The sequence below is a fragment of the Suncus etruscus genome, chromosome 14 (genome assembly GCF_024139225.1).
Source record: "Suncus etruscus isolate mSunEtr1 chromosome 14, mSunEtr1.pri.cur, whole genome shotgun sequence".
NCBI lineage: Eukaryota > Metazoa > Chordata > Mammalia > Eulipotyphla > Soricidae > Suncus > Suncus etruscus.
Genome location: NC_064861.1, coordinates 2188645 through 2260733, shown reverse-complemented (window position 1 = coordinate 2260733; position 72089 = coordinate 2188645). Strand labels below are relative to the sequence as shown.

Sequence of the window (72089 nt, the reverse complement as noted above, 5' to 3'; positions counted from 1 at the left end):
TTTTTGATGGGATTAGATGTTTTTTTTTTTCTTGTAAATTTCTGTCAGTGCCTTGTATATTTTGGAGATTAGCCCCTTGTCTGAGGGGTATTGGGTGAATAGTTTCTCCCACTCAGTGGGTGGCTCTTGTATCCTGGGTGCTATTTCCTTTGAGGTGCAGAAGCTTTTCAGCTTAATATATTCCCATCTGTTATTCTCTGCTTTCACTTGCTTGGAGAGTGCAGTTTCCTCCTTGAAGATGCCTGTAGTCTCAATGTCCTGGAGTGTTTTGCCTATGTGTTGTTCTATATATCTTGTGGTTTTGGGTCTGATATCAAGGTCTTTCATCCATTTGGATTTAACCTTCGTACATGATGTTAGCTGGGGGTCTAAGTTCAATTTTTTGCAAGTGGCTAGCCAGTTGTGCCAACACCACTTGTTTAAGAGGCTTTCTTTGCTCCATTTAGGATTTCTTGCTCCTTTATCAAACATTAGGTGATTGTATGTCTGGGGAACATTTTCTGAGTATTCAAGCCTATTCCACTGATCTAAGGGCCTGTCCTTATTTCAAAACCATGCTGTTTTGATAACTATTGCTTTGTAGTACGGTTCAAAGTTGGGGAAAGTAATTCCTCCCATATTCTTTTTCCAAATGATTGCTTTAGCTATTCTAGGGTGTTTATTGTTCCAAACGAATTTCAAAAGTGCCTGATCCACTTTTTTGAAGAATGTCATGGGTATCTTTAGAGGGATCGCATTAAATCTGGATAATGTATTGGGGAGTATTGCCAGTTTGATGATGTTAATCCTGCCAATCCACGAGCAGGGTATGTGCTTCTATTTCCGCGTGTCTCTCTTATTTCTTAGAGCAGAGTTTTATAGTTTTCTTTGTATAGGTCCTTCACATTTTTAGTCAAGTTGATTCCAAGATATTTGAGTTTGTGTGGCACTATTGTGAATGGGGTTGTTTTCTTAATGTCCATTTCTTCCTTATTACTATTGGTGTATAGAAAGGCCATTGATTTTTGTGTGTTAATTTTGTAGCCTGCCACCATGCTATATGAGTCTATTGTTTCTAGAACCTTTTTGGTTGAGTCTTTAGGGTTTTCTAAGTAGAGTATCATGTCATCTGCAAACAGTGAGAGCTTGACTTCTTCCTTTCCTATCTGGATTCCCTTGATATCTTTTTCTTGCCTAATTGCTATAGTGAGTACGTCCAGTGCTATGTTGAATAGGAGTGGTGAGAGAGGACAGTCTTGTCTTGTGCCAGAATTTAGAGGGAAGGCTTTTAGTTTTTCTCCATTGAGGATAATATTTGCCACTGGCTTGTGGTAGATGGCCTTAACTATATTGAGAAAGGTTCCTTCCATTCCCATCTTGCTGAGAGTTTTGATCAAGAATGGGTGTTGGACCTTATCAAATGCTTTCTCTGAATCTATTGATATGATCATGTGGTTTTTATTTTTCTTGTTGTTGATGTTGTGTATTATGTTGATAGATTTACGGATGTTAAACCATCCTTGCATTCCTGGGATAAAACCTACTTGATCGTAGTGGATGATCTTCTTAATGAGGCATTGAATCCTATTTGCCAGGATTTTGTCGAGGATCTTTGCATCTGTATTCATCAGCGATATTGGTCTATAATTTTCTTTTTTTCGTAGCATCTCTGTCTGGTTTAGGTATCAAGGTGATGTTGGCTTCATAAAAGCTATTTGAAAGTGTTTCTGTTTGTTCAATTTCATGAAAGAGTCTTGCCAGGATTGGTAGTAGTTCCTCTTGGAAAGTTTGAAAGAATTCATTAGTGAATCCATCTGGGCCTGGGCTTTTGTTTTTGGGCAGACATTTGATTACCGTTTTAATTTCATCAATAGTGATGGGTGTGTTTATATATGCTATATCCTCTTCATTCAACCGTGGAAGATTATAAGAGTCAAGAATTTATCCATTTCTTCCAGGTTCTCATTTTTAGTGGCATAGAGTTTCTCAAAGTAGTTTCTGATTACCCTTTGAATCTCTGTCATATCAGTAGTGATCTCTCCTTTTTCATTCCTAATACGAGTTATCAAGTTTCTCTCTCTCTCTTTCTTTGTTAGATTTGCCAGTGGTCTATCAATCTTGTTTATTTTTTTCAAAGAACCAACTTCTGCTTTCGTTGATCTTTCGGATTGTTTTTTGGGTTTCCACTTCATTGAGTTCTGCTCTCAGCTTTGTTATTTCCTTCTGTCTCCCTATTTTTGGGTCCTTTTGTTGAGCACTTTCTAGTTCTATTAGCTGTGTCATTAAGCTACTCAGGTAAGCTCCTTCTTCCTTCCTGATGTGTGCTTGCAAAGCTATAATTTTCCTCTCAGTACTGCTTTTGCTGTGCCCCATAAGTTCTGATAGTTTTTGTCTTTATTGTCATTTGTTTTCAGGAAGGTTTTGATTTCCTCTTTGATTTCATCTCGGACCCACTGGTTATTCAGTATAAGGCTGTATAACTTCCAGGTATTAAAGTTTTTCTTCTGTGTCCCTTTGAAATTCACAAATAATTTCAGAGCCTTGTGGTCAGCGAAGGTAGCCTGCAAAATTTCTATCCTCTTTATATTATGGAGGTATGTTTTATGTGCCAGCATGTAGTCTATCCTGGAGGATGTCCCATGTACATTGAAGAAGAATGTGTATCCAGGTTTCTGGGGATGGAGTGTCCTATATATATCCACTACGCCTCCTTCTTCCATTTCTCTCCTCAGGTCTAGTATATTCTTGTTGGGTTTCAGTCTGATTAACCTATCCAGTGTTGACAAAGCCATGTTGATGTTCCCCACAATTATTGTGTTGTTATTGATATTATTTTTCAGATTTGTCAACAATTGTATTTAATATTTTGCTGGTGCCTCATTCGGTGCATATATGTTTAGGAGAGTTATTTCTTCCTGCTCTACATACCCCTTGATTAATATAAAATGTCCATCTTTGTTCCTTACAACTTTCCTGAGTATAAAGTTTGCATTATCTGATATTAGTATGGCTACTCCAGCTTTTTTATGGGTGTTGTTTGCTTTGATAATTTTTCTCCAGCCTTTTATTTTGAGTCTGTGTTTGTTCTGACTATTCAGGTGCGTTTCTTGTAGGCAGCAGAAGGTTGGATTGAGTTTTTTTGATCCATTTAGCCACTCTGTGTCTCTTAACTGGTGCATTTAGTCCATTGACATTGAGAGAAAGAATTGTCCTGGGATTTAATGCCATCTTTATATCGAAATTTGGTGTGTCTTTTGGTTAGTCTTGTCTTAAATTAGGTTTTTCAGTTTTTCTCTCTCTTTTTTTTTTTTTTTTTTTTTGGTTTTTGGGCCACACCCGGTAATGCTCAGGGGTTACTTCTGGCTATGTGCTCAGAAATTGCTCCTGGCTTGGGGGACCATATGGGACGCCCGGGGATCGAACTGTGGTCCGTCCAATGCTAGCTCAGGCAAGGCAGGCACCTTACCTCTTGCGCCACTGCCCGGCCCCCAGTTTTTCTCTTAAGACTGGTTTTGAGTCTGTAAAGTTTCCGAGCTGTTTTTTGTCTGTGAAACCATGTATTCTTCCATCAAACCGGAAAGTGAGTTTTGCTGGGTACAGTATTCTAGGTGAAGCATTCATTTCATTCAGTCTTGTCACAATATCCCACCACTGCTTTCTGGCCTTGAGTGTTTCTGGTGATAGGTCTGCTGTAAATCTCAAGGATGCTCCCTTGAATGTAATTTCCCCTTTTGATCTTGCTGTTTTCAGAATTCTTTCTCTATCTCTGGGATTTGTCATTGTGACTAGGATGTGTCTTGGGTCTGGGGTCTCTTGGTTGGTACTCTTTGAGCATGAAGGATTTGATCACATATATTCTTTAGCTCTGGAAGTTTCTCTTTAATGATGTTCTTGACCATTGATTCTTCCTGGAAATTTTCTTCCTGGGTCTCTGTGACTCCAATGATTTTTTTTTTTTTTTGGTTTTTGGGCCACACCCGGTAACGCTCAGAGTTACTCCTGGCTATGTGCTCAGAAGTTGCTCCTGGCTTGGGGGACCATATGGGACACCGGGGGATCGAACCGCGGTCCGTCCAAGGCTAGCGCAGGCAAGGCAGGCACCTTACCTTTAGCGCCACTGCCCGGCCCCCCAATGATTCTTAAGTTGTTTCTGTTGAGCTTATCATAGACTTTTATTTTCATCTGTTCCCATTCTTTGACTAATTTTTCCATTGTCTGCTCGTTTGCTTTAAGTTTTTTTTCCAATCTCTCCCGAAGTATGGAATTGTTATTTATCTCATCCTCCACAGCACCAAGTCTAGTCTCAGCTTCTGATACACTGTCCCAGAGCTTATCCATTTTGTCATTCACTTCGTTTACTGAGTTTTTCAGGCCTGTTAGTTGACATGTTATTTCAGTTTGGATTTTTGTGATTTCTGTCTTCATATTTTCTTGGTTCTTATTAGTGTTCTGTTCAACTCGATCCATGGTTTCTTTAAGTTCATTGAGCATCTTTCATATTGCTAGTCTAAAGTCCTTATCTGAGAGGTTGACTATTTGTTTGATCATTATCTGGTCATCAGAATTGTCATCTTCATTCTCTATGTCTGATGCTGGCCTGCATTGTTTCCCCATTGTCACACTAGTATTGTGGGTTTTTCTACGTGTTGTGGTGGTATTCATTGGCTAAATGATGCAGGCAGCCACACTCCTCTGACTCCGCCCTTTCTGGATGAGTCGATTTGCCTCCAAGGGTGGGGAGTCCTCTGTGGATGAAGCCTCACACAGGATCAAATCTTAGGCCTGACCACGCAGCAGAGAAGACAGTCCAGAGAGAAATGTTGGGCTTCAGTGATCCAGCACAGTTCTTTTTTTTTTCAAGGATAAAATGGTAAAGCATATTTATTACAGTTTATATCAGATGATGATACATACGATATTATGGCCTGTATTCTTATTTTTTTTTATAATTTTTTACTTTTCATTATGAGAACAAAGATGCAAAGAAAGAGGGCAAGGTAAAGTTATAGTGGAAGGACAGTCACCCATAACATAATTCTCAGAAGTCCCCTTGCTAATATCTTAACTTTGAAATTTCAGCCAAAGAACATTAAGATAAATAAGACAGAATCCATGTACAATTACTTTGTCACTCAAGTCCCCAGATTGTAACACATTATAATATTTCTTAACAGCACACAAGGCAATCTAAAGCCATAAAACTTACGTAACTCCTTAAACATTACAGGCATAGTATTTTTCTACATTTCCATGTACATGCATATTAGCTTAAGTTAACCTCAAATTTTAAGTGGGTTCTTTTTAAGGATTAGAGTCAAAGGAGCACAGTATAAGTGGTGTTAGAGTGGCAATTGTTGTTTGCATAGGCCCACCAAAATATGAGGGACATGGAAAGGAATAACCTTGGCCTAAATACAAAGAGACCTAACCCCTGAAGTTTCCTGGCACAAGACCAATTCTAGGCTCCAGGCAAGCTAGATCGTCCAATCCAAGACATTGCCTGTAGTCCCAACACACTTTTATTTTTCACACAGTCTCTGTTGTTGGTATCATGTTTCTGTATTAAAGATCCTGGAATCTGGGCTCGGAGAGATAGCACAGCGGCGTTTGCCTTGCAAGCAGCCGATCTAGGACCAAAGGTGGTCGGTTGGAATCCCGGTGTCCCACATGTTCCCCCGTGCCTGCCAGGAGCTATTTCTGAGCAGACAGCCAGGAGTAACCCCTGAGGACTGCCGGGTGTGGCCCAAAAACCAAAAAAAAACACAAAATCCTGGAATCTGCATATCCTACATTGAAGTCAGGATGTGGAGCATCCTCTCCTTTCACCTCACAATCAAAGGGCAATGCAGGGAGCCCTGTCTTCTCAGCATTAAGGGAAGTCTCTTTTGAGCAGGTCGATGTCTGAGCAGTGTAAGGTCTTCCGTGGTAGAGGATTCCTTCCAGGAGATGTTATAGACAAGCCCGGATGTTTTGTGGATGGCTTCCCTGGTTCAGGGGTGAATGGAAAATGCCCTTTCTTCTGAGGTCTGTGCCAGGTCGTTATGTCAATGTTCAGGGTGTAAGGTCCCTTTGCACTACAAGATTTGTGTGTTCAAATCTCTATTAGATAGGATCTTATTTGTATGTATAGTATTTTCCTATTTTAATGTGCCTATGCAAAAAAAGGAGCAATGCCACGTGGTGTTATTGGCGCATATGGGGGCCATAAGAACAAGTCCAACTGATTCCATTGATATGGTTCAATCATAAGCATTAAACTGGGGGACGCTTTCACCAAAATTCCTTGTTAAACAGCTCATAAAGGGCCCGGAGAGATAGCACAGTGGCGTTTGCCTTGCAAGCAGCTGATCCAGGACCAAAGGTGGTTGGTTCGAATCCTGGTGTCCCATATGGTCCCCCGTGCCTGCCAGGAGCTATTTCTGAGCAGACAGCCAGGAGTAACCCCTGAGCAATGCCGGGTGTGGCCCAAAAACCAAAAAAAAAACAAAACAAAAAAAAACAAAAAAACAGCTCATAAAGAGAAGATAAAAAGTGATTAGAATCGTCACTGTATAAGACAACATTTAGTAAGAATTATAGCTGTCAGAGAAAAAACACAAACTATTCTAAAGAAATACGTGTCCATTTTATGTATCTTGAAACCGTTTGGGGTTGTTGCACACAATGCACGGCTTTGGTCTATGACTAGGATTGTACAGTACTGAAGTTAAAAAGAGTACTGTAGGTTAGTGACGTTTGGGGGGGGTTAGAGAGTTAAGGAGTAAAAAAGAGCTTTGTAGGGTTGTGGGATAGGGCAGAATACAAAATGAACATTCTGGATAAGCAAAACATAACATAAAGATAAGGAATACTCTTAATGCTTAAAGTAGTTTTTGGATGCATAGGGAGGAATTTCTCACCCCCAACCCCCCCAGGGCCTGATTAACCAGGCTTGGCCCTGAAGACCCGCCTGGTGTGGGGGGATCTCGGTCCCCTGGACTAAGTGGTCAGCCTAGGGGGCCTGTAGCACAGTTCTTAGTGTGATTTTTTCTTCTTGTTGCGATGGTGTTCTTTTCTTAGAAAGAGTGCACGGCTGCATAGTGAAGTGAAGCTAAGTGCTCTGCTGGAGCCTCTTTTCGGTCCACTCCCAAGAGGTTCACGCAACTGGACAGTAGACAGACACACAGTCAGCACTCACAATTTTTCACAGTCGGGCCCCACTGGGCAGGCGTAGTTTCGTGGATTTTCCCAGCCTGACATCACAAACAGGGGACCTGGCTTCTGCAAAGTAATGCTTAAAGCTGGTTTTCACGTTATGAAGCAGTTCCTTGGCGTTCCCGCCCTAGAATTGGCCTCTGGGAGAGTGAGTTTTCTGAAGCCTTTTTTCGGCCCACTCCCAAGAGGTTCATGCAACTGGACAGTAGATAGACACACACAGGCAGCACTCACAATTTTTCACAGTCGGGCCCCACTCGCACTCACCACTCTTTGTGGTGAGCTTCATATATTTAGATGGTCCTTCTGGCCCTAATCTCTGGGAATTATTTCAATGTCTAATTTTTCTTAAAACCCATAAATGAGTGAGACTATTCTGTGTCTATCTCTCTCTCTGACTTATTTCACTCAGCACAATAGGAATGTACATCCATGTATAGGAGAATTTTATGACTTCATCTCTTCTGATGGCTGCATAATATTCCACCGTTTCTTTAGCCGAAATTCATCTGTTGAAGGACATCTTGGTTTATTCCAGAGTCTGGCTATTGTAAATAGTGCTGCGATGAATACAGGTGTGAGGAAGAGATTTTTGTATTGCATTTTTGAGTTCTTAGGGTATATATATAGGAGTGGTATATCTGGATCATATGGGAGTTTAATTTCCAGTTTTTTGAGGAATCTCCATATTGTTTTCCATAAGGGCTGGATTAGAAGGCATTCCCACCAGTAGTGATGAGACTTTCTTTGTCCCTCACACCCCCTGCCAGTACTGATTGTTCTTGTTTTTTTGTGATGTGTGCCAGTCTCTGTGGTGTGAGATGGTACCTCATTGTTGTTTTGATTCACATCTCCCTGATGATTAGTGATGTGGATAATTTTTTCTCGTGCCTTTTGGTCATTTGTATTAAACCAGAAATCTTAAAAGACAGCTAGGGGAGCCAAGATCTATCTTCCAGAAAAGCAGTTGAAAGGGGTTGAGGTTAAATAATAGGAGCAGGACCAGTAATAACTGGTACTGTTACAAATACTCTGCACTTCAGGGAGACCATAGAAGAAGACTGGCCTAGGGAAATATTGGCCCTGCTTTTAGCATAGAAAACAGAGGATGAGAGGACCAGGGTCACTTCCAGCTCATCATGCTGACCAGACCTTCACATCTTTACATTGGCCAAACCTGGTAATAAACTACCTGCTCTTTCCTAGACCAATCCCCAGAAATTTGGTTAAGGTCTCTTTTAGTGTCTGATTCATTCTCTCCACTTGCCTTGAACTCTGGGGTCGATAAGCACAGTACAATGTATAATGTAATTTCCAATTGGTGCTATATGTCAAGGTACAAGGTGAAGGTGGAGAGAAAAACTATTTTTCTGTAACTGACTGAATTGAATGTAGTCTAGAAGGCTTAATTTAAAGTCTACTCCTCTTGGATAACCCATATGAGAGTGTAGTTCCTAGTTATAATAGACTTGTCATGAAGGAACTTAAAGCTGTACATGTTTGTGCTACTCTGATTAGGATAATGGGAACCAGACCTTGATCTGAAGATAAAGATAACCTATAACATAGGCTGAACAGGAGAAGTAACTCAGAGCTGTGCTTTATGTGCTGTTATTAACCTAGTAGGAGACCTGGGCTTCCTCTCTAGGCAATGCTTGTATAGCATTAGAGAGCTTACCCTGTGGAAGACTGGAAGCATGACCTCACATAGATGCCTAAGTGCTCATGGAAACAGATATAGTGCTGTGGTATAGTGCTTTTGTTTCTGTGTGTTATCATTTGTGTTATCATTAGAGGGAACATTTTCTATTGCCTCTGTCCTCCCAAGAATAGAGAGGACCATTTACTGCTCCAGGGCCTGATTTCTCTATCTAATTGATCAGATCTTTTTCAAATGTTAATAACTGCAAATCCTAACCAGTCAATTTCCTGGGCCCTCATTAAAAGCTAAGGCAGCATGAGATTTTAACCCCTCCCCCCCCTTTTTTTTACATCTCTGACTAATGAATCTTAAGTGATTTTTTTTAATTTATTTTATTTAAACACCTTGATTACATACATGATTGTGTTTGGGTTTCAGTCATGTAAAGAACACCACCCATCACCAGTGCAACATTCCCATCACCAATGTCCCAAGTCTCCCTCCTCCCCACCCGACCCCCGCCTGTACTCTAAACAGGCTCTCCATTTCCCTCATACATTCTCATTATTAGGACAGTTCAAAATGTAGTTATTTCTCTAACTAAACTCATCACTCTTTGTGGTGAGCTTCCTGAGGTGAGCTGGAACTTCCAGCTCTTTTCTCTTTTGTGTCTGAAAATTATTATTGCAAGAATGTCTTTCATTTTTCTTAAAACCCATAGATGAGTGAGACCATTCTGCGTTTTTCTCTCTCTCTCTCTCACTTATTTCACTCAGCATAATAGATTCCATGTACATCCATGTATAGGAAAATTTCATGACTTCATCTCTCCTGACAGCTGCATAATATTCCATTGTGTATATGTACCACAGTTTCTTTAGCCATTCGTTTGTTGAAGGGCATCTTGGTTGTTTCCAGAGTCTTGCTATGGTAAATAGTGCTGCAATGAATATAGGTGTAAGGAAGGGGTTTTTGTATTGTATTTTTGTGTTCCTAGGGTATATTCCTAGGAGTGGTATAGCTGGATCGTATGGGAGCTCGATTTCCAGTTTTTGGAGGAATCTCCATATTGCTTTCCATAAAGGTTGAACTAGACAGCATTCCCACCAGCAGTGGATAAGAGTTCCTTTCTCTCCACATCCCCGCCAACATTGTTTATTCTCATTCTTTGTGATGTGTGCCATTCTCTGTGGTGTGAGGTGGTATACCTCTTTTTATAGGTAAAGTCTAAAGTCCTTGGCAAGCTGAAGAAGTTACAGAAGATGGACTTCTGCCTATACTTCCCTTAATTGACTTTTTTGGGGGGAGGCCACACCCCGTGATGCTCACAGGCTACTCCTGACTGTGTGCTCAGAAACTGCTCCTGGCTTGGGGGATCATTGGGATACTGGAGGATTAAATCACTGTCCATCCTAGGCTAGCGCATGCAAGCCTTGCCACTTGTGCCACTGTTCCGGACCCGCTTTAATGACTTTTAAGGTGGTGAAATTTCTAGGGAAAATATGAAACAAGAACGTCAGCAAGAAAGCTGCCAGGAAGTAGGGCACAGGAACTCAACTAGTTAAGACCATTGGCACCAATTGGAAATTACATTGCACTGTGCTTATCAACCCCAGATTCAGGGCAAGTGGAGAGAATAAATCAGACCCTAAAAGAGACCTTAACCAAATTGACCTTGGAGACTGCCAGCAAGTGGGTAGATCTTCTTCCTTTGCCCTTTTAGGAACATGGTGCTTCCATATTTAAAGGGATTCACTTCTTTTGAGATTGGATGGGAGACCCCCCACCTCTCTGCCGCCTGCTAGTATGGAAAACTATGTTAGCTAAAATTTGATCAAACTTCTCTCCAGTCTTTACAGACATTACAGGTGATTGGGTCAAAAATTCACACAGGGGCTTCCTTATCCTTGTGGGAGGCAGCTAGGGAAGACCCCAGGAAACTTAATCCCATCAAAATACGCCGGCCAGGTAGGTGGTCCCAGCCCACAAAGTGGTACCAAACTCCTACCTGGTGCCTTTAAAAAAGCCTCTGCATTCCTCCATTCTTGGCTTCCTGATCCCTGTAGCAGACTGCTAAGGAAGACCCCAGTGATGCTGTGCGCATCTCCTAGCTCATGAAAACTATGACAACATGCAGTAAAAGCCACACTACAAGTGTGTAAATGGGGAAACAACACAGGATGGCAGCTCTGATGACCCAGAAAGTACCAACAACGTAGTTAGCCTCTCAGACAAGGAGTTTAGAGTAGTAATATGAAGGATGCTCATAGAATTCAAAGAAAGAATAGATCAAGCTGAACAAAAGACAAGATAGAAATCAGAAAACTCCAAACTAAAATAACAGGACTGAAAAACTCAGTAGATAAAATAAAAAAACTCAATGGAAAGGCTCTCCAACAGAGTAACAGCAGCTGAGGACAGAATCAGCGAACTGGAAGATGAAGTGCAGAGCATCTCCATACAGCAGAAGAGACTGAAAAGGAACCTTAAAAAAACCATCAAACAATGAAAAAAGTATTTAAAGAATATGAACAGATGAAAATAGAAGTCCTGGGGCCGGGAAGGTGGCGCCAGAGGTAAGGTGTCTGCCTTACAAGTGCTAGCCAAGGAACGGACTGCGGTTCGATCCCCCGGCGTCCCATATGGTCCCCCCAAGCCAGGGGCGATTTCTGAGCACATAGCCAGGAGTAACCCCTGAGCGTCAAATGGGTGTGGCCCAAAAACCAAAAAAAAAAAAAAAAAAAAAAAAAAAGAAAATAGAAGTCCTTAACAAGTTCAACAGAAACAACGTAAGAATCATTGGAGTCTCAGAGACCCAAAAAGAAAACCCCCAGGTAGAATCAACACTCAAGGACATCATTATAGAGAAACTCCCAGAACTAAAGATGGCATGCAACCAAATTCTGCATTCCCAAAGAGTACCAGCTACAAGAGATGCGAAGAAAAGCACCCCAAGACACATCCTAGTCACAATGACACAGATAGGAATAGAATACTGAAAGCAGCAAGATAAAAAAAAGAAATTATGGGGCCGGGTAGGTGGCGCTGGAGGTAAGGTGTCTGCCTTGCAAGCGCTAGCCAAGGAAGGACCGCGGTTCGATCCCCCGGCGTCCCATATGGTTCCCCCAAGCCAGGGGCGATTTCTGAGCACATAGCCAGGAGTAACCCCTGAGCATCAAACGGGTGTGGCCCAAAAACCAAAAAAAAAAAAAAAAAAAAAAGAAATTATGTTCAAAGGAGCATCTTTAAGATGTACAGCAGACTTGTTACAAGAAGCTCTCAGGTACAGAAGGCAGTAGTGGGATATAGTGACAAAACTCAACAAAATGAATGCATCTCCTAAAGCACTGTACACAGCCAGACTCACATTCAGGTTTGAAGAAAGTATACATAGCTTCAAGAGGAGCCGGGCGGTGGCGCTAGAGGTAAGGTGCCTGCCTTGCCTGCGCTAGCCTTGGACGGACCGCGGTTCGATCCCCCGGTGTCCCATATGGTCCCCCAAACCAGGAGCGACTTCTGAGAACATAGCCAGGAGTAACCCCTGAGCGTTACCGGGTGTGGCCCAAAAAACAAAAAAAAAAAAACATAGCTTCAAGAATAAACAGAAGCTCAGAAACTTTACAGACTCAAAACCAGCCTTAAACAAAAAGCTGAAAAGTCTCTTTTAAGATAAGACAAGCCAAAAGACACAACAAACTTCTACACAAAGATTAGATCAAATCCCATGACAATAATCTCTCAACATCAATGGACTAAATGCACCAGTTAAGAGACACAGGGTGGCAAAATGAATCAAAACGCTAAATCCAACATTCTGCTGTCTACAAGAAACACATCTAAATAGTCAGAACAAGCATAGACTCAAAGTAAAGGGCTGGAGGAAAATCATCCAAGAAAATAACTCCCTTAAAAAGCTGGAGTGGGGCTGGAGAGATAGCATGAAGGTAGGGCATTTGCCTTGCATGCAGAAGGACAGTGGTTCAAATCCCGGCATCCCATATAGTCCCTCGAGTCTGCCAGGAATAGTTTCTGAGTATAGAGCCAGGAGTAACCCCTGAGTGCTGCTGGATGTGACCCTTAAACCAAAAAAAAAAAAAAAAAAAAAAAGCTGGAGTGGCCATATTAATATCAGATGACACAAACTTTAGACTCAGAAAAGTTATAAGGGACAAAGATGGTCATTAGGGGATAAAGATGGTCATATCAAAGGATATGTACAGCAGGAAGAAATCACTCTCCTAAACATATAAGCACCCAACGAGTGACCAGAAAAATATTTAATACAATTGTTGACCAATCTGAAAGAAGATATCAATAATAATACAATAATAGTAAGAGACCTCAAAACTGCCCTGTCAGCCCTTGATAGGTCAACCAAGCTGAAACCCAACAAGAATATAATAGCTTTGAACAGAGACATGGAAGAAAGTAGACTAGTAGATATTTAAAGGGCACTCCATGCCCAGAAACCTGGATACACATTCTTTTCCAATGCACATAGGTCATTCCCAGAATAGACCACATGCTGACCCATATAACATATCTTTTCATAAAGTCAAGGGGATAGAAATTGTACAGACTATCTTCTCAGATCACAAGGCACCAAAATTAGAAGTGAACTACAAATGGTCACAGAAGAAAAACTTAACCTGGAAAATAAACAGCACACTGCTGAACAATCAGTTGGTTAGAGATGAAATCAAAAAGAAAATCAAAACACTTCTGAAAACAAATGACAATGAAGACACAAACTATCAGAATTTATGGGACACAGCAAAAGCTGTACTAAGAGGAAAATTTATAATTTTGCAAGCACACATCAGAAAAGAAGAAGGGGCCTACATAAATAGTTTAATGACACAGCTTTTTAAAATTAGAAAATGATTGGGGCCGGGCGATGGCGCTAGAGGTAAGGTGCCTGCCTTGCCTGCGCTAGCCTTGGACGAACCGTGGTTCGATCCCCCGGCGTCCCATATGGTCCCCCAAGCCAGGAACAACTTCTGAGCGTATAGCCAGGAGTAACCCCTGAGTGTTACTGAATGTGGCCCAAAAACAAAACAAACAAACAAACAACCAAAAAATTAGAAAATGATCAACGAAAGGAACCCACAATAGCTAGGCAGAAGGAAATAACAAAGCTTAGAGCAAAAAATTAATAAACTGGAAATTAAAAAAAAAAACAATTAGAAAGATCAATGAAAGTAAAGGTTGATTTTTTGAAAAAATAAACAAGATAGATAAACCACTAGCAAAACTCACAAAGTAATACAGAGAGAGAAACTTAATAAATAGTATTAGAAATGAAGAGGGAGAGATCACTACAGATGCTGCAGTGATTCAAAAGATAATCAGAGACTACTTTGAGATACTCTGCCATGAAACATGAGAACCTGGAAGAAATGGATAAATTCTTGGACTCCTACAATCTTTCACGGTTAAACCTGGATGATCTAGTCTATCTAAATAGACCCACTACTCATGAGGAAATTAAAGAGTAATCAAAAGCCTTCCCAAAAACAAAAGGTCAGGCCCAGATGAATTCACTAATGAATTCTTTCAAACCTTTCTAGATGAACTACTACTAACCCTTTTCAGGCTCTTTCATTAAATTGAAAAATAAATTTTATGAAGCTAACATCACTCTGATACCAAAACCAGACAGAGATGCTGCAAGAAAAGAAAACTATAGACCAATATCCCTGATGAACACAGATGCAAAGATTTTCAACAAAATTTTGGCAAATAATATTCAATGCCTCATCAAGAAGGTCATACACCACGACCAAGTAGGATTTATTTCAGGAATGCAAGAATGGTTTAACATATGTAAATCAATCAACACAATACACCATAAAAAGAAAAGAAAAAAAAATAAAAGCCATATGGTTAAATCAATAGATGCAGAGAAAAGTCCAACACCCATTCTTAATAAAAACTCTCATCAAGATGGGAATGGAAGGAACTTATCTCAATAAAGTCAAGGCCATTTACCATAAACCAATGGCAAATATTATTCTCAATGGAGATAAACTAATACCTTTCTTTTAAAATTTCATACAAGTCAAGGCTGCCCCCTCTCACCACTCCTAGTCAACATAATGCTGGAAGTTCTTGCCATAGTGATTAGGCAAGAAAAATATATCAAGGGCATCCAGATAAGAAAGGAAGAAGTCAAGCTCTCCCTGTTTGGAGATGACATAATAATATATTTAGAAAACCCTAAAGACTCTACCAAGCTTCTAGAAACAATAGATTCATATAGCAAAGTGGTAGGCTACAAAATTAGCACCCAAAAATCAATGGTCTTATATACCAATAACGATAGAGAAGAAATGGACATTAAAAAAACAACCCCTTTCACATTAATGTCACACAAACTAAGTATCTTGGAGTCAACTTAACTATAGACATGAAGGACCTACACAAAGAATACTACAAAACACTGCTTCAAGAAATAAAAGAGGACACAAGGAAATGGAGACACATAACCTGCTCATGGACTGGCAGGATGAACATCATCCAAATGACAAATCTCCCCAAAGCATTGTACAGATTTAGTGCAATACCTCTAAGAATACCCATGACATTCTTCAAAGAAGTGGATCAAACACTCCTAAAATTCATTTGGAACAATAAACACCCACGAATAACTAGAGCTACCCTTGGGAAAGGGAGTATGAGAGGCATCGCCATTTCCAACTTTAAATTGCATTACAAAGCTAGAGTCAAAAGACAGCATAGTATTGGAATAAAGATAGACCCTCAAATCAGTGGAATAGACGTGAGCGATCAGAAAAATGTTCCCCAGACATATAATCAAGTAATCTTTGATAAAGGGGCAAAAAATGCAAAATGGATCAAGGAAAGCCTCTTCAACAAGTGGTGTTGGGGTAACTGGTCAGCTGCTTGCTAAAAAGCAAACTCAGACCACCATCTAACACCTTGCACAAAGGTCAAATCCAAATGGATTAAGGACCTGGATTTCAGACCTGAAACCACAAGGTACATTGAACAACACGTAGGTAAAACACTCCATGACATCGAGACTAAAGGCACCTTCAAGGCGAAAATAGCACTCTCCATACAAGTGGAAACAGATAAACAAATGGGACTATATTAAGCTGTGAAGCTTCTGCACCTCAAAGTAAATAGTACCTAGGATTCAAAAGCTACCCACATAATGGGAGAAACTATTCACCTAATACCTGTCAGACAGGGGCTAATATCTAAGATATACAAGTTACTGACAGAACTTAACAAAAAAAAAATACAACTAACCCCATCAAAAAATGGGTAGAAATGGGCCCGGAGAGATAGCACAGCGGCGTTTGCCTTGCAAGCAGCCGATCCAGGACCAAAGGTGATTGGTTCGAATCCCGGTGTCCCATATGGTCCCCCGTGCCTGCCAGGAGCTATTTCTGAGCAGACAGCCAGGAGTAACCCCTGAGCAACGCCGGGTGTGGCTCAAAAACAAGAAAAAACAAAAACAAAAACAAAACAAAAAAAATGGGTGGAAGAATTGAACAATTTCTCAAAGAAAAAATACAAATGTTCAAAAGGCACATGAAAAAAATGTTCCACATCACTAATTATCAGAACGATGCAATCAAAACAATAAGGAGGTATAATCTCATGCCACAGAGACTGATACACATAACAAAGAACAAGAACAATAAGTGCTGGTGAGGATGTGGGAGAAAGGACTTTCCATTCTTAGCTTGTGGGAATGCCATCTAGTCTAGCCCTTATGGAAAACAATATGGAGATTTCTCAAAAAAACTAGAAATTGGGCCCGGAGAGATAGCACAGCGGTGTTTGCCTTGCAAGCAGCCTATCCAGGACCAAAGGTGGTTGGTTCGAATCCCGGTGTCCCATATGGTCCCCCGTGCCTGCCAGGAACTATTTCTGAGCAGACAGCCAGGAGTAACCCCTGAGCACCGCTGGGTGTGGTCCAAAAACCAAAAAACCCAAAAAACCAAAAACCAAAAAAACCCTAGAAATTGATCTCCCATATGATCCAGCTAGGGATATATATACCCTGGGAACACGGAAATGCAATACAAAAATGCCTTCCTCACACCTATATTCATAGCAGTGCTATTTACCATAGCCAGATTCTGGAAACAATCAAGATGCCCTTCAACAGATGAATGGCTAAAGAAACTAAAGAAATGTGATACATATACACAATGGAATATTATGCAGCCGTCAGAAGAGATGAAGTCATGAAATTTTCCTATATATGGGTGGACACGGAAACTATTATGCTTAGTGAAATAAGTCAGAGGGAGAGACAGTCTCTCATATCTATGTCTTAGTCTTATCTATATCTTAGTCTCTTATCTATGAATTATAAGTAAAATAAAAGACAGTATTGTGATAATGCCCAGAGATGAAGGCCGAAAGGACCGGCTCACAATATGAAACTCACTTCAAAGAGGAATGAGTGAAGTTAGAGAACTAATAAAAAAAAGAAAGAATGAAAAAGAAAAAAAAACCCTAAAAGTTCACACTGGCCCAGAGGCTCTGCAGAAAAATGAGCCAATCCTTCCTCACACCTTCAGCCCCAGAAACTGTGTTTGGGTCCTTAGACACTAGGTTGGACCCCTGTGGAAAGGACTGTAGTAAAGGTTGATGGAATCTGGACTTGGATAACATGCACCCCACTTGAAGAAGTCATCAGAGGAAGAAAACTCCAAGAACTAGAAATGGATTACCCAACCCACTTTAGTGGATGGCCTAAAGCCAAGACTAAAGCAGGTGGACTAATATGGATGGGGCTTTGGACACTGATGGCATTGGCAAGAAATGCATGCTGCTCTCAGTTTGGTTATGGGTCTTATTGGGAAGACGGTTACCAGCTATGGCTGTTATGAATATCCAGTGTGGGGGAAAAAGCAGTGTAAAGGAAACAGTTAGAGCCCAGCACATCCAGTACAATCCTCAAGGAGTTACGATTTGACTCATCAGAGGGGACTAACAGGTCAGACAGCTCTCCTGATAAGAGGATGCAGTTTTTCTAAAGGCTTGCTACAGGAACAGGTTGCATTCCTAGCAGAGGTCACCTTCCAAAATAGGTGAGGGTTAAATCTACTCTTCCTTAATGTTGGGGGGATTATGTATGGCCCTAGGGAGCAGTGTTGCTTCTATGCAAACATATCAGGGGTCATCTAGGACATGCTGTAGCAGGTAAAGGCCAGTTTGCAGGAGCAGAAAAGGCAATGGATTCTACCTCTTGCTTTGAGCAGTGGTTCATTCAGTTCCCCTGGATGCTCCTGCATCCTGGTCCTTGCATAACTAATCTCCTCATTAACTGACATATCCAGTTGGATAATTTTATCCAGGCCTGCATAGATGTGGCTAAGATGCTTATGTGAAAGTCCCAGTATATGCCAATAGGTAGGGATGGAGACAAGGGACCTTAAGGGCAGTCAAAGATTTGACTCAGGACCAAAATAAGAGTAGGAAATATGGAGCCTAGAGCAGAAGGGACTCCATTTTATCACCCAGTTTTAAAGGTTCCATTTGTGCTTCTAGACTGTTTCTATTGTCTCTCTCATGGTTCTCTCATTGTTCTCAAGGCCATTAGAAACATTTGAAACCATAATATCACCACGGGACACCAACCATAGCAGATATCTTGTTAGTGTTAAGATAGCAGGAACTGTAGAACCCCCCCCCCCCCATGCCATTCTATTAGTTTAAAGGTCAGCAAGATAAGACAGCTCTTGCATACCTTATATATATACATATACATATATATATGTATATATACCTTATATAAACTTGCTTGTAGCATGGGGGATGGGTGTCACCTTCTGCAGGAGGCAGCCCACTGGTCAGCTTGGAGCATGCTGGTAGATGGAAGCAAAGCTTTGCTTCACTTTGTTTCAATTGTGTGGTCTTGTCCTTTGACTCAGGACCCTAACATCAAACTCAAAGACAAAAAGCAGGAAGTCTTTCCTCAAAGGGCATCCACTTTACTTTACTATTACACAATATGGTTTTGAAAGCTTTTGTCACAACAGCCAGGCACAAGAAAGACATTAAAGGGATTCAAAAAAGAGGAAGAAAAAGAAGTTAATCTACTATTACTTGTAGACAACTGATAATATATACAAAAGCCCTAAAGACACCATTAAAATATTCCTAGAAACAGTGAACCAATACAGCAAAGTAGGAAACTATAAGATCAACACAGAAAAATGTGCTCACTTCTATATGCAAACAATGTGCTAGAAGAGAAAGAAATGAAAGAAAGAAAGCAGCTTATTTAAAGTAATGTGCAAATAGTACATGGGTAAAGGTACTGGCTTTGTATGTGGCTGACCCCAGGCCAATTGCCAGCACCACATGTGGTCCCTTGCATGCTTGCCCATGAATCAGGAGGCACATCTGAGCAATAGTGGGTAAAGCCCACAAAACTAGCTCAGTGCTCCAAAACATCAAGGGCCTAGAAATCAACTTAACAACGGATGTGAAGGAATAAAAATCTTCCAGGTTTGTGGTTAGGAAGAATTATTTTATTTATTTATTTATTTTTGCTTTTTGGGCAATACCCTGTGTTGCTCAGGGGTCACTCCTGGCAATATGCTCACAAATAGCTCCTGGCTTGAGGGAACCATATGCGACGCTGGGGATGAAACTAAGGTTGTTGTGCAAGGCAAATGCCTACCTCTGTGCTCCAGCCCAGCTGGGAAGAATTAAATGTTAACTGACCATTCAACCTAAGCATCACACAGACTGGATACAATCACCACCCAATTTCTAATGATCTTTGATGATTTAGAGAACAAACTCCATTAACATTCATATGGCATCATAAAGCTCCTCAAAAAGCCAAAGCAAATTTGAGAATAATATTTCCTTATTTTAAACTATAACGCTATAACTATCAAAACTATTTGGAATTGGAATAAAAATAGGTTTTTAGACCCATGGAACAGAACTGAGAACTGGAGAGAAACCCTCGAACTTCTCTCTGACAAAGGAGTTGAGATCATGAGTAGAGTAAGGAAACTTTTGAGCAAATAGTATTGAGAAAACTGGATAACCATCTGCAGGAAAATGGAAAAGGGGTCTAGAGTGATAGTACAGTGGCGTGCATTTGCCTTGTACACACCTAATTGAGTTTGACTCCCAGCATCTTATATGGTCCCTGGACTCCACCAGGAGTGGTCACTGAGTACAGAGCCAGAAGTAAACCCTGAGCACTGCCAGGTGTGGTCCTCAAAAAAACAAAATCAAAGAAAAACATAAAACAACTATACTCACCACCAAACCACCAATGCATCACATGAGGGAAAATAGAACTGGAAATGTATCTCACATCATTCACAAAAGTAATTCAAAATAAAGATCTTGAGATTTGGTCAGAATCTATAAACTTCACTGAGAAGAACAAAGGTAGAATTCTCCAGAATATGGGCCTCAGAGGAGTCCTCAATGATTTGACTCCACTGGCAAGGATGACAAAATCAAAAATAAACAAATGGGGCTATAAAAAATAAAAATAATTTTACATAGCAAAAAAGAATTGGGCTAGGGCCAGAGTGATGGCACAAGCGGTAGGATGTTTGCTTGCATGCGCTAACCTAGGACAGACTGTGGTTTGATCCCCCAGTGTCCCATATGGTCCCCCAAGCCAGGTGCAATTTCTGAGTGCATAGTCAGGAGTAGCCCCTGAGCCTCACTGGGTGCGGCCCCAAACAAAACAAAACAAAACAAAAAAATCAAAAAACAAAAGAAAAGAAAAAAAATTGGACTAAAAAATATAAAAACAAAACCTAATGAATGGTAGAAAATATTTACACCCCATAGAGGACTAATATCCAAGACCACTAGTATTCGATATCATTCAGATCATTCACAAAGCCCAACAACCCCAAACCTATAATTTCATCTAAAAATGGAGAAAGTAGATGAACAGACACTTCCCTAAAGAGAATATACAGAAGGCTGGTAGGAATATAAAAAAAGTATTTGCCTCTTATTATCAGGGAAGTACAAATCCAAACATCAATGGGATATCATTCCAGACCAGTGAGAATGACTTATATCAAATTATCTGGAAATAGCCAGTGTCAGATAAGCAAGAATAAGGAAACAATTCAAATGCTCAATGACAGATGAACAGACAAATGCACACACATAATGGAATACTATGTAGCTTTAAGAAAAAATTAAATCATGTGGTTCACTGCAATATGGGTGAGACTGAAGGATCATGTAACTAAAATAAGTCAGAGGGAGAAGGAAAAATACTGGGTGATTTCAGTCACTGTGGAATATGGGGCCCAAAGTAGAGAATAGACAATATCAAACCATGGCAGACACTTGCCCTAGATCACAAAACTCAACAAGCAGTGGAAAGAAGAGGAGAGGGAACACCCTTGGGGGTGATCTTCCATCTCTACTTTGTGGACTGAGAAAAAACCCCGCTTTGGGACCTTCACCTTTCTGGCCTTCGTGGCCCGAATCTGAGCAGGAGGCATTGTTTAGTTTAGTTTTGTTTCTCAAATAGAGTTATTTGCTGTAGGAAGGGGTCTTTACTATCCTTAACACTACTCATAAATAAACAAATAAAAAGTAAACATGTAAATATTAGCACTTATGAACTTTATGTTGACCTTGATTTTAAATGAGTCAAAAATGATTGATTTTCTGTTTTGTAGCTTACTCTTCATATTTAATGTGAAGCATTTTTATCTGGTTAAAGGAATGAATGAACTTTTTGTAGCTGTTCACACTCTGGAGTGGATATGTTGAAAAATTAACGCAAGTGGGGGTGATAGGTGAGAAATTGTCCATTTGGACAAAGGATGGCATTTCACCAGCTGCACCTAATCTGGGGCGTCATACAAGAATGCATATATCCTCAGGGTAGGCTCAGATCACACCTGGGCCTTAACCAAGCACTCAAGTGATTAGGTGTTCATGCCATCCAGAGTCCAGGGAGTAATTACACACCTTATTTTTATTGATGGAACCGGGGCTCCACTCATAAGCTCTGGGTTCCACAGTGTCAGCAGAGACCAGGACGAGAAAAACATAGCATGTGGCTGACTTGGTAGGTGAGCTGGGTGAAGAGCCTAGGGGTTGATGGGGCCTGGACAGAGCATGCCTATGATCTCTGTGGACAGCCCAGACCATGTTCAGTTGCTCGTGTTGGTCCCTTCTTACCTGGTGGTTCTTCACTCTCCCTCTCTGCATTCGAAACCCACCAGGTCCAAGTGCAAAGGGAACCCAGTTTTCAGTCTGAACTGCCTATGTGGCAATAGTTTTGGTTTCAAGCTTCTTCTAAGAATTTTCTGTTCTTATATTCATTGCAGCACTATTTACCATAGCCAGACTCTGGAAACAACCAAGATGCCCTTCAACAGACGAATGGCTAAAGAAACTGTGGTACATATACACAATGGAATATTATGCAGCCGACAGGAGAGATGTTGTCATGAAATTTTCCTACACATGGATATACATGAAATCTATAATGCTGAGTGAAATAAGGCAGAGGGAGAGAGATAGATGCAAGAATAGTCTCATTCATCTATGGCTTTTTTTTGTTTTTTTTTTTTGTTGTTGTTGTTGTTGTTGTTTTTGGTTTTTCGGCCACACCTGGCGGTGCTCAGGGGTTCCTCCTGGCTGTCTGCTCAGAAGTAGCTCCTGGCAGGCACGGGGGACCATATGGGACACCGGGATTCGAACCAACCACCTTTGGTCCTGGATCGGCTGCTTGCAAGGCAAACGCTGCTGTGCTATCTCTCCAGGCCCCATCTATGGCTTTTAAGAAAAATAAAAGACATTTATGCAATAACTCTCAGAGACAGAAGAGAGGAGGGCTGGAAGGTCCAGCTCATGATATGAAGCTCACCACAAAGAGTGAAGAGTGCAGTTAGAGGAATAACTACATTGACAACTATCCTAACAATGTGAATGAATGAGGGAAGTAGAAAGACTGTCTTGTCTACAGGTGGGGGTGGGGTGGGGAGGAGAGAGATTTGGAACATTGGTAATGGGAATGTTGCACTTCTGAAGGGGGGTGTTCTTTACATGACTGAAACCCAACTACAATCATATTTGTAATCAAGTTGTTTAAATAAAAATATTAATACATTTTTTCTGTCTTATTTCCCTCCCACACTTGCCTTCCATCCCCCACATCCTCCCTTTTCGGAGGGGTCTAAGAAAGTGTTCAGAAGGCTTGAGGGCCACTCCAACAATACTCAGCATATCATCAGTAATACTAAACAATACTCCAATGATGCTCAGCTATATGGGTTGATAGTTCAGTGCCAGCATTGTGGTCCTGTTTGGTTGTAGTGATGCCAAGGCCACCAAGGTCACAATCAGCAGTGTCCAGAGAGCCACTTACTGCCAGGGGTCTAAATCATGCATGTAAGACATGAACTCTAGCCCTTTGTTTTATCTCCCTCTCCTTAGTATTTTTTCTTTAACATCCAAATCTAGGATTACAAAAGGATGAGAAATAAACTAAGTAGTAACATACTGGAAATAATTTCATGATATAACGTAGAAAACTGAATGCAATTTTGGTAAAAACGTGCTTAGTATAAATTTTCTGTGGATTGAGTTGGAAGAACAACTCGGAGACATTTCTCTTCTTCCAGTTTTGAATATCTTGGGATCTTGGGTCAAAAAATTTAGGTTAACTGGTCCCTTGTATGTTCGTTTTCAGTGTTTAGATATTTAGCAATGCTTGTCTTAGAGCTCTATAAAGAAATCATTACACCTGCGCACTATTTCAGATGGAAACTTGCAAGGCAGATCTACTCCCTAGAAGTCACTTAACTCCTCCTCAACCACAGTTGAAAGGGTATCTACACCTTCCCTTTACAGATGGGAGGGTAGTTCTATGGGACATAGAGATTTTGGCCTTAGGGAAATTTTATTTCTTGCTAAATACAGAATTTGCTCACTTAGTTACTATTCCCTTTTTTTTTTTTTTTTTTTTTTTTTGGCCACACGCAGTGACACTCGGGGGTTACTCCTGGCTATGCACTCAGAAATCGCTCCAGGGTTGGGGGACCATATAGGACACCAGGAATCGAACTAAAGTCCATCCTGGATTAGCCAAGCTTGCAAGGCACATGCCCTACCACTGCACTAACGCTTCAGCCCTCAGTTAATGTGGAGCTTTGATTAATGCTGCATGCAGATAAGAAAGCAGAGTTCATACCTTAAACAAAAGGAAATACCATAAACATGAATTTAGAAAAGGGCAGCTTCACCCAATTCAAGATTGGCTTTGCAATGAAAAGCTGTCTATGTCCTCATCCTATTCAGCTCTCGAGCTTTTCTGTTGCTGCCATTACTGATGTAATGGAGGGGCTAATAGGAGAGGCCCAGGGATAGTTCAAAGCCTTACAAGCATGAAGGGTAGGGTTTGATCCCTTGTAACCCATATGGGCTAAGTTTGGTCTGGCTGACTCAGCTGTCTGGCACTGCAATAATGTGGTGATCTCTGGTGCACACACAGCAGTCTCAGTGCATGAGCACCACCACCAAAGGGAGCCACAGTGAGCACCATAACTAAGTGTGCAAGCAAACTAGTCATCAAAACAACCCTTAAGTGCAACCAGAAAGGGATGGGGCAAGGGGACTAAAATTAGTAATAAAATGAATTATGAGATTTTAAGAAAACTGAAAAATATCATAAAAATGTCATATTCCTACCTTCAGAAATCTCCAGGTTGACTTTGTATGTGCAATTATTTCCTCCACGTATATGAACCAAGATGAATCCAAGGTCCTGGGGAAAAATGCAGAGCAACATCTCTCTGTGACATTTAAAATAAACAGGTGGTATTTAAAGAACCAACTGCAGTCACAGGGAAAGACTGTGTATTCTGTATAATCAGCTCTCAAGTGAGTTTGAAAATGAGAAAATTCAAAAATGACAATTTGGGGCTGGAGTACTGGCGCAAGTGGTAAGGCGTCTGCTTTGCCAGCACTAGCCTAGGACGGATCCCCCGGGGTCCCATATGGTCCCCCAAGCCAGGAGATATTTCTGAGCACATAGCCAGGAGTCACCCCTGAGCATCACCGGTGTGGCCTAAAACACACACAAAAAATAAAAATGGCAATTTGGGGATTCAATTCTATTTGTGACAATAACCACCAACTGAAAGATGTCAGAAGAATCAGGAGCTTACTGCAGTGGGTGAAATATTGATCAGATGGATGTTGGGGACTGTTTGGAATAATTAAAAAGCCCTCTCACCAATCAAAATGGAGTCTCTGAAAGTCTGAACCAAAGTGCTTACAAGCTGGATGTGGCCTTTTTGCCCTTGGACCCAAAGAAATAGAAATAGCCTAGAGCTAGGGAGTCACTAGGCTCCAAGATGTCCTTGTAAAGACAGGGGTCAAAAGGCCCAAGCTGAGATTAGATTTTGTATTTTGTTGTCAAAGATAATGTGAATCTCTTGACTGATGATAATCTTATTAACCTTGGAAAATCAAGATGTTCCTGTGGAAAGTTACAGCAATTCCTACTGTGCCTTGCCCCTACTCTCTTTGTTTTGCATTGTCTATAAAAGGTCTATTTTTTTCCTTTATTAAATGGACTCCTGATCTGAACCCTTCGTCTCGAGTCTCTTTTTTTCCCAGTCCCTCTTCTATTTCAGGCTGGATTCCTCTTCGAGAACTGTGAATTACTGACGTGGTCCCCAGCTTTACCCGCTGGTCAGGGTCCCTGGTGGGCCACAGATGGACAGTGAGATACATCATCTACTCTCCCCTTTTACAAATTCACACATGATAAGAAACACGAAATTGGAAAAGACTCCCGAAAACTACATTTCCACAATATGTGCCACTGAAGCAATTATTTCTTCTTTAGGGGGGACAGTCTAGGGACAGGCATGGAACTTTGAAATCAAGCACTTACTCCTCCTGCTTTAGGAAGAACCTGGGTGCTTTGCCAAGAAGAGATTTAGGCTTTGTTCTTTTTTTAACATAAATTTCTTGTCATCTCTGTAATTTACTTCCCAGCAACAGTAAAAATTCCAGTTTTCACTTGCAGAAAAAGGATAAACGTATATGGGTAACTTGAATTAAGAGTGTGACTGTGTGGTTCTAGAAAACCTTAAGATCCAAAGGCCACTGATAATCTAGAGACTTGAAGAGATACACAAGCCCAGAAGAGGTGTTTCTAGAGATGTGCTTGAGTATAAACACTCTGTCCTGAGTGAATGCCTCACTTTCTTCTATTTTTTGTTTATTTTTATTTTTTTACTTTTTCAGGAGATGTGGGGAGACATACTTGCACTGCTCAGGTGTTACTTCTGCTTCTAAGCTCAGGGATCACTCCTGGTGGGGTTCAGGGGTCCATGCATAGATGATGGTGGGGATTGAACATGGACCAGCCTCGTGTTATGGCTCCGGCCTTCAGTGCTCTATTTTCTCAGTGGCAGTCAACTATGCCTGATGAGAAAAATTTAAGTCACAGTACAAGGTGAACACTTTCTTGCAGATTTAGAATATTGGACTATGTTATTGTTGGAAAGCGAATTCCCTGAGTGTTCAAGCCACAATAATTTCCTGTAATAGGCATCCTGCTTTTACCTTGTTTTTGTGCAAACCATGCTTCATTACCGGTGTGTTTATCTACCTTAAGACTCTCACATAAGAGATCACATTTCAGTGCTAAGCCTTAGAAACCAAAACTTGAGTTTCCCATGTTTGTGAGTGCCAAGAAAAATGTTCCTCCTTCTGAAACATACCAAAGACATTGAATGAGAAGCATTACATTTCTATGATAAAATGACATATTGTTTGCATTAAAAAAATACCCCAAAACTATGTTCAATGTCAGACCCACAACAGCAAAATGCTGCAGCCTCCCTTGGGACGACATAGTCAGCTGACTGTGTAGAAAGAGCTCAAATTGCTGTTATTGTGGGAACTCTTAGAAGAGTCCCTTGTGATGTGTGAGTAGGGCCCACCTGAGGCCTCTGAACTGAGGAGGTGATTCAGGGAAGAAGAGTGCTGCCCTCTGGTTGGTTTCCTACCTTGAATGGCCAGTTGGGGGGCAGGAATGTGGGTGCATGAACTTTCCCAACAGCCCCCAAAAAGCATCAGCTGCTCTAAACAGGGCTCCTTCCTGTGTAGGAGCACTTACAGAGGCTGGTGAAGGGCCTGTTAGGGCCAATTTCCGCTTCTTGGAGTACAGGACCACATTGAGTGTACCCGTATTCTCTGCTGCTTCTCATCTTGCTGGGGGCAGAGCTCAGTGGCAGAGCCATTGAAGCTTTCCAGACACAAGGCCCTGGGTTCTATCCCAGGACCAACAGCAGAAGGAAAAAATAACAGGGCATGGGGCTCAGCTCTCACTTTTAAAAAGCTTACTGCTTCCTATTTTAATATTGGTACTACAGACAGCTCAGTGGCCAGGCTTTTTCATGCACAGGGTCACCAGAGCCATACTCAGTGGTTTTGGGGGGGGGGGCACCTGGGTGCTAGTCACAAATTGGGGTCTCATGCTAAAAGAGCTTGGCTCTCATCTCTACTCTATCTCCTGCCCAGGATCTGATGTGAGTAGAGAAGCTCTGATTCAAGTTTGGAAGGAAGAGCAGGGAAGGGGCCCAGGCTACAGAAGCTTGAAGCTCTAGAACCTGAGACTATTTCTCTGGAATTGCCCAAGTCCCCATTTTTTTTTGGGGGGGAGCACACCCTGCCGTGCTCAGGGGTTGGCCTGGCTTTGTGCTCAGAAGTCACTCCTGGCAGTCTCAGGGGACCATATGGGATCCCGGGAATCAAACCTGGGTCAGTCCTGCATCTACCACGTGTAAGGCAAATCCTGTGCTACTGCTCCGGCCCTCCATTTTGTGTTTCTATCATAAATTCTTGAATCCTGATTATTCTTACCCACAGGTCCAACTACTCTATGCTGGGCAAAGCCAAGCACAGGCATGTCAGCCCCACTCTCTGTTATGTGTTAGGTGTCCTTTCTGGACTACAGTATTTACTACCCTTCCCAGACAGGCCCTTCCTGTCACACTGCACACCCTGACTCTGTCTCCACTTGAAAGCCCACCAGACCTCTTCAACCCTCTATCTACCTCTGTCTAATTTACAAAGACATATCCTGGGGAAAATTACACACATTTGGAGAAAGAGAGAAAGGGGACATTTCTGTGGAAAGCTGGTGTCCAGACTGAGTCCTGGACAAACTACTTGTTGAAACTACTTATTGAAAACTACTTGTTGAAAGTCTCCATGCTTCAACCCCCAGGAACACAGGTGTGTTTTATTTAATTGATTAATTATTTATTTCTATTGTTTATTTATTTAGTCACTTTGAAATCACAAAGTCATTCTTGATTGTGTTTCAAGCATGCTATGTTTTCACACCAATCTCTCCCTTCACCAGCTTCCACTTGCCCAATTGCTATTTTCCAATATATTCAACTCTTTTCATTCAATGTTTTCCCAGGTCAATACACAATAGCTCCCTGTAAACTCTCAGCTTTTCTGGAACAGTAAGCAGAATCTTGAATACAGAGTGGACAGACTGGTCAAGCTGAACAGCATAGGCTGTACTGGGGTGTCTACAGGACTCAGAGATTACAGCACTCAGGGTTTTAGCACCTATGAACCCAGAACTGTTTGGCCCTTTATAAAGAGTTTCCATACACTTTATCACATCTGATTTTCATGGCTTTTGGGTGATGTAAACTGGATGAATATTATCTTAATTCCCCTTTTATAGATTAGGGATTGTGTGAGGGACAGAAATCGGATTTTCACTTATCTTGCTCTCATTTGAGAATTTTCTCTTCGACCTTGTGGTGATGGGAGTGACCACTTGTCTGAATTCACTGAGAAGACTGTTGATGGCAGATGCTCAGGGAGAATCTTCCGACCACTATATATGAAGCATTTGTGAGCCAGGGCAGCTGAAAACCTCCCTGGTTTGTCTGAGCCTGTCTTCTTGTTGCAGGATCTTTGGTTTTGATGACCTTCTGGAAATTCTTGCTCTTTCTGTCTCTTGGGCCATGCATGCCGAAATATGCCTCCTCCTCTCCATTCTCTGTCAAACTTCTACTGATCCTGCACTCAAGGGTCAGCTGCTCTGTGAATTATTGGCTCTGCATCTTCTGCAGTCAGGCTTGCCCTTTTGCAACCTCTGAACTTCTCTGTCAAGCTCACCGCTCACCTCACTCCTTTCTGAGACAAATTACAGTTCCTTAAGAGTGCTCTAAAACTCTGATTTCTTTTACAAGGTGGGAGGCCCCCACAGTGCCCGGAGGACTGAGGGATGGGGAGGATCATTTCTAGTGACTCTCACCCAGCAAGGCTGAATGGTTCAATGCTTGTTCTGCTAATGCTCTGGGATTTAGGTGCTGCTGGGGATTGAACCTAGTTCTTTGCACATATAGGCATGCACCCACAATGGTGAGCTATCTCCTTATTCTTTATAAAATGTTTTTAGTTTTCCATTTATTTCTGACCATGCCCGATGGTGCTCAGGGCTGTTGTCAGCGATGCTTGGATTGGTTTCCCCTGTTCCAGGGATTGAATCCAGGTCTACATGCAAAGCACACACTCAGTCCTTTGATTTATTTCTTCAACTCAGAAAAGCAATGGTCTTACAATGGAACACAATGGAATATTATCAGTGGTCAGGAGAGATAAAGTAATGAAATTTTCCTTTGCATGGATGGATATAGAAACTATTATGCTCAGTGAAATAAGTCAGAGAGAGACACACACAGAATAGTCTCTCTTAACTCTGGGTTTTAAGAAAAACAAAAGACATTCTGTTAGTGCCCAGAGATGAGTGCCTGAATGACCAGCTCATGATATGAAATTCACTCAGAATCGTGATGGTGCAATTGGTCCTCAAACTATGGCCTGCGGGCCACATATTGTATTTGTTTTTTTGTTTTGTTTTTGTTTTTGGGCCACACCCAGTGTTGCTCAGGGGTTACTCCTGGCTGTCTGCTCAGAAATAGCTCCTGGCAGGCACGGGGGACCATATGGGACACCGGGATTCGAACCAACCACCTTTGGTCCTGGATCGGCTGCTTGCAAGGCAAACGCCACTGTGCTATCTCTCCGGGCCCACACATATTGTATTTGTATCTATTTTGTTTCTTCATTGCAAAATAAGATATATGCAGTGTGCATAAGAATTCGTTCATAAGTTTTGTTTTTACTATAGTCAGACCCTCCAATGGTCTGAGGGACAGTGAACTGGCCCCTGTTTAAAAAGTTTGAGGACCCCTGAAGAGAAATAATACACTAACAACTACCATGAAAATTTAATATATGAGAGAAGTAGAATGCCTGTTTTGAATACAGGCAGGGGCTATTGGAGGAGGGAGAAGGGGAACATTGATGGGGGAATGTTGTACTGCTGAAGAGGGGGTGTTCTGTTGGTGATTGATGCCCAACTATAGTCCTGTTTGTAATACGATGTTTAAATAAAATAAAAAATAATTGGGGGCTGGTGGGATAGCATAGCGGTAGGGTATTTGCCTTGCACAGGACCAATCCAGGCTAGACCTTGGTTCAATCCCTGTTATACCATATGGTCCCTTGAGCCAGGAGCAAAAAAAGAAAAGAAAAGATAAAACAATTTCTGTGTCCAAATTCCAATATCTTGTTTCCAGCGTATCCAGCATAACCATTCTCATACACCAACACCAGAGTCCTACAGATTCTATCCAATGCCAACTCCATCTGCCTGGAGAGGACAGGAGCTCGGATCCATGGACCGTATCTCCCACCCTGAAAGTCTGTAGTAAAGCTGAGGTAGTCACATGTGCTTCTGGCCATGTAGCTCTGGGCTGGAGAGGCCCCTGCACCCCAGCTCAGCTCACAGAGTTCTGGGATATCGGTAACTGACTGGATCTCTATCTCATCAGTAGGGCTGGGCTTGGGAGCAGCCACATTTTAAATTTTATTTTTAAATTTTGCATCTGACATTAGTGCTGGACGACCCCTTGACTATCCAAATCACCTTTCCCAATCTGCACGCCAAGTCAGCTGGCAGGGCTCTATTTGCACACTAAACTTCTCTCCTCCATGGGCTTCCCTCAGCCCCCTGCTTCGAGCCTCCAAATAAAATACAATTTTATCTGTTTATTTATTTTGGTTTTTGGGTCACACCCGGCGGCACCCAGGGGTTAGTCCTGGCTCTGGGCCCAGAAATCTCTCCTGGCAGGCACGGGGTCCATATGGGATGCTGGGATGTTAACCAATGCCTGTCCTGGATCAGCTGCTTGCAAGGCAAACACCCTAGTACTGTGCTATCTCTCTAGCCCCTAAAATTTTATTTTTCAAAACTTACACTGTAGAATGTTATTATTTAAAATGTACTTAAATTTATGGGAAAGTCAACACCTTACTGAGGGAATGTTCAGGTGAGCAATGATTAACTTGCAGGCATATAGTGGTTTCCCAAGTGAGTAATAACCCCCTAATCCTCGAAGTCATCCAGTAGGGCTGAGGTAGCCTCTCCGTGCAGTGGGGGTGGGGGACTTGGGGGTTGTTTGTTCATGTTAAGAAGTCAATTTTTGGGAAGTACTGAGTAATTTGTTTCTTTCTGAAAAACAGCGCGGAGAGAAGCATTTACCCTCAGAGCACGACGTGATGTATGTAAGTTTGTAAGTGCCTGAGCAAATCCCTGGGCTTGAGCTCAGGCTTGATCACTCCCGCTAGGGCAGGTTCCTGCTGCCTGAGCTCTCTGGCCCCAAGCGCGTGTGCCTTCAGGGACTCCCCCCCCCCGCCCCCCCCCCACGGCCAGGTGATTGCTGCCGCTGCTCCTTAGCCACACAAGAACAGTGGGACTCCGGGGCATGTGGTCTCCTCAGTGTCCCAAGGCTCCTTCCCCGCTCTCTTCCAAGACCGCAGCTCTGAGAGGACATCGTCCTCTCCCCACTTGGCATCTCTTCAAACTGCGCTAGGAAAGGAGGGTTCTTCGGTTTGGGGATCCTTGGCTTCCTCGTCTGTCCCGCCACGCACACCTTGAGCCAGTCTTCTGCCCGCCAGACGCTGCAGGAGGCGTACTGGTGGAAGAGCCGCAGCGGGGAAGCCGGCGGCCTCCTTTCCTGCGTCCAGAGCCCAGCAGCCGCCGCAGGAAGGAAGGGCCGGCGACCTGCGCAGGGCTTCGGCTTCCTTTGGGGCAGTGGGTCGAGCAGGACAACACGCAGTTCCTGCTGAGCTCGCGAAGATGACTCGCCGGGCTGGCTTCTGGGAGGGGGGGCCGTCCGAGCGACCCGAGGCCGCAGTGACCCCGGCGCTGGGACCTCCCCGGAGGGAACCTGCTATCAGGTAACGGGAGGCGGGGTGATGGGTCCAGGGGAGTGTCGCCACGTGCGGAGAGGCGGGGACACGGCCCTGCTCTGGTTCTTATCTGCGAAGGGTGCGGGCCGGTCCCCAAGCTCTCCAGCGGACCTGTCCGAGCCCTCCTCTTATCTGCAAAGGGTGCAGGCCGGTCCCCAGGTTCTGCAGTGGACGTGTCCGAGGGCGCGATAAGGAAGGAGAGAGAGGAGAGAGAGGGAGAGAGAGGGAGGGAGAAGGAGAGAGACAGAGAGAGACAGAGAGAGACAGAGAGAGGAGTGAGAGAGAGACAGAGAGAGGAGTGAGAGAGAGAGAGAGAAAGAGAGAGGAGTGAGAGAGAGACAGAGAGAGGAGTGAGAGAGAGAGAGAGAGAAAGAGAGAGGAGTGAGAGAGAGGCAGAGAGAGGAGTGAGGGAAAGAAAAGGGGAGAGAAGGAGAAGGAGGAAGAGAGAGAGGGAGGTTAGGGCCAGGGCTGGAGAGGGCGATCGCTTCCCCGCCACAGGCGCAGAGGCAGGAGCAGGCAGGTAAGAGGTGGCGCCCTCAGCGAGCCCTGCCTTCCCCGTGTCCACACGCGCCCCGGAGGAGCGGACGCCCGGACGCTGGACAGCTGGCCGCGCGCCCGCGGAGCTCCGAGCCGCGACCGGACCGGACCGGTCGCGCGGAGTTCGGGGCCGGCGCGGGGGCTTCCTCCGGGCCCCGCTTTGTTCTCCGGATCTCGGGCGACCCAGGAGGCGGGGTGGGGGCGGCGAGGGGCCTCCCGCCCGCCCGGCTGCAGCGCCGCTTCTCTGTGCCCGCAGGTCGTGGCCGCCTCGGACCGCGGCGCCCCGCACCGCCCGCCCGGCCGCCGAGCCCGCGCCCCGAAGCCTCGCGGGGCGCCTGCGGGACGGCGATGGGCCCGGGCCTCGCCCTGGCGGGACGGCGGCTGCTGCTGCTGCTGCTGCTGCTGCTGGCGTGGCGTGCCCCCGCGGCCACCGGGCTGGGCGCGGCGGGGCCCGCGGCCGCCTTCAGCGAGGACGTGCTGAGCGTGTTCGGCGCCAACCGGAGCCTGTCGGCCGCGCAGCTGGCGGGGCTGCTGGAGCGGCTGGGGGGCGCCCCCGAGGGCGAGGGCGAGGGCGCGGGCGCCGTGCCCCCCGGCCAGCTGCACTTCAACCAGGTAGGCCGGGCGGGCGGGCGGGCGGGCAAAGGGCAGGCGCCGCCGTCCGCGCCGGAGGCTTTTCGCAACGGGCGCTCCGGGCTGGCGGGGCGCCGGGCACGGGCAGCAGGAACCGAAAGCTGGGCTGGACGCCGAGCGCGCCCGGGCCCAGCGACGGGTTTCCAGAAACGGGCGGACAGCGCTCCGGGATGCCGGTGCCGGACACGCGCCTGAGAGCGGCTCGGCCGGCCGTGGGAACGAACCGCCCCCGACGGGCAGCCCCGGCCCCGGCCAGGCCCGGCGGACGCGGACGGGCCGGAGCTGGGCTTCCAGCCAGGCCAAGAACTCGCACCCACCACCGTCCAAGGGTGGAACCCCACCCAGCGCGTTTGCACGGGACTCCAGAAGGTCCCGGTGTTTCCTGACAGCCAGAGGCGCCGGGCAGGATCAAGGTCACACGTGCTCATGACTATCCAGGGCCCTTATTCTAGATTTCCATAAAAACTGGACACCTTCGGGCCGTGTTTAAAATCGGGAAGGTCGGAGTGATCTTTCCATCCCTTCCCCAAACCGGCTCCTCTTTGCTTTCCAAACCCCAGTGACCTCGCTTAGACTTTCCCCCTCTTTTCTGCTTTTGTTCCACCCCGAGTGTTTAGCACATTGTTCTCCAGTTACGGGTGGTGGCCGCGGTCCGTGTCACACCCAGCCTTTGTGCTCCTAAATGTTGGGAAATGGTGCCACTAACCTCCTCTCTTGGAAACGTAACGTTGGCCAATGTCACTGACTAGTTAGTTTACTGTTACGGAAACTAGAAACAGATAAGTTTCTTGCTTATATCAGTATAGATAAGGCGCCATTCTTTTTGTTTGCACAGTCTTAGAGTTTGCCTGGATTTTTCAGTAGCAGCTGTGGTGCGAGATCGTGTCTGAGAAATGATGTGTGGAGTGAGCGGAATGGCGGCGTATTATATTGATAAAGACAAAGCTAATGCAGTCCCAAGTATTCTTCTTTGTCTAGTAACAGTGCTCCCTCATACAGGGGAAAACAGCTGAGTTGACTCGAGTATTTCTAGGTAAGAGGAGGAGTCAGATCATGTGCTTGGAAAGCAGTTAGGACTCTGCTTGAAGCTTCATATCTGTAGTCCACACATTGTCTGAACTTAAATTATCTCCTTATCTTGCAGCTTCTGGAGATGTTGGTGAAATGTAAAGGGACAAAGACCACAGTTCTAAGCCCCCTGCCCCCGACAAAATCTATGGAAACTGTCTAAATGACTTAGAAAAATGGGTTCAGTTTATTACTATTTGATTCTGGCTATGAGTAGGCAGATGCCTTAATAGGTCAATTATATGTATGACATCTTGCTTCTCATGTTTGCATATTTAACTAATCTTCTTTTGCCTCTGTGGGCATCAAAAAGAAACCAGAAGAAGCTCATAATTACTTTGAAACAAAGGGAAGCTCAGGAAATTTTATCACTTAATCAGGCCTAACAAACATCTATTTGATGTTCTCAAAAGTCCTAATGAAAGCAACAATCATCACTTAAGTGATGACTGAAACGTCATTCCAAAAGAATCTATTAATTTGTTGACATTCATATCTGCTCCAGCAGGAAACAATCAATTTAGGGCTACATTTAAGGCCATTAAGATCTTAAATAATTCTACTAAGAAAAATGCAACCACAGTTTCTTACTTGCAATAAAGCAGCATAGACAATATATGGACCTGTTGGGAAATGGCCAATTTTCTCACTTTGAAAAGTGAAAAAAACCAAAAAAAAAAAAAAAAAAAAAGTTCGTTTTGTGGCCAGGACTTTGTTTATTAAAACTTCGCAAGATTTATTTATAAACAACATTGTACCTTTAAAGAAGGCTGCTGCTGCTGCATTAAAGCTGATTTTACTTGGGTGATGGACTTCAGAACTATGGATGTTTGAAGGGACACTTAGAGAGGTTTCTCAGCATCCTTAACTGGAGACAAGACAACTGTGATCATGCTGTTTGGTTTTGGTAACTTCTCAGTAACAAGAATAGGGAGAAGTCTGATGTATCTCCGGAGTTCAATGTAGTTCCAAGCAGCCCCCACAGTCTGAATTCCTTTGGGTTTACTCATACAGAGGATTTAAGAATGGCCTCATGTTGCTTTTGTTTGTTCCCTGTAAAGTCTTTTATCATTCTTCAAGTGTTCTTTGCTCCTCATTCCTCTTCAAAACATTTGCTCTGAATTCTTCTATGTAGACTTTAGATAAATAGCCCGATAAGGAGGAAGATCCTAATTCTTCAGATCAATACACTAAGCTTTCGGAAATGCCTCCATCGTGAGAAATGGGTCTTCCAAGGAGTGTTGGCAGATATAACCTTTGTCCACACCACCAGGAAGGGCTCTCTTCGGACTATTCTGATACTATCGAACTCCACTCCTCACCCTTTCTGCATCTCTGCTGTCATCTTAGCTCCTGGTCGCCAGTATCTTATTTTAAATTCTTTCTCAATTTATATCCAGTCTTCCATGGATTTTGCCTCTATGTTCAAAATTCCATGAACCATTTCAGTGGTAAAGAAGTATAAATCTGGAGGCTGGAAGTCTGGTCCTGTACATCAAGAGTAACCTGAGGTGCCCACTCCCCATCCAGAACTTTCCTAATTAAGCAGTTCCTGTACCCTTCTATTTCCCATTGAAGTCTTGGATATCTGTCACAATCCTCCATGTTAGAGAGTCTGGGTCAAACTCCATGATAGTATTGGTTTACTGGTTTGTCTTTTGATTTTTAAATTCCGAAATGTTTTTATTATGCTAGTGATACATAATGTTTATGTGTTGAGCAACTGTTTAGAATGACTACTATACTGTAACTGGTAATTTTAAAGTACAAATCTGGTCTTGTCATTTATCTTATTAAAACAATTAAGTATCTTTAAGATAAACCTCAAACACTTTTTAATGCGGCTTAAGAGCCCTCTTGTGATCTTGTTCCTGTGTACTCTCTTCAAGTATTATCTTTATTCAATGGTCCACTGTTATGCTTCAGGGCTCAGCCAAGGCACCACTGCTTTTGAGAAGCTTTTCTGGATCTCAGGAGTTTGTTACCAGGAGCCCCTTCTATGTTATCATGTATTAATTGTACTCGCAGTTTTCTCCAGATGACTGCACTCCCAGCATACAGGCAATTTAAGATAAATTGAAAGAAGTAACTCATTTTTCTAAGGGTTCATGTAGTGCCTGAGAAATATGCATATTTCAAAAAATTTTGGTGGGAGGTGGCAGGGAGTCCTCCACTGGTGATACTTAGTCAATCAGTGGCATGATGTTCGGAGGCTAGAGGCCAGTGATGTGATGCAGCATCACCCTAGAGGTTCACAGGCCCACCACAGACAGAGTTGGGGGACTTGTGGTGGTAGAGATTGAATGGTGGGCCTCAATCATGAAAGAAATGTGCTCCAGCCTTTTGAACATCCTTGGGCATCCTTACTTTTAAAATAAGTGAGTGAGTTAATTTAAGAGGGGTAGGAAAATGTAGACTTCACATAATTTTACAGTTTATGGATGGTGTTCTGACCTATACACGCATAATGCATGACTGACACATCCTATGTCTAACTAAAGAGCTAAAAGGAAAACTTTTCAAAATATACATATGAGTATGAAATATATTGAGGCAAATGGAGACAGATACCTAAGAGAGGCTTGCACAAGATTAAAGGTTGCCTTTGTTTTGGAGATAGGTAGAAGGCAACTTAAAGGTCCTGTCTTCTGGGAGAGCAGCCATGGTAAATGTTTCAGGTATGCAGAGAGTCATAGCTTCTACTTCAGCCATTTGCTATTACCGAACTATTTGCAGTACTTAACTATTGCTGGTTCTTTCCCTTCACTAGTTTCTGGTTCTTTGGTGCCATAGGGAGAGGCAGTGAGGTGAGTACTGCTTACTCCAATTCTGGCTAGACTAGTGTTGTGAAGGAAACAGAAGAATGTGTGTGTGTGTGTGTGTGTGTGTGTGTGTGTGTAAAATTCATTACAAATTTGCCCAGACATAACTCGCTGTCATTACTGTGCCTTTCCCTTAATGGGGGTGATGGTGGGTGACAGAAGTATGGTTCTGAGAACCACTTACTCCACATTACATTCTTCCATGGACAGAGGAAAGGAAAATCATCTGTTCTTTTAATTGCTTCTCTCTTTGTTCTTTATATTCAGAGAAGGTGGGGAAAGTTCTAAGAATGCCTTTCAGTTTCTCTATGCAGTTGAAAAACTGGGAAGTGAAGCAGGGAAACAGAGGAAAGGGGTTTGGTATGGTCCAAACCCTCAGGAAAATGGGCCCATTCTCACCATACAGTGTGACCTTTGTTTCCCAGATGTGTGGGGAAAAAAGGACACTCATAATTTATTTGACTATGATGCCAAAGCTAAATTTAGCTCTGTGTAAAGAATTACTGGGATCCATATGGAAAAAAGCCCTACATTATTCCCCATATCTAACTGCCAAATATGTACCTTAATTTTCCTGTCTTATGAATCACTGGGTCTATGGTTCATAGCATATATAATAATATCAAAAGTTATTGGTGGGGCTGGAGAGATAGAATGGAGGTAAGGCATCTGCCTTTCATGCAGAAGGTCATTGGTTCAAATCCCGGCATCCCATATGGTCCCTAGAGCCTGCCAGGAGCAATTTCTGAGCGTGGAGCAAGGAGTAACCCCTGAGCGCTGTCAGGTGTGACCAAAAACAAAAACAAACAAACAAACAAGACGTTATTGGTATGTTATTATGAAACATATCTCTTGTTATTTATCTAGGGCCTCCAAAGAAATGTCCAGGAAGTGTGGGGGCCACTCCTAGCAATATCTGGAAAACTGGTGATTCAGCTTTTGGGCCTGGAGATGTAATGCTGTTGCAGGCTCAGAGGTGCCGGAGGCCACCAAAGCACAACCCAACAGTGTTCAGGAGACTCCATGGTGCTTGGGGAGGTTGTGGAGTTTGGGGATCAAATTTGAGTCCTCACACAAGCAAGGCATAATTGTCCAGGACCCTGTAAAATATTGGGATATTTTATACTCATAACAGCTTAATGATAAAAGAACCAGTACTATTTTCACTTTGCACATGAGGAATGTGTGGCAGAGAGGTAAGTGACAGAACTCCAGGCAATCCAAAACATTGTGCTGTAGCAAAATTTTGAATTATAGCCTAAAAAGCAATACTGTCTCTTGTCAGCATACTACCTCTTACGTCAGATTGGGTAGGACTTACTATCAACTGCTTGCCTAGCTCCACAAGCAAGACAATTTAAAAGAACAGTACTGAGACCACAGAAACTTTAATGACAATGGGACTTTGGATTTAGAGACCTTACCATCTAATTCAGAAAAGGTGAAAATTAATGAGAAGTATTCAAGACTGGATTGTAGTAGCTAAGTAATTGCCAAAGCCAACTTAAGGCTTGTTGATGACCTGGCAAATAAATATGCCAATAATTGTATTAGTATAGAGGATGAGATATCTCTTTGGGACACACTTCATGGAGAAATTATAACCAATTCTTCTTTGAAAGTTTTACTTATCTGGTTTGGTGGTTTTATTTATTTGGTTTGGCTATTTGTGGTGCTGGGGATTGAACTAGGGTCTCTGGCATGCAAAGCAAGTAACTTGCTTTTGTGCTGCATCTCTGGCCCTCAATCCTCTTCTGACCATGATCTCCTAGTCCACCCTCTCTCTTCCAGAAGCATCCACTTACGGGATCCTCACCTATGTTCCCTTAGAATAGCTAGAGGATCTAACAGGGGAAAATGTCTCTGGTTGAGAAACATTGTTGTAGATAACCTAAGAAATTATAGTTTTCAGTTTTCCCATTCGTACCTCCGGATAGCGGTCAATTCCTACTGGGAACTTTAATAACTTATTCTTAAAGAATTTTCAGTTTTCTGTCTCAGTGAGCAAATGGGTTCCCTCAGTCTTGAGACTTACTTTTGTTGTTGTTTTCGGCCAAACATGGCAGTGCTCAGGGAACACTCCTGGCAGAACTTTAGGGAACTATATGGGGCGCTAAGGAGAGAACTGAAGTCATCCACATGCAAGTTAAGCTTCTAAACTCCTGTACTATCTCTCCAGTGATAGAGACCTACTGTAGTGGAAATCTCATGCCCTAGTCTCCGGGGGGGGGGGGGTTGGGGGGGATGCAGGTCTGGAAGCAATGCTGACATAGTAAATACTCGACACCAAGTTAGGGAGATAAAACAGGTTCAGACACTTCCACCAAAAGCTCTCTATAAGCAGGCAAAGATACTGGCAGGCAGACATGCTAGCTGTGGAGCCAAAATGAAAAGTAGTCTCTCTGACCTGAGGTCTTTGTTGGGAAGAGTAGGACCACTCCCATGGGTGGATAGGGGTAGGGGTTAATCTTGAAGTACTTCCTTGCTCAGGTGGGAATAGAATAGCAAAAAAGAATTTTCCTGAATAGTGTAAAAACCAATTACTCCAACACCCCCCTTTTGATTTCATAGAAAATGTAGAAATATGAGATAAAGTAAATCGTGTCCCTATAGTTCTAAGCAAAAGGCCCTATCTGAAAGATTAAAAGGGTGGCCGTATTTTGCAGAGGTGCAACAAAAGTTGGGGAAATAGAAAGAAGGAAACATTTGGCCTACAAACAGAGTGTCCTTACACATGAAACGTTGTGCCATAAGACCAACTACAGGGTCCAGGTAGACTAAGTTGTCTAATCCCAAGGTCTTTCTTTAAGGTCCTGGGAAAAGTTCTCTTCATCATGGTTTTTGCAGTTAGGCTTTGTTATTAGAAATTTGGGTTTTGGGCCCGGAGAGATAGCACAGTGGCGTTTGCCTTGCAAGCAGCCGATCAAGGACCAAAGGTGGTTGGTTCGAATCCCGGTGTCCCATATGGTCCCCTGTGCCTGCCAGGAGCTATTTCTGAGCAGACAGCCAGGAGTAACCCCTGAGCATCGCTGGGTGTGGCCCAAAACAAAACAAAACAAAAAAGAAATTTGGGTTTTACACAAGCATTTCTTGGTTTCATTTCACCATTTTGTGGCAAGGCAGAGAAGCCCTTCCTGGAAGCAAATCATTGCTGTTTCCAAGTTGTTGTCAGGGTGGCATAGGAGCCCACTTTCATGTAAGTCTGTGCTGAGGCAGCACTAAGATTCCTGGTGATGGTGCAGACACCATGTGGGTTCCAAAGATGGGATCCAAGGTTCAGGGGTGAATGGCCGAAGTTTAAGCAACTGAAGCCTAAGACAAGTCACTGCAACAAATGTTCAGGGTGGAAGGCCCCACTGCAACATAACAATTTTGGAGTTCTATTCCTAATAGATAGGAACTTCTCTCTATACCTAAGATTTCCCCATTTTATTGTTCCTATGCAAAAGGAACAACGAGGGGATAATAAGAACAAGCTAAACAATCCCGATTACCAGGTTTTAGCAGAAGCACAGTACTCAAAAGATACATATCTACTAAAATTTTCTAAACAAGTCCAAAGGGGGGGGACTACATTTGCATAGGAAGTACACAATAAAGAATTACACATATTAAAGAAACACACCTAAAGAAATATACATATTCCCCTTCAGTCTTTTGAAATAGTCTGAGGGGGCTGGAATTTGGAGCATAGCTTTAGCCAGCAGGTGATCTTGTGGCAGTCTGATAAACAACTCACGGAAGTCACAGATCAGGAGTGAGAGTCACAGATCAGAGCTGAGACTCCCAAAAGCCAAATCCTGTTGTGAGCAGCAGGCCATGGTGAAGAGAGGCGGGAGGGTTGGGGGTGGGGAGAATGTTCCGGTTCCTGAGAAGTGAAGAATTGAGGATAAAAATGGTTAAATGGGGAGAGATAACAAATCAGGGGTGAATGAAGGGAAACAACAGAAAAGAATTTTTTTTTTAGATTTATTTATTTATTTATTTTTTATTTAAACACCTTGATTACATACATGATTGTGTTTGGGTTTCAGTCATGTAAAGAACACCACCCATCACCAGTGCAACATTCCCATCACCAATGCCCCAAGTCTCCCTCCAGAATTTTTAAAGTGGTAAGCAGGAGCTGGGGAGAGGGAAGGAATGTACAACATAGACAGATATTATGGATAGTACAGATGGACAATAGACTGACATAAACGTGGGCAACACACACACACACACACACACACACACACACACACACACACACGAAGATTGATCTGTTGTAAAACTGAGCCCGCTGGAATGGGTCAAAGTGCTTCAAAAAATATAAAGCTGTCAGGTCAGAGGAAAAGTTTTCAATTTCTAGGAGTCAAAATTAGTGAGGGTAAACTTGGCTGAAAAAGCTTCATAATTAAGATTATGCATACACTATTCTCAAAACAATCATTATTTCCAAGTCTCAAATACTAAGTAATGTGGTAATGAGTCCTGTAAAGGGAGTCTACACCATGGAGTATCATATTATGTGTCTAGAGCATCCAGATTTCTTTCCTGTAGGCAACTGAGAATAAAACATTATGACATGATAGTAAACTAGCTTAAAAAACATACTCATGAAAGAGAGCTGTTGCAAGTGTCTATGGCATGCAGATGCCTTCTCCAAAGATATCTGTGGACAGAAACATTAGATCAGATTAGCACGACAGGTATAGTAGAAGTCTCATGTCCTAGTGAGGGATTGGGGAATGTGGGATTGGAAGCAACTCCAACACGGCAAATAATCCACACGTGATTTGGGAGATAAACAGATTCAGGAATTTCCGCTGCAAGCTAATTGCAAGCAGGTAAAATGTACCGGCAGGCAGACTAGCTAGCTGTGGTACCGAACTCAGAAGAAGATTGATTCTCTTACCCGAGGTCTTTAATGGAAAGAGTAGAACCACCTCCATGTGAATGGAGGACAGAAGGGGTAGGATCCAATCCAGAGGTGCTTCCTGCTCAGGTAGGACAAACATAAGCAAAAAATTATCCTGAATAGCGTAAAAACTGGGTACTTTAACAACTTACTTTATGAAATGAAATAAGTTATCTTTATGTAGATGGATCTGGGATTTAGAAAATCTTCATATGGAACCTTGCTGAGTCTAGTTTCTGACTCCTTTTGAAGATCCTCTGTTTTTGAATTTTTGGTCTAAAGTTTTAAGATCAAAAACTAAAATGTGTGAAATCTAAACCAAAGATATTAATCTGAAAAATGTATTTTAGCTTCAGGTGCAAATGTTTAATGCCCTGATTAAAAAAAATTTTTTTGCAGGGTTATACCTGGCAATGATCCTGGCTGAACCCAGATCCATTGCTATTGCTCTTCCCCTTTATGCTTTAATTTGTTTTTAAAGATAACATTTAGTTCTGAAAAGAAATACATGATCTTTTAAAGGCAGAGCAAAATCCGATGTGTTTCTAAGGAAGGCTTCCCAGGCATTTTGTTCATCAATCTGGTTCAAAATGACGTGAAGTTGGGTGAGTTTCTTTGTGGGCGTTTTCAGTCTCTAATCTTATAAGGCCCAGCACAAGACTAGCATGACTGGAGCTGAAATTCCAGCTGCCACTTTACTTGGGTGCCCTCCTCAGTCCAGGTTTTCTTTATGCCTGTAAGTAGGAATGCCAGAGCCTTACTTCTGCAGTGACTGGTTGGTTGGAAACCAGCACTGTGGCACTTGGGAAACCTCCCATGTCCCGGGCCCAGCTCAGCTGCTTTCCCATGCAGTAGCCCCTGCATGGCTCCAATAGAAATAACAAACTGAGGGGCATGACATCCTTAGCCTGGTGCAAAGTCCATAGATATCATACTGTCCTCACATAGTAGAAGGGGGCAGGAGGAGTCAATCCCCCCAAGGTAGTCCTCACCCTTTCACCATGGGCTTAGAAGAACCGTTGGGGTACGGAGAACAGCTTCCTCCAAGATTCCCACCCCTGTCACCTCCAGGATCCTCAAGCAGCCTGTGGGCCTTGGATTTCTTGCATGCAACACATGGCTCCCGGGATGGGAGCAGTGACAGGTGTAGGCGGTCCCTAGGCCTGTGGTGCTTTCGAGCAGACAAGTGTCCAGGGCTCAGTTTCAGGCTCCATTCCTTCAGGGCAGGAAAGGCAGCTTGGACCACAGCCTTGGGATGAAGGAACAGTGGGGACAACCTCAGGGCAGGCTCCCGAGTGACAGGAGTGTCCCCTTATAGAGACAGTGCTACAGAAGCCACTGCTGGGACAGCTGAGGCCACAAAGCCCACTGGGGTCACCAAGCACACAGGAGCTGAGTCTACATGGTGTGGGACCTGGCGTCTCACCCTCCATCCAGCTCCATTTTGTGTGTGTGTGTGTGTGTGTGTGTGTGTGTGTGTGTATGTTTCTGTGTGTGTGTGTGTGTTGCTTCAGCTCTCCTGGAAATGGGAGGGCTGCCTACAGCCCTGCTGCCAGCTGTGCTGGGATATCCTTTTGGTGCTGATGCTGGGTGGTTTGGGCCCTGGCAGCCAGAAAGTGAAGTGCTTGCCTCGGTCCCTATTGATTACAAGGGGCCCTGTGGCTTGTTCTGTCATGCTCGAGTCAAAGCCCACGTTTACTGAAATTCTACAGTAACCATGTGATGGGCCTCAGGACTCACCAGGAGGCCAGAAGCTCTTATATACAAGGCCAGGGAGTAAGACCAGGGAAGGCTTGTGCTATATGCAAATGAGCTCTCAGTCAGTGCAGTTCTGATCTATAAAAAGTCACCATCACTATGTGGTGATGGTTAACTTTCTCAGGGAGGCGGTGGTGGTTGTTAACTGGTCTGTTGAGGGTGTACCTGAGTATGCTCTGAACTGGCCTGCACTTCTGGGCATGCATCGGCCCTTCCCTTTATTTCAATGCTCAGTATGATTTTTTTTTTTTTTTGGGTTTTGGGCCACACCCGATGATGTTCAAGGGTTACTCCTGGTTTTGAGCTCAGAAATTGCTCCTGGCTTGGGGGACCATATGGGATGCCGGGGGATCGAATTGCGGTCCTTCCTAGGCTAGCTAGATCCAGGAGTAAGCTTTGAGCACCATGGGGAACATTATATAGAAGAGGCACTTAATGTTTTTTTTTTTTTTAAATTGAGATTCTGTGGTTTACAGTGCTATTAGTAATGGTTTCTCATGCACATTATTCCAACATCATCCCCATAGTCAGTGTAACTCTTTTTCTCCCAAAGATCCAGGCTTTCTTCCTACCAAGGTATCTTCCCTAATTCATTTGTGTGGATCAGTTCTTCTATTATGTTGCCTTAGACCAGGGATCTCAAACTCAATTTATCTGGGGGCTGCAGGAGGCAAAGTCTGGGTGAGGCAGGGCCACATAAAGGATTTCACAAAAAAAAAAAAGTCCTCAAACGTCATTATTAACAGTTTTAATTACTTCTTCTGAATATGAATAGAACATTGAGTGAAGATTATGAACAGTTCTTCTAAACATGGCATCTTTTGCCTATTTCTTGCTGCCAGAGACTTGATAGCGCTTCTTCTCACAAATCTGAACCACATTTGGTTTTAGAGAGGAAGCAATTGAGACCCTCAGTATGGCTTGAAGATGATCATCATTAAGTCTAGACCTGTACTTTGACTTATTGAAGTTCAATGTGGAGAATAACTTTTCACACAAATATGTGCTCCCAAAAAGGCACATGGTGCACTTGAACATTCGGAAAAGCTCAGGGAAGCTAGGGGGCAATTCTCTCAAAAATTGCCCATGCATGTCTGCTTTTCCACTAATCTCCCTGAACTTGGCTTTGAGATCAGAGTTGTATTGCATGTCAATGAGCTCCATTTGAAGCACAGGAGGGGCATCTTGCACATCAAAGTAAAAGGGGTCCACAAAAATTTGGAAAGTGGCTCTGTGCTTTTTGAAGTCTGCAAATCTGTGATCAAATTCTTTCTCTAGCTTAAAAATAGCATCAACATATTTCTCACCACTGAATGGTATGCCTGCATCGACAAGTTCCTTGTATGCTGGGAAATGGCAAAGGTTTGTTTGTCTGAGAGAGCTGGGATTTCCATAACACAAGTTTTGTGGAGAATGCTCTCACATTGTCATAGGCAGCACTGATAAGCTGCCCTGGGCCTTGTAACATCTTGTTTAGTACATTCAGCTTATGTGTGATGTCAACAAGATAAGCTAAGTCCATGAGCCATTTGTGATCACTCAACTCAGAAACAGCATTCCCATCCTTCTCCATGAAGGCTCTCACTTCTCTCAACTCAAAAAATCTTTTCAGGACATTTCCCCTGCTGAGCCAATGTACCTTGGTGAAATAGAGCACACCTCCATATTCTGACTCCGTTTCCTCTAAAAAAGCACGGAACTTCCTGTGCTTTAAGCCCCTGGATCTGATTTGGTTGATGCATTTCACAACAACAGACATCACATTGTCACACGGCAGGCATTTACTGCAAAGGGCCTGCTGATGGATAATGCAGTGAAGAGCAATGGCCTTCTCTACACTCTCCTTTTCAAGTTTTTTTTGAACAAGTGCCACCAGTCCATTTTTCCTCCTTGTCATCAATGGCACTCCATCAGTTATTATTCCAACAAACCTCTTCAATGGCAAACCTACATTCTCAATGGCATCACACAATGCCAAAATATCTCATTAGCGGTGGTCTGGCCATGCATTGGAATTATTGTGAGCAGCTCCTCTGTCAATTCAAAATTGCAATCAACACCATGAACATAAATTGTGAGTTGCACAGTGTCTGTTATATCTGTGCCCTCATCAAGAGCAACTGAGTATGCATCAAAACATTTGGCTTTCTCACACAGTTGATGATAAATGTCACTTGACATGTCAGAAATACACTCTGCCACAGTGTTGGCAGAAAGGCTGATTTTGCTAAACTGAGCTTTCTTTTCCGGACAGATAATACTTGCAGCCCGTAACATGCATTTTTTAACAAACTCTCCTTCTGTGAATGGTTTCCCTGCCTTAGCAATCATCTCACTAACCATGTAACTAGCTTCGGCTGATGCAACATTCTCTTTGGTTGCTTTCTTGAAGAAATCTTGTTGCCTCATTAGACATGCTTTAAGACTGGCAACCCACTTGGCTCTCTCATTTCCTTGATATTTTGCACATTCCTCAGCATGTTTAGTTGAATAATGGCGTTTCAAGTTGTATTCCTTGTGCACTGCAACTTTCTCTGAGCAAATAAGACATGTGGGGATGCCCCTGTGCTCAACAAAGAAATACTGTGTCTCCCCCTTTTCCTGAAATTGTCTGTGCTCGTCACCAGTCTTTCTCTTCACTGCAGGCTTTGATGAAGTCATGATGAAGGTATGACAAAATCTAATTTTGTAATAAACTTCTCTCCCTTAGGCCTCCGATAATGCAAGAGACAGCGGGCAGGAGCAGCGGAAATGATGTCTGCACTAGGCGCAAAGTATTTGTGATTATTCGCTTACCGAATATTCACAATAAAAATCGCATTAGTAAGAAAAAAATCGCTAAAAATCGCATTAAACATTTGCATAACCCTAACGGAACTGCTTGCGGTATGCGAATGTTTAATGCAATTTTTTTCTTACTAATGAGATTTTTATTGCGATTATTTGGTAAGCAAATAATCGCGAATACTGCAATATTTGGAGGCCGGCTGCTGGCCACAAAATGTTGTATGGAGGGCCACAAATGGCCCATGGGCCTCAAGTTTGAGACCCCTGCCTTAGACCTTTATTGCTACCTTGCCTTGTATCTTTAAGTTCACATATAAGAGATATCATTCTGTACCTATTTCTTGCCTTCTTAGACTTCAACCATCATGATATCATCTAGTTGCATCTATATTGGTACAAATTGCTGGATTTTGTTTTTTTTTTTCTAGTGTTCGTTGTGTATATGTGCCATGACTTCATGATCCATTTATCTGTAGGTGGGTGTTTACATTGTTTCCACTTTTTAGCTACTTTACTAAGTGTCACGATAAATATGCATTCATACATCCTTTTGAATGCTTTCTTTTTTGGGAGACAGATGCCAAGATTTTTTGGAGAGATCTGATTTCTATATTGCTTTTCATGAAGGCCAAACCAGGCAACATATCCATTGGTTGTGGAAAAGGGATCTTTTTTTTCTTTTCTTTTCTTTTCTTTTTTGGGTCACACCCGGCAGTGCTCAGGGGTTACTCCTGGCTGTCTGCCCAGAAATAGCTCCTGGCAGACACGGGGACCATATGGGACACCAGGATTCGAACCAACCACCTTTGGTCCTGGATCGGCTGCTTGCAAGGCAGACACCGCTGTGCTATCTCTCTGGGCCCAGGGATCCTTTCTTATCATGACCTGCCAACACTGCTGTTTCCAGATTTTGGGAGATGTGCCTTTCTCACCGGTGTGAGAAGAGGTGATAGGTATCTCATAGTTCTGATTTGCATTCTGTTAATCATGAGGGATGAGCACTTTTTCAATACTGTTGGCTATACATGTCTTGCTTGGGAAGGGCTTATTCAGTTACTCCCCTCATTGATAGGTCATTATACATTTCTTTTAAGTTTTGTTTATTGATCTTGCATAGCAACCCTTTATCTGATGAATTATGGGCAAATATTTTTTCCCATTCAGTCAGTTGTCTTTTTAATTAGAGTTTGAGTTTCTTTTGCTGGGCAAACGCGTTTGAATTTTCTATAGTCACATTTTAGAAGTCACTCTTTGTCTTTGTCTTAAGGAGTGTGTGTGCTTTGTGTATAGGTGTGTGTGGGTGTGCCTTTGTGGTAGAACCACATCACCATGACGGCCTTATTAAGTGTAAGAAAACTGAGAAAATAGGTGGGGAAAATGGAAAAACAAATTTGGGGAAACAAATTTGGAGCCTACTGAACTGGTCTGAAAATGGGAGGCCATCTTTTGAGAATATTCTTGCTCAAACCTTAGGTCAATCTGTTTTATCTTGGAACAGTAATAATGAGTCAGATCTGAAGAGGAATCTCAGAGGGGAAGTTCAGGGGCAGTTTTGTCATGGGTGATTCCATGTATTTGTGTTGAGCAATGTTGACGAAGGTTGGCTGAGGTCCTGCCATTCCTCAGAACTAATCTGTACTCCCAACCTGTAGAGCCGGCTCCAGCCCATCAACCAACCCACTCTCCTAATACTGGGATATTTGCAGCCCAGGACAACTAGGGATGATGCGGCACCTTGGGACAGGAGCGGGGTGGGAACACGGGGTGGACTGGGAGGGTCATGGTTCTTAGTGGAGAGCATCCGGAGGATAGAGGGAGTGAGTGGGTCTCCAGGGAGTTGAGAGGGTGGGTGGTCAGTGTAGGAGCTATCTAAACCTACTCAGCCCCATGCTGCGGCACACAGAGTGTGTTACTCGTCAGCTGTGGCCCAGCTCCTTGGTGCTCCCAGGAGCAGTGTTGGGAAATGTGGGTGAGGTCCTCCCTCTGCCACATGCAGGGAGCCATGGGGACCCAGGCTGCTGAGAAGGGAGTGCCAGGGAAAATGAACTGAACAGACCATGAGAAGAATCTGGGGCTGGTTCTTCTGCCTGGGTTCCTGCTGGGCAGAAGTGGGGAGACACCATGGAGAGAGAGCCCAGGCTCCCTGTGCCCTGAGTTTCTTAAACTCTTCTTAAAGTGCTTGCCCAGACCTGGAGGTGCAGGGCTGGAAGAGGATGTGGGGTTTTCTGTGGGGTTCGGCAATGTCACCTGCTTCCCTGTTCTGGCTCTGAGGTGAGCCAATCCCAGTCTTCCATCCCCCACAAGGAGCCATTAGCCACCAGCATCAGGCAGGCCTGCAGGGGCCCAAGGCACACGGATCTTAAAAATGTTCCTGGCTGTATGTGGGACCTCAGATATGACAGAGGTCCATTCGATTCCCACGTGGTGCCCCAAGTACACCCGGAGTGAGCCCTGAGCATCACTGGGTGTGACTCCAAACTACAGAGAAAAAAAAAAAAAAGAACAAGTGAGCGAGTGGTGGCGTCTCCTTGGGCGTCTGTCTCTGTGTGCCATCCTACATGTCCATGGACTGGACTGCTTTCCCTCATCAGCACATTTGCCTGTCTCTACTGTGAAGGGCCATGGCGCCCTCTGCTGATGGGAGAGAGTGCGACACACACACACACACACACACACACACACACACACACACACACACACACACACACACACACGCGAGAGGGAAAGGGAGAGGAGAGAAGAGAGGGGAGAAAGAAAGAGAGAAGAGAGAAAAACAGGAGAGAAATAGAGAAGAGGAGAGAGAAAGAGAGAAGAGAAGGAGCTATGTGTTCTGTCTTAAAAGATCACAAACACGGGGCCGGGGAGAAAGAAAGAGAGAAGAGAGAAAAACAGGAGAGAAATAGAGAAGAGGAGAGAGAAAGAGAGAAGAGAAGGAGCTATGTGTTCTGTCTTAAAAGATCACAAACACGGGGCCGGGCGGTGGCGCTAAAGGTAAGGTGTCTGCCTTGCCAGCACTAGCCTAGGACGGACCGCGGTTCGATCCCCCGGTGTCCCATATGGTCCCCCAAGCCAGGAGCGACTTCTGAGCGCATAGCCAGGAGTAACCCCTGAGCGTCAAACAGGTGTGGCCCAAAAACCAAAAAAAAAAAAAAAAAAAAAAGAAAGATCACAAACACATTAACCCTCATCAACCCACACAGATCTTAGGATCTCTCCGCCTTGCAATGTAAAGGATTTTTCCACATTGCACTTATTTCGAACAGTTTTCAGGGTTGCGGCCTTGGCTCCTATAGGTGGGGCCTGGCCCATGCAAACCCTGAGTTTGTTCCAGCACCACCTACCTGATGCTGATGACCCACCCCCCCTCCCCACCTCTGGAAGTGGCCCAGGGTTCACTCCTAGACCAGTGGATGTGGTCCCTGTGAAAAAGGAAAGAAGAAAGAAAGACATCTTCATTCTTATGTTTAGGAGTTGTGGCAGCGCGTTCTGCTTCTTTTGTGTTCTTGATTAAGCTAGACAGATGTTTATAGCTAACATATCCCCCACATAAGATGTCTTTGAAGAATTAGTTTTTTTTTTTTCTAATACATATTCGATTCCTCACTGTGAATGAATTTCTAAACAGCTTGGACCTGAGCTACTTTTAAAACTTTGTAGAACACAGAAAAGGTACCCACTGCACATCTGCATGTCATCAAGTGGCACTTTGTGCTAAACAAAACAAACCAGGCATGTCATCAAGTGGTACTTTGTGCTAAACAAAACAAACCAGGCAGTTCATAGGATTTACTGGATTAAAACCAGGTCAGCCTTATGCAAGGCAAGTAAGTGTTTTAACCCATCTCTCGGTCTTATGCCAAAGGCTTTTTTGGGAGGCTTGTTTTAGGGTCATACCTAGCACCACACCCAGTTATTCTTGGCTTAGTGCTCATGAATCTCTTCTAGTGGGCTTGGGAGACCATATGAAATGTCAGGGATTGAACCCGGGCTATCTGCATGCAAGGCAAACTCTCTCCCTGCTGTGCTATTGCTCCCACCTCCAAAGATATATTTTTTATTTTTATTTTTTGGTTTTTGGGTCACACCTGGCAGCGCTCAGGGGTTACTCTTGGCTCTATGCTCAGAAATCACCCCTGGCAGGCTTGGGGTACCATAAGGGATGCCAGGATTCGAACCATCGTCCTGCATGCAAGGCAAATGCGCTACCTCCATGCTATCTCTCTGGCCCCCTTTTTTATTTTATTTTATTTTTTTGGTTTTTGGGTCACACCCTGCAGTGCTCAGGGGTTACTCCCCAAAGACATATTTTTAAGCAACTTTTTACATATTAGGATTATTATATTGTTCAAGAGAAATGGATAAACTCATTAATCATGAAAGTGTTTAAGAATATCAGTCTGCAAGTATCTCATAGACATCCATCCAAACAACCCCCCATAAAATATGAGAAGGAAAACCAGGACCACTGACTAGCCAAGATGCCTGTGTTGGAATGCTGTGGCTTCACTTTATTTTATTTTGTTTTTGAGTCATGCCCAATGATGCTCAGCAATTCCTCCTGGCTTTGCACTCAGGAATCACTGCTGGGACTTGGGAGATCGAACCCAGGTTTGTTGCATGCAAAGCAAGCACCCCATCCTCTGAACTATCACTCTGGCTATATGGGTCACTTTAATTTTTCAAGTTCTTGGAAAGCCCCAGTGTGATTCTTCCTTGGCAGAGGTGCCAGGAGATACTGGTGATGTTTGTACGAATGGGACAAAGGCGCTTGCTTTGGGCCCTGTTGCAGGGTCAAAGGGCCATAGACTAGTGGAGCCTGTCAGGTGCTGTCTACCCTCTTGGGGGGCTGCAGGTGTGTGGGGTGCTTGTTCGTCCCTCCTGGCTCTGCTGCTCCCGCCTTTCTTATACTTACGTGCCTGTGCTTGCCTCACCTCCATGCCAGTGCCTATCTGCTGAGGATCTATTTGCCCTGCATGGCTTCTCCAACACCACTCCACTGAGCAGCTCCGACCTACCTATCATCTGCCCTGCCATCCTCCAGCAGCTCAACTTCCATCCCTGTGAGACCCGTCCCACACTCAGCTCGAAGCCCAGCATCTCAGAAGGTACGTGAGTGCCGCCCCTGCCTTTGCTCTGGGGAGACGTGCTGTCAGTGTGCTGTCAGTGTGCTGCTCCCTTCAGCATCACTGGGAGCCCAAGTGGGGCTTACCGAAGCTCCATTAGTTATGTGCTTTCTACCTGGGGAGTCAGAAGTATACTTGTGTGTTCAAAAATATTATGAAGCAGACTTTTTGGCCATACGTGATCTTAGCTTTATGCTATGCTTGTTGTATTACACATTGTTTGGCTCAGAGTTAATTGATCAGTTATCTAATCTTATCGTATTATTAAAAAACTTATTTGGTTACCCAAATTTATTGTTAGTGCTCCTAGTTTATATATCTTTTTTTAAAATAAGGAACGATTAATGAATTTGTGTGTCAACCTTGCTCAGGGGCCATGCTCATCTTCTCTGTATCATTCCAAGTTTAGTAGACATTGTCTGAGTAGACACTTGCTCTGAGACACCCCCAACCCCTGTCACGGGAGCCCTCCCACTCTGTCAGCTCTGTAGGTCCTTAACCCTATCATTGCTCTTTGAGAATTCTGGCAGCCTGGGCTTGTGGCTCCCCACGTTTCTTTGCTCTCAGTTTCTCATTGAGTGTTCCTATGAAGGCCTCATTCCCCAATAATCTGTGCCTAGCTTATAAAGAAGACTTTTGTTTTTGGCTCCCCGAGCCCAAGATTCTGCTAGTGATTTACACTCTAATTCTCCCCTTTTCTAACCCACAGTGTGGGGCTATGGATTTCTGTCGATCACGTTTATCAACATGGCATCTCTCCTGGGGCTGGTTCTGACTCCGTTGATCAAGAAATCCTACTTCCCCAAGATCCTGACCTACTTTATAGGACTGGCAATCGGCACACTGTTTTCCAATGCCATCTTCCAGCTCATTCCCGAGGTAAGGCCATGGGGCATGTGCGAGGCAGAGTAGGGCATCCTCCCCGCCTTGTGCAGCCCCCAGAGTGGTGCTTTGTGCATCTTTGCTACCTGTGGTTAGGAGCTCTAGTGGTTGCCAGTGGTTGCCAGATGCCCTCTAGTGGCTGCCAGATGCCAGGCAGCCTGTGTGTGAGTGAGGCTGAGAGCAGGCATCACCTTTCTCAGAGGTCCCTGGTCTAGGCCAGGCAGTGGCTGGACTGTTGTTGCTCTGTCAGGCAGGTAGAAGAGACCGTCCTGGTTGTCCTGAAAAGCTCAACTCGATGTATGTCCAGGCCACTCTGCCATTATGAAGAAAAGGGATAATCGGCATCTGATTTCTCTGTGTTGCCTGGATAGGATGTTTTCTGCCAACCTGGGTTCCTGCACCAGAAGTGGCTCCTTTGGGTACATAGGCCCAGAGACTCAGCTGCTTTAGGCCATAGAAATTTCTCAGGTTAGGAGACAACTTTGTCATTGCCAGCAGTTTCATTGCTCAAATTTCAGTGTTTTTGGTTTGTGAAATGGGCAAGTAGATAAGATGAACTTAAAAAGCTGTGGTGAAAATGATGTAACTGGGAAACTTCGAAGCTATTTTCTGTGACTTTGCCTCTGTTGCCTTTTTATTTTTGTCTAGAGTCACACCAGGCAACTCCCTGGGGTTCTTCTGGTTCTTCAGCCAGAAGTCAAGTTCGGGGACCATGTGGGAGGTCGAGATTCAAACCGACGTTGGTCCGGGGTTAGCTGCATTCAAAGCAGTTGCCCTATCCGTTACACTATGCTCACTCTCTCTGTTGCCTTTTTCTCTGCACCCAGGCCTTTGGCTTCAATCCCAAGGTTGACAACTATATTGAGAAGGCTGTCGCTGTGTTTGGTGGATTTTATATACTCTTCTTCTTTGAGAGAGTTCTTAAGATACTATTGAAAACATATGGCCAGGTAAGTGGACTTTGGGGGAAGAAGCTGGTAATTTGCCTTTAATGGCAGGGATTTTCTCTGAGTCATGTGAGCAGTTAGAAGTATGTGAAGGGTCACTAGACAGGTTTGTGACTGTGAAGAGGATTGTGTGGAATTCTGATAAGTCTCTGAATATGTCCAGCTCATTTATTGCAGGTTGGTTGGACTTAGGAGGCCTAGCAGTGGGTCAGTCAGAAGTGAATTTGATTCGAGGCTTTATGGTCCCCTGTGATAGGGGAGCCCCAACCTCCACGTCCTAGGGATGGCAGTTCTGTGAGTACAGCAGAGTTTGCAGTGAGAGGCCAGTCAGGGTACATGCGACTCTGTTTCCTTGCAGAATGACCACACCCACTTCGGAAACGAGGACTTTGGAGTACCCCAAGAGAAAATGCCATCCCCAAAAGCGCTGCCTGCCCTGAATGGGGTACAGACGTGCTATGCCAACCCTGCCGTCACGGAGCCCAATGGACACATCCACTTTGACAATGTCAGCGTGGTGTCCCTACAGGTCTGTAACTGTGTGCTCTTCAGGGGTCTGGGGCCACATGTGTGTGCATGCATACATGTATGAGTGCATGGTGTGTACATGTACAGCTTGTGTGTAGAGGTGAGGTTACATGGATGTTAGGCTTTGTTCTTTCCCGACTCTGAATTAGGTGCGAAATCCAGAATCCCTGACCCAGAGTGTTCACTGGGCTCCATGGTCTGATGGGGTGACAGCCATTTGAGACACAATCATTACTGGTACAATACTCCCGAGCAAAATGAACGAGGAACACTTATTTCGCAATTCTCTCATGATTCAGTGCTTGTGAGCAAGGTTGAGGGAAGAAGAGGCCCAAGTCGAATTGCTTTTCCCTGTGTTTACCATTTTTGTTTGCTTTTGTTTGCATTTCCACAAGCATGTGAGGTGGGGAGTCATATCATGGGACAGGCATGCAGGTATTGAATCTGGTTTACATCCTGTAGCAGCTCTTCAAAACAGGGTTTGCTTTATTGTATCTTCAAAACAGGTAGGTTTTCCAAGATGGACAGCAAGGTGTCAGGCTGTCTGTGAGTGGGCCCTGGATGGAAAGAGGTGATCTTGGCAAATGGTCAGGAGCAAACACAGTAGGTCAGAGGTTGTAGAATTTCCCCTCTGAATGAAGGAAAATCTCAGGCATGTGTGAAGAGGAATTTTCTTGGAAGCACAAAGCCAAGAGAGAAAATGGCTAATTGGACGCCAATTAGTAAATTATTTTGCAAAGAATATGGTGATGGTCACATAAATCACTCTTGCAATACTTACTACTAACATTGATTAACTGACCAAGGACCCAGTCTAGCACTTCAGGTACATGATCTTGTTGTTTCCTAATAGCTGAGGGGTCATGTGGGAGACCAGCTTGGGGAGCTTAAGTGGCAAACTCTGGAAGTCCCACACTCACACACTGATCTGCATGGAGCCTATTTGTATAGATGTGGTCCGTTGGCCAGTCAGAGCATGTCCATGATGTCGATCTTCCTTTTTGTTTCTGTAGTGCCGGGAATCCAGCCCAGGAGGACCTCACGTGTGCAAGGCAAGTGCTCTGCCTTGCACCCCTGGCCCAACATTCATCCCACTATTTGTTGTTCACTTGTCTGTTCTTAGTTTGCACCATACCTGCCAGTGCTCAGGGCCCCCCTTCCTAACACAGTGCTTGGGGGACCTAGTGGTGCTTGGGTGGCCTTATCTGGGCACCAGCATTGAAGTGTGTCCCAGCCTTTGGGCCATCTCTGCACCCTACATCAACTCTTTAATAAGCAATATTTTATCTTGGAGGAGACACATTTACACACAGGATGTAACTTAATGCTAGAAACCCTTGAAGTTCTAGTTAACAACCTTCCTTCCAAGATGAACCTAGATTCTCAACACTTCATTCAGCTTACCCTGCTGTGTTGGCTCAGACAGCCATGGAGCAGAGCTGCCAATTCCCTGAGCCATGGTCTGAGGACATTGAGTGGCCTCTGGCCATTAGAGCTGGAGAATAAGCCTCAAGTCCTGACACTGGAGTGACTGGACAGTGAAGCAGGGGTCCTGGAAGACGAGGCCCAGGGAAGGAGAGGTTGGGCTCCACAAACAGGCCAGACACACAGTGCTCCTGGCATCTTGTGGTTTCTTTATGTTGCAGTAGGAAGTGGCACATGAGCAACACCACAGAGCTCCCGAGATTGCCTTGAGTTGGGGAGGCAGTCGGATGGCGATTTAAATAATAAATCTGAGGCTAGAGCAGTAGGACAGAGGGGAGGACTTTTGCCTTTCATGTGACTGACTCAGTTTCAATCCCCAGTATCTTTGATGGTCCGCCAAGTTCACCAGGAGTGATTTCTGCATGCAGAATCAGAAGTAACACCTGAGCATTGCCATGTGTGGTCCAAAAACAAACAAAAAAGTAAATAAAATCTAAACAGATCTTGATTTTATCCAGAATTGAAGTGAGTGTTTAGCAATTGTTAATACTGTTTGGGCCCCACAGTCATGGCTTGAGGCCCCAAGCACAGAACATGAATAGATATGCCACCACGTCTGTGTGTGGTCAATGTCCAAGTACTGTTTCAGAATGTTGGCGCCTTCCAGAGCCGAGAGATCTAAGCCTGTCTGTGGGTAAGGGAAGGTGATGATAGGCACAGAGGGTGTCTTGAGTGGGAGGGCAAGGGTAAGAGGGCTCACCGAAGCCCAGGGCTCAGTTCTCCATTCTCTGCTAGGTCAGAGTGCTAGGTCAGAGCCAGTCAGAGTGCTTGCAGCCCTGGGCAGCCAGGTGGGGCCCTTCCCTGGTAGAATGTGGCTGCGTATGGCCACTAGGGGACATACCGAGCTCGTGCCTCTAGTCAGCCTGTAGTCAGCTACTCAGTGGCTGTCTCTAGAATAGTGATTCTGAGCTTTGCAAGAAGCACCCTTTCATGGACCAACGACATAATCCAATAACGTGAGCTTTTCTCTTTTCTTTTGCTTGATTTTGGGACTATACCCGGCAGTGGTCAGGGGTCACTCCTGGTAGGGTTCGGGGCACCTATTTGGTGCTGGGGATCCACACGAAGGGGAGTGCATGGATCCCTTGTTCTGCCTGTCTGCTGTCCCTACAGGAGGTGCTGCATGTGTCACAGACCCTTGTGCCTCCTGCCCTCCTGGTTGTAAAGGGCCGTGCCACCCTCTGACACACTCAGGCTGGCAAAAGGCCCTGGTGGCCGGTCTCCCCTGCTTGCTGTGTCCAGGTGCTTGGGGCTTTCAGCTGCCACTAAAGCTCCACGAGAGACACTCGGTGTGGATAGTTGTTCACTTCGGGTCCAGATGGGCTCAGATGTGCACCAGGGCGAGAAGCTGAGCACTGCAAAGTATGGAAAGCATAGGCCCCTGGGGGATTGGACATGTGATCCCTGTCTCATGGGCACTTGACTGAGAGCTGGGTGAGGGGGTTGAGGGGCCACGGGGCACCTGGATGAGCCTCCTTCACTCCTCCAGTAAGACCAGGTCCCAAGGCACAGATTGCACCACTGCCCAGTGTGATAAATACATAGAATCTGTGGTACTCCCTCATGTTGCCATCATCCTTCCTGCTGGGATGTAACTTTTGACACAGGAAACAGTCATTTCTGGTAGCCCACCCCAACCTGCTGGCAGATAAACTAATCATGGGAAGGGCCTGAACGGAAGGTACTGGGAGGAGTAGAAAGGCCAGATCCAGTCAACACTGGGAGGACAGTTGAGGGCTGAGCTGAACATGATGGAGGAGCAGGAAGGCAGTTGTGGGGGCCGTGTTCAGAAGGGGCCAGCTTCTGGCAGCAGATTCCTAGCCCTGAACCTGCTTATGCTCAGCGGGAGTGTTGGCCTTTCTATCTAGCCTGGCCTCTGCTCTCAGCCCCCATACCTGCTGTCTAGAGAACTCACATCTACAGACCTTGATGGTCCTTAGGGCCAGGAGGGCACACAGGAAACCCACCAGGACACAGTTTTGGAAAACTGTATCCCAACCTGCTTTCTTTTTTTTTTCTTCTTCTTTATTTGAACATCTTGATTACATAAATAATTGTGATTAGGTTTCAGTCATGTAAAGAACATTCCCCTTCACCAGTGCAACATTCCCACTACCAATGTCCCAAATCTCCCTCCATCCCACCCCACCCCCACCTGTACTCCAGACAGGCTTTCCAGTTTCCTCATTCATTCACATGATTATGGTAGTTCTCTGTGTAGTTATTTCTATAGTTGTACTCACCACTCTTTGTGGTGAGCTTCACGGAGTGACCTGGTGTTCCAGCCCTCCTCTCATTGTCTCTGAGGATTGTTACAAAAATGACTTTTACTTTTCTTAAAACCCATAGATGAGTGAGACTATTCTGCGTCTCTCTCTCTCCCTCTGACTTATTTCACTCAGCATGATAGATTCCATGTACATCCATGTATAGGAAAATTTCATGACTTCATCTCTCCAGACAGCTGCATAATATTCCATTGTGTATATGTACCACAGTTTCTTTAGCCATTTGTCTGTTGAAGGGCATCTTGGTTGTTTCCAGAGTCTTGCTATGGTAAATAGTGCTGCAATGAATATAGGTGTAAGGAAGGGATTTTTGTATTGTATTTTTGTGTTCCTAGGGTATATTCCTAGGAGTGGTATAGCTAGGTCGTATGGGAGCTCAATTTCCAGTTTTTGGAGGAATCTCCATATTGCTTTCCATAAAGGTTGAACTAGACGGCATTCCCACCAGCAGTGGATAAGAGTTCCTTTCTCTCCACATTCCCGCCAACACTGTTTATTCTCATACTTTGTGATGTGTGCCATTCTCTGTGATGTGAGGTGGTATCTCTCCGTTGTTTTGATTTGCATCTCCCTGATGATTAGTGACGAGGAACATTTATTCATGTGCCTTTTGGCCATTTGTATTTCTTTTTTATCAAAGTATCTGTTCATTTCTTCTCCCCACCACTTTCTTCTGTCTCATTGGAACTGTGCTATGGCTGGGAAGGCCAAGTAATGAGCATTACTCAGCAACTCCTATTTCTGTTCCCTTTCCTTCTGAGTGATCTCTTGCTTAGTTTTGGCTTTTAGTTTCCAGGTAACACTTGGTAGTGCTGCTCAGGGCCTATTTCTGGCTCAATGCTTAGGGGTAACTCCTGATGGTGCCAAGGATTGGCTATGTGCAAAGGAAGTACTAACCCTTGTACAATCTACTACTTGTTCTGTTTGTTTTTGACCACATCTATCTATGCTCAGGGATCATTCTGGAAGTACTTGGGGGAACCATATGCAGTGTAGGAATTGAACCATATGCAAGAGCTAGCGTTGTGTAAGTAAAGCACCTTAACCCCCCCCCCCCCAGACTCTCTCTTTGCTCCCTAATGAATAATTTAGAGCAATAGAAGTGATGGCAGAGATCAGCCTGTGTCTGAGAGAAGTGGCTGGATGCAGCTGTGGCTGGACTTGATGCCTTTCTCTGCAGATAGGCAGCAATCACCCACAAGCAGCCCAGACATTCGCTATCGACCTCCTCTACTTTTCATTGCTGCCCCAGGGCCGTACTAGAAGCACCTAGAGACCACAAGCAACTGGGGTAGAACTCAGGGCCTTGGAAGGCCAAGTCCTGGTGCCATTCAACTGTTCCTATTGCCTCTTTTACCTCATCTTTCTCTTTTCCTCCCAGAAGCATCCCAACTTGCATTCTGTGAGGCACAGGTTAGGTTTTTAACCTGAATCTATGTGCCCTACCCAAATTGCCATTCTTGGATTCCACACAAACCTGGTTTGCCTTAGCCTTGCTTTTTCATTCTTAAGATATTTTTTTTTTAAGAAGGGGGAAAATCTGTTGATACTCTGAAATTACTCCTGGCTCAAAATTACATCTGGTGGTGCTTTGGGTACTATCTGGGATGCCAGGGATGGAACCTGGGTTGGCCACATACAAGGCAATTATATTGCCCATTGCATCATCTCTCTGGCCCTTTAATTTTTTCTTGCTTACAAATCTTTTTTATTTTTGGGCCACACCTGGAGTGTTGCTCAGAGGATACTCCTGACTCTATGCTTGGCGATTCTCCTGGGACTGGAATCCCAGCATCCACATGGCCAAGTGCACGCTCAACCTCGTTTGTGCTCTTTCAGGCCCAAATATGTTTCTCTAACCTCCACCTTTTCAGTCAGCTAAAGACACTTTTCAGTGTCATTTTTCAGTCACCTAAAGACATTGGTTTTGAGATGATATATTAGCTTGACACAGACATTGCTAGGGTTTTACTGGAACTCTGCCTTAATCCTGCTTGCCCTGGGTTCTGGAAGCTCTGCAAGTGCATTTATCTAAATATGAGCCTCTTAAATTGCTTTCACTAATCAAGCAGGGCTTATCTCTAGTTAGAAGAAATTAGTGAAGTTTTACTCAATTAGGCCTGATGTCAAGTTAATTTCCCCCCATTAGTGTAACGAAGAATTGCTATGTTGATCTGCTTTGAGTGTACTAATTGATAAAAAGAGAAAAAGGAAAATGAATGCCCATATTTTTTTTTGAAAATTGAGGAAAGATGAAGAGGTTCAAGTAAGTTATGCAGAACATCAGAAAGGGGTTGCTTCATCTTTTGTGTAGAAAGCACAGCTGCAAACCATAAGCAATAGAAAATATTCAATACATCTTCTACTGGGGCTGGAGAGATAGCATGGAGGTAAGGCGTTTGCCTTTCATGCAGAAGGACGGTGGTCCCTAGTGCCTGCCAGGAGGAACCCTTGAGCGCTAACGGGTGTGACCCAAAAACCAAAAACCAAAAAAAAAAAAAACCCAAAAAACCCAAAAAACCAAAACATCTTCTACTGCTGTTGGACACATTAAGGAGAGCCACACAAAACAGTAACTCTTTCATTTTTTTTAAGGTGAAGTTTTAAAATGTGTTTATATCACAAGTGGTGGATTTGCCAAAGTTGGCCCTTTTCTTTCTTGGCTTTTGCTACTTGCTATAGACTGTTTATATGATTCTTTGTCCTTTCTATGCTACCCTTTGCAGTTGGGAAATAGTGGACCAATACCTGGTGAGTAAATATTCGTTGGTGGCCATTTGCCAGAGCATGGTGTGTTGTCTTGTGAGAAATGAGAGCTGCTGTTGGGGAGGGCAGGCGTTATTCTACAGTCTCTCTGCCCATGTTCTGTTGATTCCTGGTATTCAACACAGGGATCTGAAGTTAGATTCATCACACCTGGCAGCCAGATGTGGTCCTGGCAGGTGAATTGACCTTGATGTCTACATACTCATAGCACACACATAATCTCTCCCCCACATGCTCACACATACATTCACATGCACACACCACACCCATGCCTGCTCACATGTACACACAGAACACATGTTTGCATGTACCCCCTCCACATACTCACATACTTGTTCACACATTCACATCCACACGTTTGCATGCATGCACACACATACATCACAACATGTGATCAAATGTGCACATACCACACATGCTCACATGCACCCCCACACTCGCATATGCTTACATGCACACACATGCTCACATAAACACACACACACTCACTCTACCTCACTCTACACGTTTGCATGCAGCCCTCTTCCCCATGCACACATGCCTCTTATTTCTGTCAGCACATATTGGAGGAACATTAAAAGAAGAGAAAGACAAGACTTGATCTCATTGAATCTTTTGCCTGGGTATTAGCCCTTTAGTGCATCAGGAATCTGGGAGAAAGTGGATGGGTAGTGGCTGGGATGGCAATACCAATGCCCGGACTGGGAACCCTCTCGGACCCTGTCTTGCCAGCAGCTCTCCAGGCTCCTGAGAAGTGCTCAGACACAGACATTACCCTTGAGGGTCACCCTTAGCCTCCTTTATTGGGATGTTGGTTCCTGAGCAACAATACTATTTCTTCTACTTTCCTTCTAATTCTGTGCCTTGGGCCTCTAGGAATGCTACACTCCCTGGAGGCAGTGCTCTGTCTTCTGAAGGAAGCTCTTTGGGTCTCAAACTCCCCAAACACTTGGAATCCCTAGGACAGGAGATTATTCACACACCGTGCTTAGTAGACCCCACCTTACACAGGGATACCTTCTACACAATGGGCCACCTCCTCAACTGATGGTGGTAAAGAAAATTTGGGCGCTCGCTGCTGAAACCAATCACATGATGGGGTCAGGGTCAGAGGCTGAAAATAGGGCTTGGTCACCATTACTGTGATCAATGATGGCATCAGTCATGAGTCATGACACTTCTCTAAAAGCCCCAAATGACTGAGTTGGTCTCAGAGTTTGAGATTGGGAGACACAGGGCAGTGTGGGGACAGAAACTTCATTGGCCCTGAGTGCACCTGGTTGAGCGTTGTTGGGAGAGGAGTCCTCAAAAGGGAAATTCTGGGTATAGTCACCTTCCAAGTGTGCATCTGTGCTCCAGTGTTTTGATGATCCTGACTGTCCAACAGGCCTCTGGTTTCTGTGCTGCCTGCTTGCAGTGGCAGTCTCTCCCTACATGCCAGTCTGTAAGCAGCAGGATGCAGGGTCCTCTCAGTGTGAGGGAGGAACTCAAGTTGGGGAGAAGCCTGGGCACAAAGTTCTCCAAGCTGCTTTAAAACCATCAGTGTTCAGTCTGTGACTCCCTTTGAGGCCGCTTGGTCTCAGTTAGTGCAAGTGGCTGTGTGAGAGACGTGTGAACTCCACTTCGGCAGTGATGTTCTCTTCCCAATTACCTTCACAGCTTTCAGAGCATCGGAAATTATCCCCTGGAGTCACTGTGACTACGTCATTACTATATACATTAAATGACATATGTACTATATGCTCTATTCTATCTATGTATATACTTTAAATAATGCTGTTTTTGAAATCCCTCAGATTTATTGTAAATTATTCCCCCCTCCCCCAAGACATTAAAAACAATAAGGCCCTTAAACCAGAGTTAATGGCAATTATCACCATTTCTAAAGACCCAAATCACTTTACTCACACTCCATTGCTGGATGGAGGGCGAGAAGACAGCTTTCAGGGTTTCTGGAAATTGTTCCTTCCTGTTAATGGTGCTTTTTATTAGTAAAGAGAGTTTTGGAACAATGATGAGGTTTTCCTGAAACCAGACAATGAGAGCCTAAGTGCCTCTGAATTCTATTTGGTTCTTGTGCATTAAAGAGGAGATTACTCTCCCCTTTCTCAGAAGAAGCTTCATTTTGGCTTCAATGCAAGAGCTGAGACAGATTAGAGGAAGGGCAAAGGGAGACCCAGAGCTGTCATGCAGAAGAGACCTGGAAATTCTGTATTTCTATAGTGCCTTCACCTCTTTACAATGTTTTTATGCCTGTGAATTTCTTCTGTCAGCACAAAAATTTTTTTATTATCTTTCTATAGTTTCTGGAAATGCTCTAACATTGGTTATGAGACCAATTTACAAGTTAGTACTTTTTTTTTAAACTTTTTTAGGAAAATTAAAATTTCTTTTTTTTTTTTTTTTGGTTTTTGGGCCACACCCTGTGACGCTCAGGGGTTACTCCTGGCTATGCGCTCAGAAGTTGCTCCTGGCTTCTTGGGGGACCATATGGGACGCCGGGGGATCGAACCGCGGTCCGTCCTAGGCTAGCGCAGGCAAGGCAGGCACCTTACCTCCAGTGCCACCACCCGGCCCAAAAAATTAAAATTTCTTACAAAGAGTCTATTGTAGAATTTGAATCCTTCCATTGTTTCAAAGTGGAAAGAATCACTTGTCAGTGATTGAGGCCAGTTTCAATCATGCTTCATGAAATCTGTAAGAAAATAATTGAAATCTGGAGCCCCAGCCATATAGCGAACTACAGTCAGTGTGGAAAGGGAGGAGCTCAGGGGACTACTGGAAAAGGACTTTCCATGGTGAAACTGAGACCAGACCACTTCCTTGCCCCTGATTTGGTACACAGAAAGCAGAACTGGCACTGTTAGAGCAAATGGCCTTTTGTGGCCTAACACTGCCATGCCAGTCCCTTGTTGAGAGATATTTAAAATAATTTAATTGCCCGAGAATCTGTAGTTTGCAATACTATCACTAATTATGATATTCGTAAAAGCCGGTGTTCTTTGAGAAACTTCTTTTGTCCAAAGCATGTGAATAACTCAGCCTCTATGTTCTGTTCTGTGCCATTGGGAAGGCTGCTTTTTATTTATTTATTTTTTTAAGGCTCTGTGGGTGTACTTCAAAGGGTTGTTTTAGGTCGAAACTGATAGAAACACCCTGTCCGGTGGGGGACGTAGTTTCAGGTCCCTTTTTCCCCCTCACGTGGAATCTGTGGCTCCTGTGTGCTCATCTCCTAGAGTGCTTGTCTATCCCATTACTCTGACCCCACTCTGTCTTATTCCCTCACTACAATCCTCCCACTCTATCTTACTCCCCTAATCTGTCTGTTACTCTGTTTTACTCCCATACTGCTTCCTACACTCTAATTCTCCTACTCTGTCCCTCATTCTATTTTACTCTGCTAGTTTGTCCATTACTCCCGGACTTTGCCCCTTCCTCCTTGCCGGTGTTCTGTCTCTGTGCTAATGGCTTCCTTGTGTTCTCACAGGATGGGAACCAGGAGCCACGGTCCTGCGTCTGTCTGCCAGGGCCCAAACTGTCAGAGATTGGGACCATTGCCTGGATGATCACGCTCAGCGACGCTCTGCACAACTTCATCGATGGCCTGGCCATCGGTGCATCCTTAACCGTGTCTCTGCTGCAGGGTCTCAGCACATCCATCGCCATCCTGTGTGAAGAGTTTCCCCATGAGCTGGGTAGGCACTTGGAAGGTCATTTCTGTAGGGTGGGGGAGGAACCTGTTGCACAGGGATGACATGGGCCTCTCTGCCCCTTTCATAGGTGACTTCGTGATCCTGCTTAACGCCGGAATGAGCACGCGGCAGGCACTGTTCTTCAACTTCCTCTCGGCCTGCTCCTGCTATGTCGGCCTGGCCTTTGGCATTTTGGTGGGCAACAATTTTGCACCAAATATTATATTTGCACTAGCTGGAGGCATGTTCCTTTACATTTCTCTGGCAGATATGGTAAGACTTTTTTTAAATTAAGATATCTTTTTTAATTAAAAAATTAGATAGGGGTCCAGAGAGATAGCACAGTCATAGGGCGTTTGCCTTGCATGTGACCCAGGATGGCCCCGGGTTCAATTCCTGGCATTCCATACAGTCTCCCAGCCTGCCTGGAGAGATTTCCGAGCGTAGAGTTAGGAGTAAGGCCCCCCCCCCCCAACAGCTATGTGCAGACCAATAACAAACAAAGGTACGTTAGAGGGTAACTAAGGGCAGGGATTGTCCTTCTGGCTCCATTTCAGGCATTCTTCGGCAAAGTGATAAGGCTTCCCCAGCTGAGTTTCAGAATGCTTCACTGGGCCATGAGCTTAGCCCGTGGGAATGAAAAGGTTGGTTTTTGTCCAGCTGGGAGTTTGTTTCCAGGTGCTTTTCCTGGCACTGGTGCTCGGTGCTAGCTGATGTCCCCATAGTCCCTCTTTGAAGAGGATGTCACATTTGCAAGAGGAATAACAGCAAAGTAAAGAGCATTTTTGGATTTCAGAGTTCTTCAGAGTGAGAGCTTTCTGGGTTATCCAAAGGAAAGTCACTTCATGAATGAAATGAAAGTCAGAAAATATTGACTTGGAGGGTCTATATTTGTGCCTGTGTCTACATGTGTGCGTATTAGAGAATATCAGTTGTCCTGTGTATTTTCAAATGTGTCACAGGGACAGCTTTCTAGAAAGTGAGAATGTGCTAATGTATGCAGACCAAGGATGATCTTCTTTGCATTTGGAACTTCATATGCATCAGAGGCATGCTTTAATACATTGATTCTGTCCATCTGTGTGCTTTGCTAGAAATGCTGCTGTCTGGGTCTGTAAGCTGTTCTGTGAAAACCAGGGGAGATCAAGGTCTGCCTCTGAGCCAGGCCTGTACATGGGAGCTCTCACAGATCTTACGTCTTGGGCCAGCTCAGCCCAGTTTGTGTCTTCTTCCTCTGACCCAAGAACAGATCCAGCTGGCAGTGGGTTGGAAGAAATTCCTATTCCTGATGCTGCAGAGATTGTGGACTCTCTCCTCTGTGTGCATGTGTGTGCATGAGTGCTCATGATTTTCATGCTTTATCCTGTGGCAGTTTTCAGGCGGGCACAGGGATGGGTGTCTCTGGGGGGTATCCCCATCTCTGTATGTCCATTTCTGCACGTACCCCTGTATGAACCACAAATTAGAATTCCTATGGAGCCATCTCAGAAGTGATTTGTTGAGAAAGGATAGTTTTTCAGGTTTTTGCTTTTTGCTGTATTGTTGCTTTTGGGTCACAAGTTTAGTGCAGATGGAAGAAGATGGGAGATGAAGGGAGATGAAGGGAGAGAGGGGCTGGGGGAAGTGAAAGCTAATTCAGGGGTCACTCCTGGTGGTACTCAGGGGACCATTTACAGAGCCAGTGATCACAGAGTGTTTGGAGGTGTGTGAGGCTAACAACTTAACAGAAAGGAACCTTTTAAGCATGGAATTCCATGCTTTAATTGAAGTCTTTGGTACTCAAAAATGCCCAATTTATTTATAAACTTTCTGATTTTAAGTAAAAAGCAACACATTGAAGGGACAGGACTAAAATGGATAGTAATTTATACAGATATACTTTATCAGTCGTCACTGATAGATATTCTGGACCCTGGCCTGGAGATCAGAGGGACACAGAAAGCTGTGGAGGGAACACCAGAGGCTTATTTCTGCATTCATGTGACTGGCTTCTAGAAAGAGGGGAGGCAAAGTCACAAATAAGTCATAAATAAAATAATTACAAAAGTAAACATATGGGCCGAAGAGATAGCATGGAGGTAAGGCATTTGCCTTGCATGCAGAAGGTCGGTGGTTCGAATCCCAGCATCCCCTAAGGTCCCCGAGCGAGCCTGCTGGGAGCGATTTCTGAGCGTAGAGCCAGGAGAAATCCCTGAACACTGCTGGGTGTAACCCCAAAACCAAAAACCAAAAAAAAAAAAAAAAAAAAAAAAGTAAACATATGTATGTAAAGGGAAAAGTCGCTTTTGTGATGAATGATGATGATAGGGAGACCAGTGGAATTCAGGGAGGATCCAGGGAACTGATTTAAGAAAATGCCAAAAAAGTGTTTGTTTATGCAGCATTGGAGGGAAAAATTTTCTGATTGATGTTTTGGTTCTGTAAAGTTATAAGTTTTGTTTATGGATAGGGAGAATCTAGATGCATTTGAGTCCTGATTATTCTGTGTGCTTAGAAGGAGGGAGAGGACGGGGTAGGGTGCACAGATCCAGGCAGCTCTGAGTGACTTGGAAGTGTGCCTCTTGCAATTGGTCACGCTCATGCCCTTGTTACGTTGTGGATGATGCAGAAACATCAGAGCAGGTCTACTCTGGGTCTGACCACAAGATGGCCGCACTTGCCAACAGCATTTCTTTCTTCAGTTTCCAGAGATGAATGACATGCTGAGAGAAAAGGTAACGGGCAGGAAAACGGACATCACCTTCTTCATGATACAGAATGTGGGCATGCTGACAGGCTTCACAGCTATCCTGCTCATCACTTTGTATGCTGGAGACATTGAGCTGGAGTAGAAGCAAGTGGAAGAAGGCATGACCACCTGGGCACTGAATGGGTAAAACACCTCCAACAGGATTTTTTTAAGCACATTCTTTTTAGTTCAAAGATTATGTTCAACCGTAGGCCCCAAACCAGATCAAACCAAAAATGACAGATGAATGGTTTCTGAAGTATGGAATCAGTCGCTATTTGTTGTTTTGAATGCTCCAAAGGGGTCTTCATTCCAGCTGATGTCTGGCACTTGAGGTCTTTAGAAAATCATGACAAATGAGGAAGTTGACAATATTTATACACAGACCCAGAGAACAAGTGCCACAGCCACAGGTGCTGGTAAAACTCAAGGGTAAGAGCACCAAGGACAGGGTTTTCTTTTAACAATCTCCGTTGAAGTTTTTTTCAGAAAGGGCAAGAATGTCCCAATGAAAAAGAAATTTAAAGCATCACCACCGTGATAAAGGCCTCTTGGACTCCCTCGCCCGTGGCAAAAAGCCCCTTACAGCTGGTGCTGTTTTGTATTGTGGCGAGGTACTTGCATCAGATTTCTGGAAAACCAGCCTACAATGATGGTCATGATGAAATGAATAAAGTTTCTTACTTCTGCTGTGTTCTGACATGGATTCTTTACCTGTGAGTGTGATTCTGCTTCGAGGCGGCCCGCCAGGCTCTTCTGTGCCTGGTGGGAGCAGGTTGGGGACCTGCTGTTTCAGACGAGGTGCTGAGGAGAGAAGTTGTCAGCATATGGAAAGAAATCAAGTGTAATTTTCAGCAATCTACTTTCAGAGATACTGCTCAGAAAATACTCTTTGCAGAGTAAATAAATGTACAACAGTGGGGAGACGGTTGTATGTCAAGACTAACTCCGTCACTTAGAAGCATAAGTGCCCTACAGATAACTGAGCGCCATTTGGGATGGGCTTCTTTCTCTTCTGTCGACATTTCTTTTCTCTATGGTCTATCTTGGAAAATCATTCAGCACACTAGTTATTTTTCTGTCATGAAAGACGGAGTCTATTTTACCCACTTGGCAGACGTAAGAAGTTGGTCTACAATTGGAAATTCTAATCCTAAATCACACTGCCAAGATGCTTAAGAGAAGATGATGTGACCGTGAGGAAAATGATAAAAATGAACAATGACCTCAGGTATTACATTTTCCTACAGAGCAAAAAGTATCAAATCAATAATGTAGATTAGATGGACAAATATTTAACATGGATGAAGAATAAACATTTTACTTTATAATGGATAAGTAAATATGTTTGGTTAGGAGCCCAGAAAAGCACCTTTGAAGTCATATGCAACATTATTCATTATAAATCTGTATCCTTTTTGAATGATTCATGTATCTGATATTATGGGTAAAGATAAATGAGAAAAAGATGATAAGTTTTTATAGATGTTTAACAAATAAATACTGTCAAGAGCAATATTCATTAGAGACAGCAAATATAGTTTTATTTTTTATCCCTTCATCTGTTTGTATTCAGAAATAATTGTATTTCAGAAATAATTGTTACCTTTGGGAATTGGGAGCAGATTGTATGTCTGGGTGAAGCTATTTACATGTTTGATTAAAACCAGAGTTTGACCCTCCAGTGTGTGGACCATCTGTTTTTCCCATTTTTTTCGTGTGTGATCTCTGAGTCATTTCCTTATTTATCTCTGAGGAGGAGGGGGCCATAGAACATGACATCCAAAAAGGTAAAAACTGGGGCCGGAGAGATAGCATGGTGGTAAGGCATTTGCCTTTCATGCAGAAGGTCATTGGTTCAAATCCCGGCATCCCATATGGTCCCCTGTGCCTGCCAGGAGTAATTTCTGAGCATGGAGCCAGGAGTAACCCCTGAGCACTGCTGGGTGTGACCCAAAAGCCACACACACACACACACACACACACACACACACACACACACACACACACACACACACACACAAAAGGCAAAAACTAGTAATGTGCAGCCTTCAGAGGCTGTGCTTTCAGTGGAACATAAGATAGATGGATGGGGCCTGAACACATTGGGGAGGATATTTGCCTACATGTGGCTGACCGGAGTTCAATCCCCAGCACTCCATATGGTCCAAAGCCCTTCCAGGAGTGATTTTTGAGTGCGGAGTCAGGCACAATCCTTCAGCATAGCTGGGTGTGACTCAAAAACTAAACAAAAGATCTAGATAATTGAGTTAAATCAAACCCTTTGTCAATTGTCTTATATTGAGACATTTATGATATCAGGTGATTAGTCTTAATACTTAGATTTTAATTATGGAGCTTTCCAGTCACTTTTTCTGATGTCAGAGCTTCCCCCCATTGCTGTACTTCCCCCCCTCCCCCCACATGCTCATTCCGCTATCTAGTTCAGTCACCTGAAGTGTTCTGGCATATGCCTCACGAATACTGAAGCAAGGTATCCTCCACATAGCTCCCACCAGGGCCCCACATGTCAACTATCCCCAGAGGAATTGGGAGCTCTGAGCTCTGACAATAGGGGTGTCCTGGGGCTTCAGGGGAAGGTGGAATTGGCTCCATTGGTCTGGGTGGCAGGCAGATTCCAGAGCCTGAGAATGCATCAGTATGTGTGGGAGCATGTTAGTGTGTGTGGGCATGTGTCAGTATATGTGGGAATGTGTTAGTGTATGTGGGCATGTGTCAGTATGTGTGGGTATGTGTGTGAAAGTGTCAGTGTGTGAGTGAGCACATCAGTGTGCATCAGAATATATGTGGGAGTGTTTCAGTGTACATGGGAATGTCAGGGTGTGCGGGAATGCGTTTTTATGTGTGAGAATGTTAGTATGTGTGCATGTGTGAGCATGCCTTTATGTGTGGGAATATCTGTGCATGTGAATGTGTCAGTTTGTGTGGGAATGTGTGTGAACATGTCAATGTGTAGGAGCATGTTGGTGTGTGCAAGAGGGTATTAGTGTGTTTAGGAGCATGTCTTTGTGGGAGCACATTTGTGTGTTGAGTGCATCAGTGAGTGTAGGAGGGTGTCAGTGTGTGTGGGACCTTGTTGGTATCTGTGAGAGCACTTCGGTGTGTGTGGTAGTGGGTCAGTGTCTATGAGAACATATGAGTGTGTGTGCTCCGAGATGCAGGAAGGGAAGGCAGTTCTAGACCTTCTAGAAATGCAGTGCCAGGGAGAGAGACCAGGGAATGGGCAGAGTGGTCCTTCACCCTGACTTCTGTGACTCTGGTGCCACCGATGGCACTATCCACAGAAGTGGGTTGGGAGGGTTTGGGGTGAAGCTAGTCTCTGCCATCCTATGTTTCTGGACCCTTTCATATTTGTCCTTGCTTCTGTTGTTGCCATGGTTTTGGGGTTCATTTCCTGTTAAGTATGCAGTCACATTGTTTGAACAAACAATGCACAGGCCTTCCTGATGAGGTCCTCATTGCTGTACTGTGGAGCCCTTAGCCTGGGAGGAGCCGGGATCAGTCATGGGGGTGTTTAGGGGCAGCAGGGGCCACAGAGCTATCTCTTTGGTGTCTCTGTGTGGACTCTTTCACCCTCACTGTTAAGTATTTAGGAGGTGCCGCAATGTCGAACAATGCCACTATGAATCACAGCTTTTTACACAAATCCAGGGTAGAATCCTCAGTGAGTTAAATTCTTAGAAGATGAATCTCTGAATAAAATAAAATATGTGTGTCATAAGTGCCTTTTGATCCATTTCCTTCTAGAAAACAAACAATATGTGAGATTCTCTTTATCTGAAACTACCCACTAACCTAAGTATTGTCACTTTACTCCCAAAGTGGAAAAGGCATTATCAATGCATTAGCAGAGAGAAGGCGTGTCATTACCATCACCGTTAAATAAAAACATTCTCAAAGCTAATAGATATCTTCCAGTTCAAGTTTCTTCTAAAAACAGCTGGTAGATGATGGCAAACCTCACCCACCCTCTCTTTTTGTTCATACCATAAGCTAAGACTTGTTCTTGCTGATGAACATCTGCAGTTGGTGTGATGATGGGGAATACCCACTCCAACTCCAATTCAGCAAAATGTCATTTGAAAAAAGGAATTCACTTCTTAGTCAACCAATATGACAGCAACTTGTACTCAATAATCATTAGAGTGGGTAGGGCACTTGTTTTGCATGGGGCTGACCTGAGTTTGCCCCCAGAAACCCATATGGTCCCCCAGGTTCTAGGAGTGATCCCTCAAAAGAGCCAGGAGTAAGCCCTGAGACCAATGGGTATGGCTTAAAAACCAAAACAAAAATTATATTTTAAATTTTGTTTAAAGATGTCACAGAAACTTATTTTCTCTCCTATTACGTGTCTATGTAATATTCTCAATTTTGCATCTGTGTCTGCAAAACGAAGCATTATCATCTGGCTGTTTTTGAAGAGCTGGCTAGGCTCTGGTCACAGGCAGGTGTTCTTGCGAAGAGCAGAGCATTGTGTCTGTCAAGTGCCCAGGGTAAGCAGAGCAGTACGAGAAGCAGTTTTCAGAGTGCTAAACAGTGTTGACAACATACACACAGTCTTACTTGGAACCTAGCTCCTGGTGGGGCGATGGGATGCCAGGAATCAAACCTTAATTGTGTGCAAAGCAAGCAAACTCATTGATCTCTCTGACCCCTCAGAGTATCTGTTTTAATATCAAGCGAGATGGTGCACCCCAAGCATTTCCCAAAGTCCCTCAGCACTCTGGAGCAGTCCTTTTTATTTTCCCATCGCTCTTGAAACAGTCCTGTAATCCTCCCTGCTCACACACCAGTAGTGTTAGGCCTCAGCGTCCGCTCTCCACTGTGTGGACATTTCTCATGCCTCTAAGCAATCTATGATTCAGACTGAGTTTCCCATTTTTTTTTTTTTTTTTTTTTTTTGGTTTTTGGGTCACACCCAGCAGTGCTCAGGGGTTACTGGTTCTATGCTCAGAAATCACCCCTGGCAGGCTCAGGGAACCCTATGGAATGCTGGGAT

The 72089-nt window shown here is 44.1% G+C and overlaps 1 protein-coding gene and 1 non-coding gene across 2 annotated transcripts; one reads left to right on the top strand and one right to left on the bottom strand.

Moving 5' to 3' along the window:
- The first annotated feature begins 32134 nt into the window (after positions 1 to 32134).
- Positions 32135 to 68619, top strand: SLC39A8 (solute carrier family 39 member 8). The gene is made up of 9 exons (XM_049786530.1): positions 32135 to 32311; positions 32627 to 33277; positions 51573 to 51735; positions 52463 to 52632; positions 53463 to 53585; positions 53941 to 54111; positions 64137 to 64344; positions 64430 to 64614; positions 67023 to 68619. Exons 1-9 carry the CDS (start codon positions 32135 to 32137, stop codon positions 67170 to 67172), a joined length of 1998 nt encoding a protein of 665 aa, XP_049642487.1. The 3' UTR covers positions 67173 to 68619.
- LOC126029202 (U6 spliceosomal RNA) lies at positions 52080 to 52185 on the bottom strand. The gene has a single exon (XR_007502850.1). It is a non-coding gene; the product is annotated as a U6 spliceosomal RNA (small nuclear RNA).
- Positions 68620 to 72089: the final 3470 nt, after the last annotated feature.

What these genes read in the sequence shown, in the direction of transcription:
- SLC39A8 (XM_049786530.1), top strand. Translation starts at nt 32,135, where the DNA reads ATGGGTCCAGGGGAGTGTCGCCACGTGCGGAGAGGCGGGGACACGGCC. An exon ending in GCCAGCTGCACTTCAACCAG is followed by an intron (nt 33,278 to 51,572) that starts GTAGGCCGGGCG and finishes CCTCCATGCCAG; the next exon opens with TGCCTATCTGCTGAGGATCT. An exon ending in TATTGAAAACATATGGCCAG is followed by an intron (nt 53,586 to 53,940) that starts GTAAGTGGACTT and finishes GTTTCCTTGCAG; the next exon opens with AATGACCACACCCACTTCGG.